This window comes from Trachypithecus francoisi, unplaced genomic scaffold (assembly GCF_009764315.1).
Source record: "Trachypithecus francoisi isolate TF-2019V2 unplaced genomic scaffold, Tfra_2.0 Lachesis_group19, whole genome shotgun sequence".
In the NCBI taxonomy this organism is placed as follows: Eukaryota; Metazoa; Chordata; class Mammalia; order Primates; family Cercopithecidae; genus Trachypithecus; species Trachypithecus francoisi.
In genome coordinates this window covers 11,959,551-12,031,639 of record NW_022681464.1, presented here as the reverse complement: position 1 = coordinate 12,031,639, position 72,089 = coordinate 11,959,551, and the positions used below count along the sequence as shown (strand labels likewise).

Sequence of the window (72,089 nt, the reverse complement as noted above, 5' to 3'; positions counted from 1 at the left end):
AATAATAATTTCCCAAGAAATAAAAACATTATTTTCTATATAGCTGAGCTAATCCTGTATTTCATATATAGATAATATAGAAAATAATAATAGAAAATTTCATTTAAAAAGCCACTTACAATAAAAACAAATTGTAAAACTACAATGTGTAATACAGAACATTACTAGGGTACATTTTGGCATAATGATTAGAAAGACCAGAAATAGAGGAACATACCTTTTGAATCTAGAACTTGATCTATTGGGTGAAATAATTGTTCTGTAAATGATATGGAGGCAATTGGATAGACTTTTGCAAAAAATGTGATTCTGTATTTAATAGCTACATCAAAGTGAATTACAAATGAGGCATATTTAAATATGAAGAATAAAAGTATAAAAAATGGACTGGAACAATACATGTCAGAATGGATGTTATCAAAAAACCTGTTAAAAAGAGTCTTTGTAGGTATTCCACAGAACTAAGAAGCCTTATGGGAAATACTAGAGAAATTTGAGTACATGAAAAATTTTAAAAATTAAATATAATGAAGAGATTCCAAATATAATATCAAACTGATCATCATAATTCAGAAAATAGAATAATTTATTTCATGTGTACAACATTTAGAGATGTACATTGACAACTGCCAACAGTCAAATAAAAAGTGAGAAAAATATGTAAAGAGAGATTTTACAAAAAGGAAAATGCATGTTTTCTTAAGTATTAGTTGTGTTCAATCTTTCACATATAGAGATATCTGAATTAAGGGTTTATTGATATACCAATGTTCAATTATCAAATTAGTAAATAACAAAAAGTTTGATAACACATTATGGTGGAAAATGGTGAGGAAATATGTACACTTATTTCTGATCTGTTGATGGGAACAATGTCCACACAATAAATTTTGATGGTAAAAACAAAATTTAAATAATGTAGGTTTTATTCCTGAAATTCTATTTTTAGGAAGATATTCTACTAACAATCACAGTTTTGCAAAGTAGATATACTAGAAAGTATTCAACACAGAATTAAATGTACAAAATTGGTATATAATATGAATGACCCCTACTAGTAAACCAATTAAATAATATACTATGCATCTTTTATTGTAATAATAATGATAATGTTCAAAATAATGAAATTTAAATATCTCCTAGATATATTTAACTGAAAAAGAAAGATCTTTCAAGTATAAAAGTTACAGTTTTGTGAAAAAATGTGTACGTATAAAAAAGAGGAACAAGTCTTTAGAGACAGCTCTTGCAAAAGACTGGCAAAACAACTAAGTTCTATCAAAATTGATAAAATTGGCCAGGTGTGGTGGCTCATGCCTGTAATCCCAGCACTTTGGGAGGCTGAGGTGGGTGGATCATTAGGTCAGGAGATCAAGACCATCCTGGCTAACACAGTGAAACCCTGTCTCTACTAAAAATACAAAAAATTAGCTAGGCATGGTGGTGGGTGCCTGTAGTACCAGCTACTCGGGAGGCTAAGGCAGGAGAATGGCGTGAACCCAGGAGGTGGAGCTTGGAGTGAGCCGAAACCATGCCACTGCACTCCAGCCTGGGCAACAGAGCAAGACTCCATCTCAAAAAAAAAAAAAAAAAAAAAAAAAAAAAAAAAAAAAGATAAAATTTTAAAGAAAAAGCACAAACTAACAATATTAGAAATAAGGAAAGTAAGGGTATAATGTCAGAAAAAGATGCTTTTTTAATCATAAAAAATATGCACAATTTTATGTCAGCATATTTGAATATTGAACAATTTTTTTAGAAAAATTATAAACTAGCTAAATTTACTAAAAAGATGAAAAAGGGCCAGGCACGGTGTCTCATGCCTGTAATCCCAGCACTTTGGGAGGCTGTGGTGGGCAGATCACGAGGTCAGAAGTTCAAGACAGCCTGGCCAACATGATGAAACCCCATCTCTACTAAAAATATGAAAATATTAGCTGAGCATGGTGGCGTGTGCCTGTAATCACAGCTACTCGGGAGGCTGAGGCAGGAGAATTGCTTAAACTGAGACCCAGGAAGCAGAGGTTCCAGTGAGCCAAGATCACACCACTGAACTCCAGCCTGGGCTACAGAGTGAGACTCCGTCTCAGAAAAAAAAAACAAACAAAAAAAAAAGATGAAAAAGACCATGTACTTTAAGTGAATTGAGTTGTTATTCAAAAAACTATTCACAGTCTCTAGGCATGTTTTACCATTCTTGAAGGAACCTATTTCTATTAAGCTAAAATCATAGTATCTAAACAAAACAATAGCAAAATAAAAGAAAATATAGATAAATCTCACTTGTAATGGTCTGTCTTCTGTTGCTATAACAGAGTGTCTGAAGCTATCTTAAATTCCTCTTAAAAAGTAATTTATTTCTTACAGTTATGAAGGCTGAAAAGTGCAAGTTCCAGTGTCCACATTTGTTGAAAACTTTCTCGCTGGTGAAGGCTCTCTGAGAAGTTTCTAAGCAACACAGGGTAACACATGGTGAGGGGGCTGAGTGTGTTTCTCAGGTCTCTTCCTCTTCTTTATGAAGTAATTAGTTTCATTCCCATGATAGCTTATTAATCAATTCATCTATTAATCCATAAATGAATTAATCTATTCACGAGGACTGTGCTGTCATGACACAATCACCTAAGGCCCCAGCTTTCAATGCTGCCATATTGGGAATTCTCAAACCATAAAATCACTTGAGAATATATATGCAAAAACACAAAAATGCATAACTTTATATGTATATACATACAAATCAGCCTAACAATATGTTTTTTAAAACTATGAACATGTAATGTTTATCATAAAATGCAAAGGTTTAAAAATAGAAAATTTATTTGTTACAGCATGAACAAATAAGAGAAAATAGTATAAATTCAATCAATGAAAATAAGTTGATAATATTAAGCATACAGAAAATATTTTAACAAATCAATATTGTAGAGTAACTTACTTTACTTTACAAAACTATCTTCCACACATCTATAGCAAACATCATATTAGATCATGGAACATGATTTTCTGTAAAATCGGAATAAATATAAGAATGCCTGCTACAATCATTCTATATTCTGTTCTTCAGGTCCTAGGAAATTGATTGAAGCAAGCATAAACAGATAACTAAGCATGATTTTTATTAATTGAAGGTGGCATACTTTTCTAAATAAGAAATCCAATAGAAATTAAAGACAAACTGAATTCATTAGAGAGTTTAGCTAAATTGCTTCATGGTGGATATTTTTTAAATCCATGATGAATTGAAAAGTTTGTATTCAAAAGTTTAATTTTAAGAATAATGCCGCTTTTCAATATATTACTATTATAGTTCCAGTCTGTCATTTTCCTCTTCCAGAACGGGGGGACTGAGCAGTTTGAACTCTGAAAGAATTCCCCACAGCACAGCACAGTGGGTGTGGCAGATTGTCACCACACTGCCTCTTTAGACCTAACGGAACCCATCCCTCCTCACCGGGAGGGCCTCCCTGTGGGAATTTTAGTAGCAACTCCAGCCAGGAGATTATGGACAAAACGCCCATTTCCCTGGGACAGAACTCCCATTTCCCTGGGACAAAGCCCATCGGGTGAGATGTGGCTGTGGTTTCCATGGGTCAACAGAATTAGTCTTTTCCCCTGCTGACTCTGAGGAATTTGGGCAGTCCAGATGAGAGAGATTCCCACCAGCACAGCACACCCACTCTGCCAGTGGGCAGCCAGAATGCTTCCTTAAATGGGTATCTCGTGTCTCCTGACAGGGTGAGATTCCCCCAACAGGAGTCACCAGACACCTTATATGGGAACATTCCAGCTGGCATCAGGTCAGTGCCCCCTTGGGATGGAGCTCTCACAGGAAGGAGGAGGCAGACATCTTTGCTTTTCTGCAGCCTCCAAACTTCCAGGAACAGGAGGAAACCAGGAGAAGAGGGTCTGGAGTGGACCCCTGACAAACCACAACAGCCCTGCAGAAGAGGTGCCTAACTGTAAAAGCAAAAACAAACAAAAAAGAAAGCAACAACTAGAACAACATCAACAAAAAAGTCCGCACAAAAACCTCATCCAAAGGTCAGCAGCCTCAGTGATCAAAGATAGATAAACTCAGGAAGATGAGAAAGAATCAATGAAGAAATTATGAAAACTCAAAAAGCCAGAGTGCCTCTCATCTCTTCCAAATGATTGCAACACCTCTCTAGCAAGGGCACAGAACTGGGCTGAGGCTGAGATGGATGAATTGACAGAGTAGGCATCAGAAGGTGCGTAATAACAAACTTTGCTGAGATAAAAGAGCACATTCTAACCGAAGGCAAAGAAGCTAATAACCATGTTTTTTTTTTTTTTTTGAGACGGAGTCTTGCTCTGCCACCCAGGCTGGAGTGCAGTGGCCGGCTCTCAGCTCACTGCAAGCTCCACCTCCCGGGTTCACGCCATTCTCCTGTCTCAGCCTCCCGAGTAGCTGGGACTACAGGCGCCCGCCTCGTCGCCCGGCTAGTTTTTTGTATTTTTTAGTAGAGACGGGGTTTCACCGTATTAGCCAGGATGGTCTCGATCTCCTGACCTCGTGATCCGCCCGTCTCGGCCTCCCAAAGTGCTGGGATTACAGGCTTGAGCCACCGCGCCCGGCCAATAACCATGTTTTAAAAAAATTACAGAAGTTGTTAATCAGAATAACCAGCTTAGAGAGGAAAATAATGATCAAGCTGAAAAACAACACGAGAACTTCACAGTGCAACCACAAGTATCAATAGCCGAATAGATCAAGTGGAGGAAAGAATTGTAGAGCTTGAAGACTATCTTGCTGAAATAAAACAAGCAGACAATATTTGAGAAAAAAGAATGAAAAGGAATCAACAAAATCTCCGAGAACTATGAGGTTATATACAAAGACCAAACCTACAACTGATTGGGGTACCTAAAAGAGATGGGAAGAATGGAACCAAGTTGGAAAATACACTTCCAGGAGAACTTCCCCAACCTAGCAAGACAAGCCAACATTCAAATTCAGGAAATCCAGAGAACCCCAATAAGATACTCCATGAGAAGATCAACCCCAAGACATGTAATCATCAGATTCGCCAAGTTTGAAATGAAGCAAAAAATGCTAAGGGCAGCCAGAGAGAAAAACTAGGTCACCTGCAAAGAAAAAACCATCAAAGTAACAGTGGACCTCTCAGCAGAAATTCTACAAGTCAGAACAGATTGGGGACCAGTATTCAACATTCTTAAACAAAAAAATTTCCAAACCAGAATTTCTTGTTTACCCAAACTTAGCTATATAAGGAAAAGAGAAATAAAATCCTTTTCAGACAAGCAAATGATGAGAAAATTCATCATCAGAAGGACTGCCTGGCAAGAGCTCCTGAGGGAAGCACTAAATATGGAAGGAAAAAACCATTACCAGCTGCTACAAAAACACACTGAAGTACACAGACCAATGAGACTATGAAGCAACTACATCAGCAGGTCTGTGCAATAATCAGGTAGCATCATGATGACAGGAACAAATTCACATAATAATATTAACCTTATATGTAAATGGGCTAAATTAGCCAATAAAAAGACACAGAATGGCAAGCTGGATAGAGACAAGACCCATTGGTGTCCTGTATTCCAGAGACCTATCTCACGTGCAAAGACACATATAGGCTCAAAATAAAGGGATGAAGGAAAATCTACGAAGCAAATGGAAAGCAGGGAAAAGCAGGAGTTGCAATCTTAGTTTCTGACAAAACAGACTCTAAACCAACGCAGATAAAAAAGACAAAGAAAGGCATTACATAATCGTAAAGTGTTCAACAAGAAGAGCTAACTACCCTAAATATGTATGAACCCGATAAAGGAGCACCCAGATTCATAAAACGGGTTCTTAGAGACCTACAAAAAGACTTACTCTCCTACACAATAATGTTGGGAGAATTTAACACCCCATTTTCAGTATTAGATCACTGAGACAGAAAATTGACAAAGATAATCAGGACTTGAAGTCAGTGCTGGATCAAGTGGACCTAATAAATATCTACCAAACTCTCTACCCCCCTCCCAAAAGAGAATATACATTCTTCTCGGTGCCACAGGGCACTTACTCTAAAATTGATCACATAATTAAAAGTCCCAGCAAATGCAAAACAACTGAAATAATAACAAACAGTCTCTCAGACCACAACATAATCAAATTAGAACTCAAGATTAAGAAAGTCACTGAAAACCAAACAACTACATGGAAATTGAACAACTTGTTTCTGATTGACTCTTGGATAAATAATGAAACAAAGCAGAAATCAAGAAGTTCTTTGAAACCATTGAGAACAAAGAGACAATGTATCAGAATCTCTGCGATACAGCTAAAGCAGTGTTAAGAGGGAAATTTATAGCATGAAATGTCCACATGAAGAATCTAGAAAGATCTCAAATAGACACCCTAACCAAAAGAACTAGAGAACCAAGTTCTCTTTGTTGCAAACAAGCCCCAAAGCTAGCAGAAGAAAAGAAATAACCAAGATCAGATAGGAACTGAAGGAGCTAGAGACATGAAAAACCCTTCAAAAAATCAATGAAACCAGGAGCTTGTTTTTTGAAAAAATTAATAAACTAGATGGACTGGTAGCTAGACCAATAAAGAAGAAAAGGGAGAAGAATCAAATCGTTACAATTAAAAAAATAAAGGAGATATCACAACTGACCTCATAAAAACACAAACAACCATGACAGAATACTATAAACACCTCTATGCAAATAAACAAGAAAATCTAGAGGAGACGGATAAATTCCTGGACACATACACACTCCCAACCCTTAAACAGGAGAAAAGTCAAATCCATGAATAGATCAACAAGTTCTGAAATTGAGGCAGTAATAAATAGCACACCAACCAAAAAAAAAGCCAAATTCTACCAGAAGTACAAAGAGGAGTTGGTACCGTTCCCTCTGAAACTATTCCAAATAATTGAAAAGGAGGGACTTCTCCCTAATTCATATTATGAGGCCAGCATCAACCTGATACCAAAACCTGGCAGAGATACAACAAAAACATAAAATTTCAGGCCAGTATCCCTGATGAACATCTATGTGAAAATCCTCAATAAAATATTGGCAAACATAATCCAGTAGCACATTAAAAGCAGCACAATCAAGTCAGCTTCATCCCTGGAATGCAAGGCTGGTTCAACATATACAAATCAATAAATGTAATTCATCACATAAACAGAACTAATGACAAAAATCATATGATTATTTCAATAGATGCAGAAAAAGGCCTTCAATAAAATTCAACATACCTTCATGTTAAAAACTCTCAGTAAACTACTAGATATTAATGGAACATATCTCAAAATAATGAGAATCATATATGACAAACTCACAACCATTATCATACTGAAATGGGCAAAAGCTGGAAGCTGGTTTTCCCTCTGAAAATCAGCACAAGACAAGGATGTGCTCTCTTACTGCTCCTACTGAACATAGTATTGGAATTTCTGGCCAGAGCAATCAGTCAAAAGAAGGAAATAAAGGATATTTAAATAGGAAGAGAGGAAGTCAAGTTGTCTCTGTTTTCAGATGACATGATCCGATATCCAGAAAATCCCATTGCCTCAGCCCAAAAACTTCTTAAGCTGATAAGCAACTTCAGCAAAGTTTCAGGGTAAAAAATCTATGTGCAAAAATTACAAGCATTTCTATACACCAAAATAGACAATCAGAGAGCCAAACCATCAATGAACTTCCATTCACAATTGCTGTAAACAAGGCTAAATACCTAGAAATACAGCTAAAAAGGAATGTGAAGGACCTCTTCAATTAGAATTACAAACCAATACTCAAGAAAATCAGAGATGACACAAACAAATGGAAAAGCATTTCATACCAATGAATAGGAAGAAGCAATATCATGAAAATTGCCATACTGCCCAAAGTAATTTGTAGATTAGATGCTATACCCATTAAACTACCATTGACATTCTTCACAGAAATAAAACAAGTAATTTAAAATTCATGTGGAATGAAAAAAGAGTTCACATAGCCAAGATAATCCTAAGCAAAAAGAACAAAGCTGGAGGCATTGCACAACTCGACTTCAAACTACACTACCAGGCTACAGTAACCAAAACAGCATGGTACTGGTACCAAAACTGACACATAGACCAATGGAACAGCATAGAGATCTCAGAAGTAGGACCACAGATCTATAACCGTCTGATCTTTGACAAACCTGACAAAAACAAGCAATGGGGAAAGTATTCCCTATTTAATAAATGGTGCTGGGAAAACTGGCTAGTCATATGCAGAAAATTGAAACTGGACCCATTCCTTATACCTTTTACAAAAATTAAGATGGATTGAAGTCTTAAATGTAAAACCCAAAACTATAAAAACCCTGGAAGAAAATTTAGGCAACACAATTCAGGACATAGGCATGGGAAAAGATGTTATGAGAAAAACATCAAAAGGAATTGCAACAAAAGCAAAAATTGACAAACGAGACCTAATTAAACTAAGGAGCTTCTACACAGCACAAGAAACTGTCATCAGAGTGAACAGGCAACCTACAGAATGGGAGGAAATTTTTGCAATCTATCCATCTAACAAAGGTCTAATATCCAGAATCTACAAGGACCTTAAACAAATATACAAGAAAAAAACAAACAAAAAGTGGGCAAAAAACATGAAGAGACACTTTTCAAAAGAAGCAATTTATGCAGCCAGCAAACATACAAAAAAAGCTCAACATCATTGATCTTAAAAGAAACACAAATTAAAACCACACCTGTCAGAATGGTGATTTTTAAAAAGCTATAAAACAACAGATGCTGGTAATGCTGTGGAGAAATAAGAATGATTTTACACTGTTGGTGTGAATGTATATTAGTTCAACCATTGTGAAGACAGTGTGGTGATTCCTCAAGGATCTAGAACCAGAAATATCATTTGATCTAGCAATCCCATTACTAGGTATATACCCAAAGAATTATAAATTATTCTACTATAAAGATATATACAGCCATATATTTACTACAGCACTATTCACAATAGTGAAGACATGGAGTCAACCCACATGCCCATCAAGGATAGACTGGATAAAGAAAGTGTGGTACATATCCACCATGGAATACTATGCAGCCATTAAAAGCAATAAGATCATGTCCTTTGCAGGCACCTGGATGGAGCTGGAAGCCATTATTCTCAGCAAACTAATGCAGGAACAGAAAACCAAACACCACATGTTCTTCCTTATAAGTGGATGTTGAATGATGAGAACACACAGACACAAGGAGGGGAACCACTGACACTGGAGCCTGTTGGAAGCTGGTGCAGGGTGATGAAGAGCATCAGGAAAAATAGGTAATGCATATTGAACTTAATACCTAGGTGTTGGGTTGACAGGTGCAGCAAACCACCATGACACATATTTACCTATGTAACAACCCTGCATATCCTGCACATGTATCCCAGAAATTAAAAAACAAAAACAACAACAACAAAATGCTATTACAATAACAGAAGCCACCTACGATTCCTATAAATACATTTATAATAATGCTGCAAGAATTTTATAGAGAAATTATAAGCAGTATATGAATTCAGAAGTTTAGTTTTAAGGTAATTGTTATTACAATAATAAAAACTACTATGATACCTACAAATTATGATAATTATGTAGGAATTTTATATAGAAATTATAAGCAATACTAAAGGATGTAATGGAATCTTTAAATAAATGTAGATATATAGTATGTCCATGGATGGAATACTCTATGTCAGTATTGGTCTTAAAAATGTAACGAGAGATTCATGTATAATTTTGAATTTTCAATGGCCATTTTTAAAGACCAAAAATAATAGGTGAAGATAATTTTAACATTTCATTAAAATTATGTTCACAATATTATGATTGCAATATATAGTCAGTTGATGAAATATAGCAGTGATGTATTTTAGAAATAAATTTTTAGGTCGGGTGCGGTGGCCCACGCCTGTAATCCCAGCACTTTGGGAGGCTAAGGCAGGTGGATCACAATGTCAGAAATTCAATACCAGTCTGGCCAAGATGATGAAACCCTATCTCTACTAAAAATACAAAAATTAACCAGGCATGGTGGCAGGCACCAGTAATCCCAACTACCGGGGAGGCTGAGGCAAGAGAATTGCTTGAACCCCGGGGGTGGTGGTTGCAGTGAGCCAAGATCACGCCACCGCACTCTAGCCTAGGCGACAAGAGTGAGACTCCATCTCAAAAAAGTTAGCAATGCCATTGAAATCCAAACCATTTTTATTTTACATTCAGCCACATTTCTAGTGGCTTAATGTTCTCAATAGCCACATGTGCCTAATGGCCTTCTGTTGGACAAATGTCTCTCCATATCATAAAGATGGTAGGCAGTGCTGTTCCAATTAATTTGTAAATATGATATGAATCTGTATTGCCTGGATTTATAGTGCAGCTTCCCTAGTAACAGATTTACAACCTCTGTGGCCTTAGGGATATGAGATATTACTATTATTGTTATAAAAATTTTGTAAGTTAATACTGGGAAATATATAGGACCTAGAACAATACTTGAGATACAGTAGTGACAATATAGTGTTTTAGTCAGGCACGATGGCTCACACCTGTAATCCCAGCACTTTGGGAAGCTGACAGGGGTGAATCACCTGAGGTCAGGAGTTCGAGACCAGCCTGGCCAACATGACAAAACCCTGTCTCTACTAAAACTACAAAAATTAGCCATGTGTAGTGGCACACGCCTGTAATTCCAGCTGCTCAGGGGGCTGAGGCAGGAGAATTGCTTGAACCTGGGAGGCTGAGGTTGCAGTGAGTTGAGATTGTACCATTGCACTCCAGCCTGAGCAACAGAGTGAAACTCCGTCTCAAAAAAAAAAAAAAAAAAAAAAAAAAAAAGTGTTTTAAAAGTAAATACACATAATAATTTATTTACAACTTGAAAAAGCAATACTAAAATTATTATGAAAATTTGATGGGTACCAAGCAGCAAAACCAGTTTGAAAACAAAAGAGTAAGTGAGTTATAGAAATATTTGCTTTAAAAGATTCAAAATTTTACAGAATTCAGCAACGAACTGTTGTGCTACTTAAATAGGGACACATTGCATAAACCAATGGGTCAGAATAGAGACTCAGAGAAGTCCTATACATACAAGAGAATGTTAAATGACACATGGCATTATTAATCATGAGGTAAGAAAGAATTAAACAAAAAATGGTGCTGGGACTTTTGGTCATATGTATGAAAAATATTGGAGCCTTCAAAATATGCAAAAATACCCCCAAAATTTTAGCACATGATAGTTGACAAGTTTAAAAGCAGGAACATTTAAACTAAAATATTTAAATAATATAATTATGTCATTGTGATAAAATAATATATGTAAAAGACAAGAAAGGTTGGAGAAATCCAACCTTGAAGGAAAAGAGGGACATGTTTGAAAGATTTGAAGTTAATTTTGTTGTTGTTGCTATTATTATTGTTCAGGAAATAACGATAAACATAGTGAAGAGGCTGGCCACAAACTGGGAGAATTATTGTGGCATTTTGAACTAGGCTATACATTTTTAAAATGTCACAATAGAGAAAATAAATCAGATAGAGGAATAGGCGATTTAATGGTTAAAAAACCAAATGATCCATTATCATTGGGAAATATGACTTATTTCAGCCTCAAGAATAGAAATGCAAATAACAGATATAATACTATTCCATTTCAGACCACTTCTATTGGCAAGAATGAAAATATCTGTCATTATCAGTGTTAGAAAACACAGGGATAAATGCTTTCTTTTACTATGTGTAGGAATACGGGTTGGGAAGGTGTCTGGAGAAGAATTTGGCAACATTTAGTAACATGAGAAGTTCTTCACTGCAGTCTTGTTTCTACTGCATAACGATTGGGAAGAAATATTATTAGGAGATTTAGTAAATAAGTTATTGTGTGCTGATTTCTTGGAGTGCTTTAAAATGGTTAAAATAAATCATGTGTCTTTATGTATTAATATAAATATACATTTAAAAGCTGAGTAAAATATTGCAGGTACTGTGGTTATGTTTACAAGTTACCTTTTAGAAATCATACTAAAATATTTAGAGATTATATGATGTTGGAAATTTGCTTCAAGATAATCCATTTAGAGATGGGAGGTGAATAGGAGTCAGATGAAAGAAAGGGATGAGTTCTACATCTGGATTTAGCTACCTGGGGGTCTATTTTCTTAACCTTTATATATGTTTGAAATTTTCCATAATAAAACCCTAGAAAAGTGAACATATAATTTTAAATAAAAATATTTTTATTCTGCAAAGATTCATCAGAGCACTGGAATTATGAGAATTATGAGTTAATTCACTGTCTTCTTCTTTTTTTTTTTTTTTTTTTTTTTTTTTGAGATGGAATCTCGCTCTCTTGCCCAGGCTAGAGTGCAGTGGTGGATCTCCGCTCACTGCAACCTCCGCCTCCCAGGTTCAAGCAATTCTCATGTCTCAGCCTCCGAGTAGCTGGGATTACAGGCATGGGCCACCACCCCTGGCTAAATTTTGTATTTTTAGTAGAGATGAGGTTTTACCATGTTGGCCAGGCTGGTCTCAAACTTGACCTCAAGTGATCCACCTGCCTTGGCCTCCCAAAGTGCTGTGATTACAGGCATGAGCCACCACATCTGGACAAGTTAATTCATACTTAATCAAGTACTTACAGATTTCTAAAATGAATTTTCCAAACTATAAGTGAAAATTTTATATGACATATTGTACAAAATTTTCTACAGCTATGAAACACACATGCATGTGTACACCCAAAACAGAGACAGACCAGACTTCTCACATTGATGGTGTCACTCAAGTAAGAAAAGGGACAATTTTTTTTTCATGCTTCCAGAGTTGTTTTGTGATTTTTTTCATTTTTAAGTTAATATAAATAACATATTATTGCATCGTTCCACAATCATTCAAAGATGATAGTCCCAAAAATACTTCAGAAAGAATATTTTTGAATTAGTTTTACAACCAATATCCTTCCTTTAATATCTTTATAGCTGCCTTTCCAAATGCCTTTATAACTGCAATTTCAGACCATGCAAATCTTTTTTTTTTAAATACTGCTTAAATAGTATTACTTCAGGTTGAAATTATTCTCATCAAATAATTTATTTCCTCACTTAAAACCCAAGATTTAATGAGCAGAACAGATTATGAAATTACGGGATACCTCTTTTGTGGCTTAAGTTCTGATAAAGAAGTGACTGTTGGTGTCATTGATTGATGGTTGTGCTGATGAGTATGTGGTGGTGGGAGGAGAAAGACACGAGAGGTGAGAGAGGGAGGAAAAAAAGACAGAAATCTTGGTCAATATAATATGTATCTTAGACATTTTAGTGCTATTCAGCCTAAACTTGTTATTCCTGTGATCATGCAAATATACCTGTAAATTATCCTGTGAGAGCCTGGAAGAAGTTGACTTGGCCCAGAAAAGGTATGTAAAGAAGGACACTGCTGGTGTTAGCCTCTGAGTCATTACCATTTTTAGGAGCATCATTTCTCTCAGCTTAGTAATATGGAAGGAAATTAAGTCCTTCAAGATTTTTTTCACAGTTATTTTTTCTCAGTTGATGAGAACAACGGAGGATGATTGAAGAGCTAAGACCCAAAGACTCTTTAATTTTCCAAATTGCCTTTCTTTGATGGAGAAGGAATGCTACATTTTGTTAAATTGTATTATGATAAAGAGAAGCTGATCACTTCTCAACATGAATCTGAAAGCAAATAATTTCCACAAAAAAGGACTATGTATTTAACTAGACAAGTAATTACATTGTGGTGCTACTATCTCCCCTGCCTCAGATTAGAAAAGTATTCAATTATCACTCCATTAGATCAAAAAATAATTTTAGTGATACATTTCAAGTGAATTAATTTATTCCTAAATAGATTCCAATGAATTTTTGGATTAACCTTCATGCATTTTGCTGATTAAACTCTTTAGTCAATGCTTTTACTTAAAAATCAAATTTAAACCTGTTTTATGTTTGATTAGTATTTTCTTCACTATAAATTTTTTTCTTAAATTCTGCAGTAAATCATATTCAATTTACAGCATAGGATAATTGAGTTAATTGCACAGTTTAACTAACCTACTATATTAGTGTATTTCTAGACAATTCCATGGTTTAATTTTCATTATTTTGCAATGAGCAATATATACAAATATATAGTAAAGGTATATGTATACATAACTTAGAATAAAACCATATGGTAGGGTGAACAGAGAGAAAGAGAAAAGCACATATAATTAAGAAACTAAATGGCTATAAGTACATTTTAGTACTTCTTTTTCAATTTAGATGACTGCTATATTCATTGATTGCCTTATTGCTTTGGCTAGAACCTCCAGTGAAATGCTGAGTAAAAAAAGGAGGGGTCAGGCATCCTGGACTTTGTCCTGATCTCAGACAAAAAGCATTTAGTCCTTTATCGTTAGCTGCAATGTTAGCTTTAATTTTTGAAAGATGCTCTTTATCAGATTGAGAAAGTTTGCTTTTGTTCCTAGTGTGCTAGAGTTTTTTATTAGAAATAAGTATTAAATTTTATAAAGTGCCTTTTGTGCATCTAATGAGAAATTACATTTTTAAAAGTTTTATTTTTAATGAAGAATAACATTTATTGATTTTCAAATGTTAAACAATAACCTTGCACTTCTAACATATATCCCACTTATTCATGATGTATTGGCCTTTTCAGACACTTGTGTTTAACAATTTTACATTAGAGTTGATAAGGAATATTGTTCTATTGTTGTTTTTAAATTGTAATGTCTTTGTGTAGTTTTGGTATCAGGTTAATGCTGGCCTCCAGGTGAATCAGAATATATCAGAATATATTTTCACCCCTTCAAATGTATGTTTGAAAATATTTTTCTTTTTTAGTGTTTCATATGATTCATCTCAGCCTGAAGTTTCTTTGTGGGAAGGTTTTAAAAATTATAAATTCAATTTCAGAAGTAGATTTTAGGACTATTCAGGTTATTAGTTTTTTTGTTTGTTTGTTTGTTTTAATAAGCTTTCATAGTTTGCATCTTTCATGGAATCTATTTTATCTCAATAGTCACATTTATTGACCAATTACCTGCTAATCCCAGTATCCACCCCCTAAACCTTTTCTAAGGGTTGAAGGCAGCACAGGGACACAGATTTGAGTTTGGTTTCTCTCTCTTTGAAAGTAAAATTTCAATATAAAGCTTTCCTTAAAAACTCCAGCGCCATAGTATTGAATTCTAGTGCATCAGGCATCTAGCACTTTTTGCTCAATAACAACTTTAAATTTCTTTAAGTTATCTTGCATTATTGAAATTAAAAGATGAGTAGGAGTAAGAAGCAAAGGAGGAGAAGAATAAAGATATGGTTCACCTAGAACCAAACTAAAGGACAAGAATAATGAATAGTAGAATCTATTAGCCAAACAATTGAATTTTCGGCACTCGACTTAGATACATAAAGAATCCATAAACATATTTTTTGTTGCTAGGTAACAACATTTTCTAATCCTGGATGGATATCAGAAACACGCAAGGAGAGATTTAAAATACAGTTTATTTGTTATTATATTTGGAGATTCTAATTTATAGGGGATATTGTAAGATTGGTGCAAAAACAATTACGGTTTTTGCTATTACTTGAATGTTTTGCACCAACCTAATATAATGGACCCCTGTTTATCTATTACCCACCTTCAACAATGAATAACATTTTGCTAATCTTATTATATCTGCCCTAAATGTTTCTTTTAAAATAATTCAGGAGCATATTAAAGCTAACTGTAGACATCATCATCTCATTTTTCTGTAGTTTATGTATTTTTATTATTAAGCACATTCTATAAGAGTGTTTTTTAAAATAACCACCAAGTTAATATCACTGTCAAACAGAAATTTTTTAACTGCATAGAATAGCCTGTCTAGACTGAAATTTTCTCAACAGCCCTTAATTATATACATTTTTAAAATTGGTTTGATTCAGATCAGGATTTGAACATCTCTTGTGTCTTTTATTTAATAACAATTCTTTTTTGCCCTGATATCATTTGATGTGTCCAAAAAGCCACATCATTTATCCTGTAGATGATGGAACACAGATTTGATTTTACCTAAACTTTTCTGACTGTTACCTCCTGATGTTGGTTATCTTGTTCCTCTACCCCCTTTAGTTCCTATACACTTCTGCTACATTGTTCAAAGTTTAAGATTTTTCTTCTATCATTAAAATCATTTCTGTCAAGGATACTCAGTCAAAATATAATGTTTAAAGTCACAGGACCCAGTTAGCTTCTCTTGGAGGTTATAGTACTTCCTTGATACAGGGTTTAGTGTATCAATTTTAGTTCGCTTTCTATTTATACTGCTTGTGTCTTTTTGACTGAATATTCTTGGTTTCAGAATCAAAACTATACAAGCAAATGTATTGTTAGAAGTCTCATCTCTGTTTCTGTATTCTCCCCCAGTTCCCTCTTTCCTCATGTAATTGTATTTGGTTCAGTCTGGCTTTATTCTTTAACAGTTTCATCTTGAAAATATAAGCATGATTGTATATAATGTTTATATTGCCAACATCCCTTTTTCATAGAAAAGGTAATTTGTTATAAAGATGTTTCTATATCTACTTTTTTTTTTTTTTTTAGCTTGACAATACTCTCCTTTGGCTTGGTTTTTAAAAAATCTTACAGTGTATCCTAGAGATAGTTAATCTTCTTTATTTTTTGTTAATTTATCAGGTGTGTCTACCATACTTTATTCAACTAGTGTCCTACAGTTGACAAAAGGCCTATTTCTAGTTTCTTATTACTAATATGCCGCAATAAAAATATTGTGTATATGTCACTTTAATATTTTGTGGTTTTGCCACAGAACCTTAGGAATAGAACCCTAGAATTCATATTTCTGAGACTAAGAGTAAATTCTCATCATATACTTAGAATAGAGAATTTTCCAAATTCCCTTTCACAGAAGTTGTATCATTTTGTATTTCCACTAGCTATGATGTCCGAATGCCTATTTATTTTATAGATTTACCAATAGAGACTGATTTTTAACTTTTTATTAATTCAATATATGAGATATAGTATTACAGTGTAGTTTAGTCAGCGTTTATGTTATTTTGAGCCAGATTGAGTAGTTTTTCAGAAGATAAAGAATCATTTGATATTATGTTTCTGTGTACTATGTTTTCAGGCTTCTAAATAGTAAATACATTTTAAAACTATTTTTATGTCTAAACTTAATTGATTACCAAATATATTCATGCAATAATATAGAACATATTAGAGCAATTAGAAGCTATCGTATCCTATGAAAGTAATTTTTACAATTTCTATCCCAAACATATTTAATCATGGTTAAGACTTTAGTTGTAGAAGAATCTACAAGTCCCAATAGTATTTATTGAGAAACATGGAGAGTAAATGAAAACAGTCAACAGACATACTTTAAATACTTTCAATGATTAAAAAAGTTTGTTCTTCTAGCTAAAAGAGTAAAGGAAATGGTTGAATAACATTTGCAAATCAATGAATATAAAGGCACAAGGAAAAATAAGTTATTACATATGTGTGAACTGCATAATCAAAAACAAGGATGACTAGGCTACCTTGGGCATGAAGCAAAACATTGGCAGGAAATGTGGCAGGAAATATGTATCTTTCCAGAAAGGCTGTATTCTGTCTGACAGTCAATAGGGATATGCCATGGGCTTTTTATCTGGGGTGGAGCTTGGTTATGTTTCAAAGTTTGGTTTATTGGTCACTTTTGCTGATTGACTGATGCTCAGCTGATAAAGTTGCTGATGTTCATTGACCTTCGCTGTATTCCACGAGGCTCCCTGAATCCAGTTCACCTCCCTTTCCTAGGTTATCTTCTTTGTTGTAGGAGTCAGTATTATAGTCTTATAGTACCACTGAAAAAGAGGACTATATCAACAGCTGGGAAGAAGTGCACCCCTCACAATTCTTCCTAACATTAATAACTCTAGGTGTACTATATTCATTCAATCTGTGTTTATATATTGAGCCTCTATTATACACCATGACTGGGATAGTTATTGAGAAGAAAATAATTTCAACAATTTTGCTTTACAGATATGTAAGATTAGGTATGCTTTTTAATAAAATACACATTATGATGTAGCAACACTGAAAGGCAGGTAACACGAAAATATGCTGCCTGAATACATCCAAGTATAATGAATACATACAAAAAATTTTAAATTCATATTGACTTCAAAGAAAAGTGAGAGATTCAAACCACCATGGCATATGTTTACCTATGTAACAAACCTGCATGTCCTGCACATGTATCCCAGAACTTAAATTAAATTTTAAAAAACATAGATAGGAAAGATAGTTCCAAATTATGTTAGGACTATTAAATAAATGCCAGTTTTCTTAGTTAAAACAAATGGCGGTGAAATACAATATCAGAGATGTTATATGGTACTGATGCTTTTACTTACTTGGGAGAGCTGGGGAGAAGAGGACAAGAGAGGTGAGGTTGTAGGATTTAATAACCAAGAGGTTTGCACTTAAAAGCATTTATATTCAACTGAGCAGGATAGAATTTATTGGCCCATGAAAATGATCAAGAACACTAAAAATGTAAACACAAAGAGAATGGATAAATATGGAAACTCATGCCGAAAGAGATGACAAGAAAAATTCCATATGTAAATTTAGGATCTAGATAAGAAGATAACAACAACAAAAGACCGTTGCATAGCAAATCATAATTACAGTCTTCTTGTTCCATAGATTCGAGGCAAAATTCACACTACTTACCTGCCTCCTTATGAACTAGTAAACATACGTAAAAAGTGCTACTGCGATGGTTACATCACAAGAAATTCTAAGCCTAAAATCCTAAATTATAAAAACGTAATAGGAAAGAATCTACTGTGTTAGACGGTCTATAGACTAAATAGGAATATCGGATTCCTGATCCTTTTACATAGTATAATTATCAGATATTGACAATAACTTAAGTATGTTTAAAATTATTGATGAAGAAACTGAAGACTCAAAAACCCGAACTACTAACAACTACAATCAACAGAAAGAAGATGAATTTCAACAAGCATCAAATAGAATTTCTAGAGGTGATTGATGCAGTTTCTAAAATTAGAAACTTGGTGACCTAATCAGCAAATCAGACAGCTAAATAAACAATAAGGGATTGTAAGATATATTAGAATAAATATTCTGGAATTCATATACACAGAGTTGAAAAATGTGGCATATTTAAATCTATCATAATGAAACTGTAGAACAGAAAAAATGCAGAGAAGATCTTAAAAGCAACCAGTGAGAAATGACACATTGACAGTCTACTCCTCAACAGGCTTTACAGGAGTCAAAAAGCTGTAAATATGTTTACCTAGAAGTATACCCTAGGAGCATCTACAGGAAATCATCTAAGAAAGAATGCAGTCACCAGTGGGCAGATGCCAAGTTTCATCCCCATTTGCCTAGCCTCTTTAGCAGGAATTACTATAAGCAAAGTCAGCCTCTGCCCACTCACTCTAGCTCATTATCAGTCAGAAGTCAAAGTCACCTCACTTTTTTCAACTTGATTGCCAGTTCTTCAAAGTCATGGGCATGTATCATATGCATTCTCGTGATGTACACAGTGCCCTATAAATAGAGAAAATGTAACATCTTAATACAATTTACTTTTAGCAGATTTGAATGCTTCTCTCTCTATATATATATGTATGTATATGTATTACATAAAATATACAGTCCCCTTGGTATCCACAGGGGATTGATTTCAGGACCCCTCATATACCAAAATCCACAGATCTGAAGTTTCTTATGGTCAGTCCTTTATATCGAGTTCCATATTCAGAAACCACAAGTATGGAGGGTCTACAGTACACACACACACACATACATATACACACACAGACACACACATACATATTATATATATATATATATGTATGTATACATATATTTGTGTGTATCTGTGTGTGTATAGTGTGTATAGTGTGTATAGTATGTTAAAAACTACACACACAGCTGGGCGTGGTGACTCATGCTTGTAATCTCAGCACTTTGGGAGGCCAAGATGGGTGGATCACCTGAGGTCAGGAATTCAAGGCCAGCTTGGCCAACCTGGTAAAAACCAGTCTCTACTAAAAGTTAAAAAAAGTAGCCAGGCGTGGTGGCAGGTGCCTGTAATCCCAGCTACTCTGGAGGCTGAGGCAGAAGAATTGCTTGAACCCAGAAGGCGGAGGTTGCAGTGAGCCAAGATTGCACCACTGCACTCCAACCTGGGCAACAAGAGCGAAACTGTGTCTCAAAAAAAAAAAGAAAAGAAACTATACACACACACACATATGCATATATATATATATGTATGTATACATATGTATGTGTTCCTGTGTATATAGTGACTCTGACTATACATATATACATATAGGTGTATGTGTGTATAGTTTTTAATATGAGAAACTAAATCAGTTATTTTTAGTTCTATTTGTTGTTACTTCAATTTTAGCTGTTCTTGTTGGTAGGGGTTGTTAGCGTCATGTTCAGATTGTTTTATAAAGTCTTTCAATGCCAGACTGACATTTTCACTTCAGTCAATTGGTATAGTCAGCATTTTGCATGTTTAAGGAAAGAGTTGTCAAAGCTTTATGTTTAGAAAATGTAATGCTGTATAGGCATTCTATTTATTTTTATATTCCAGAGTTCCAAGTAAAATGTTCAAGTTATAATAAATATTTAATGAATTTGATTCAATTTGCTATTCATCTCCTTGGTAAATAAATTACTGTATTTTCATTTTATATAGAATAACATTAAAATGTGAGTTTTTAAAAGTTACTTTTAATTACACAAGAAATAAATGCTCATTTTGAAGATACGAAAAGATGGAGTTAAATGAAACCATTCAGAGTTCCACTGCTAAAGACAATCACTGTTAAAATTTTGTTGTATACATATTCAACTACTTTTTATTCATAATCATATACATAAATATAGAAATATAAAGCAAACATGACATATGTATATGTGTGTATAAAACTATATTTATATAATACTTATCTGTATACATACATTTTATAACTTGTTTTTATTCTCCAGTGTATATTAAAATATTTATATGTCAATAACAATATACTTTTATTCTTAATGCTTGCATGGTATTTTTTATAGTTGTATTATTTAATTGGTTATTTTGTTGGATTTTAAGTTTCGACTTCCCTTACTCTCATGAACACTATTTCTCAGAATATATTTCTAAAATGGACTTTGCAGGTTAAATGATACAAAAATTTGTAAAGCATTAACAAAATTTGAACCCATATTTTTTCACTCTCACCAGCAAATAGAAAATTCTGAAGATTTAGGATTCCACTACTTGCAAATAAAAGCCATGTTTTATTTTTATTTTTTCTTAATCAGATTTTTCTTAAAATATATTTAGATTTTAAAGTTTTGCCTTCAAAAAAAACCTCTCTGAATTTTCCACTTTTGGAATGTCTCAATTACAAATTTCTCAATTACAATTTGAGAAATTACAAATTTCAATTTGTAATTTTTTGTGTAATTTCTTGTAACTAAGTGTTTTGCAAGAGCTGGATTAGATTATTTTCTAGCTACCATATTCTATGAGATAATATAGTTATAGAGATACAGCTACATCATTTAAAGATACATCATATATAAGAATACATATTTTACATATATATATATAAAATCATATCTGAACACATATAACAAAATAAAAATGTATCAAATATACATGTTTTTATTTTTTCTAGTCATATATTTAGACATATATGTTTGATATAATTTTTATTTTGTTTCTGTAAGTAAATTTCAAAATAATATAATTTTAAGACCCGACTCAAAGAAATCAAACAAAAAATGATATGGCATTTGTTGAGTTAGCATGGCCTTAAACAACTTGAAAATTAACTAAAATGCTTACTGCTTGCTTTTTTTCGTTTATATACTTACTACTGTCCCAATCAAACTGAAAGCCTGAATTTCATATTCCACTTAGAAAGGCTAAAGAATATTTCATTCACCAAGTTGGATTTATATATAAAAAAAAAAAAAAAAGACGTGCTCGCTTCGGCAGCACATATACTAAAATTGGAACGATACAGAGAAGATTAGCATGGCCCCTGCGTAAGGATGACACGCAAATTCGTGAAGCGTTCCATATATATTAAAAAACAAACAAACAAAAAAAAACCACATTTTGTATTCTGTCATTTAAGCACTTTCTGAAGTATGCTATTTTATTTGAATCTAATGCCATTCTAACTCCTCTCCATTTTGTCCTGCGTGAAGCGATTATAACCCCAGATTGCTACACGGTCTGGGAGCACCAGGAAGACTGTTAACACTTCGCCTCTCTGGCACAAGATCACACTCAACAGCTTATTAAGATTCAGGCCTCAGCACCAATGACCAACGTGCAGCACAGTCCTGGGATTTACTTCCAACTCATTTAATTACAGAAATCAATGAACTCCTGGAGCTGGGCCAGGTGAGAGAAAATGAGTCTAGCCCAACTGACATTTTGTTTATGCTATCAGGATAGTTCAAGTATCCCTGCCTAAAGAAACTATTGCAATCTACAAGACCTCAGACTGGCAAACTGGTGAGAATAAAAAAGTCCGAAAGGTTTGCTCTTGGATAAAAAATAAGTATGTAACCTAGGTTTGCTATTTTGTTGAATCACCATGATGTTGAACTTTTTTGACCATTACCCAAGATAAGAAATACATTTTAGATCACAACCCATTACATGCACACACACACACACACCGCCCCCCCCCCCCCCCACGACAACAACACCTACTATCAATGAGTTTTCAAAGACATAAAACAAAATTCGTGTTGTGGCATGGTGTCTAACATTTGGTAGATTACCCCAATAATATTAACATTTTTTATTAAATTATTCTAGAATTTATCAATCCAGAAATATGTACATTTCACTATAAGGTACAAAGAGAATTTATTTTGAAAAGCAGTTGAAATATCTAAATACAAGGTGTTCGTAACCTGATGGGAAAGTGTAAAACAGAGCATGGTAGTTGACAAATGAATTATACAGAAGGTAAAGCCCGTAGACATTTAGAAGCAACAATGGCATGGTGAGCTAGAGTGGCATTATAAGATGCAGCACTTGGACTGGGTGTAGTAGTTCAGGCCTGTAATCCCAGCACTTTGGGAGGCCGAGGTGGGTGGATCACCTGAGATCAGGTGTTCAAGACTAGCCTGGCGAACATGGTGAAAACTCATCTCTACTAAAAATACAAAAATTAGCCAGGCGTGATGGTGGGCGTTTGTAATCCCCAGTTACTCGGGAGGCTGAAGCAGGAGAATCACTTGAACCCGAGAGGTGGACATTGCAGTGAGGCGAGATTGTGCCGTTGCACTCCAACCTGGGCAACAAGAAACTCTATCTCAAAAAAAGAAAAATGTTAAATATTATCATTAGTATTAAAGTTATCATCCTTCCTACATGTATATAAATACTACAGTTTTGTTACTACAGTTATTATGTTTACCTTTCAATTATTAGACACTGAACACTTATTCTCCTTTCCTTCATTGCAGCAATCATAGTGTCTGGCAAAGCAATAGCATCTCTGTAAAAGGTTACTCTTATTCAGCATGAGCTAATTTTCCGAGAGATAAGTAGATATTCTCACCAATAGATGACGGATATCCAAAACATTATTCTATACAGGGATATTGATTCATGTGTTAAAAGCTTGGTTGTAATTTTTCTCCAGACCTCTAGTTTTTTTTTTTTTTTTTTTTCTTTTGTTTTCAATAGTACTATCATTTTCTCTTTCACCCATGCTAGAAGTCTTGAGTGATTTTTCATTAATATGATGCAGGGAAACATGGACAGAAGAGGAATAGTGTACCCACAAATGAAACAGAATTAATCATCTGAACCGTGGACAGCTGTAGATATGTGCCATCCTAACATTGTATTCACATAAAATGCATTACTTCTTGGTTTTCTTCAATAAATTCATTGAAAAATTATTTTGATTTTATGCCACAATATATGTAACCGTGATATATTCAGAGTCTACAATGTTACAAATGTCATGTTTGAAGTTGTTGGCACAGGGTTAAAAAACAGATGAATTGGTCTATAGAATGTATTATCTATACCAGATACAAAAAGTATTAATTATTATAACATCGCTTGATAAAAAATTAAAAGATATACTGGGATGAAGCCAGGGATAGACTGGGGATAAAAGTTCCCATTCAGGATGAGGGTTGTGTTTCAAGTAAGCAATAGATATATGCCTTAGCTCAGTCTTGAAAGCTTTGCATAGAAAATAGTCGACGTAACTATCTGCTAGCGCTGCCATAATAAAGTACCACAGACTGGGTGACTTAAATAATAGTGATTATACTTTCACCCTTCTGGAAGCTAAGAACTCTAAGATCAAGGTGTCAGCAGGTTTGGTTTCTCCTGATGTCACGGTTTGGTTTGTAGACTGCTGCCTTCTTACATGTTCTCATATGGCCTATCTTCTTTGCTTGTGTATATGTGGTGTCTCCTTGTGTTCAGATTTCCTCTGCTTATAAGGACATTAGTCATATTGTATTAGAGTCCATGCTATTGACGTTATTTTCACTTAATCACCTCTATCTCCAAATGCAGTCACATGCTGAGGTACTAGGGGTGAGGGCTTCAACATACAAATTTTGAGAGAATGCTATTCAGCCACAGATGATAATTGGGTGAGTTTCAACCTTTTTAAAATTCATTCAAGTACAGTCAGTTCTGCTATAATGAGAAATGTGTGTTCTGAAGCCTCACTATTCTCTGAAAACTTGGCACAATAAAAGCTACAGGGCTTATGAGGAAAGTAGGGTTGAGACACAACACTCGAATACTTTATCAGTAACACATACAAAAAGAGATAGGAACCTAGCAAAAATGGCACAACAGTTCTACACATTTTGTATGTTTGAAAATATGTAAATACTACAATAAATATGACATTTTATATTGAGAGAGACCTGAAAGCATTTGTGGAAATGGGTATGGGAAAGGCTGCAGCTTGGGAATTATTGTGAAGTGGTAAAAGATTTATCTGAAACAAGATTTATATGAAAGGGAAAGTTATGACACCAAATTTGGTAGAGGCTGACTCATAATGCACACACAGAATTAAGATAGCTGGTGGGAGTGTGAGATGTATGCATTTTATATATTCCAATATCAATTGCTTCTTTTAAGTATGGTTTTCTATGTTCACCTGGTGTTTCTCAAGGACAAAATTGCCCATACACAAGAGTGAAACTTATGCGATACTTAAATTGTCAGTTACAGCAGAACTGACTCTACATGAACATAATTAAATCAAACATCCATAATATGTAAAGTGCCCTGCTGAGTTTGGATGAGAGAAGAAAGTATAAAACACAGCCTCTGCCCTCAAGGGGCTCACACTCTGCTAAAAAATAGCAATCTGACTCCACCATATAACACAATGCTTAAGGAACTCCTAGTATTCCTGTATAGTTGAAACAAAGTTTGATTGTGGTTGGGAGATGTGAAATGAGGTAAAGCATCCAGGAAATAATGGGGAGAAATCTACAATATGCATTTGTATTTCAGTTCTGCCACTTTTTTGCTTTGTAATTTTGGATATGCTGCTTTGGTGCTCTGTTCCTCACTCTCCTTGTCTATAGAATCAGGTCATAACATCATCACCTACTTTTTAGAAATATGTGAGGAGTAAAAGGAACTACACTATATAAAATGTGTAAAACAATGCCTGACACATAATAAGCATTCCAGTTAGTGTTCATTGTAACTACTATCAGTGTCATTACTTCTATCAGTGCTAGATTTACTATTATTTCCATGGATGAGCTGGAATATCACATAAAGCAGATTGACATTCTACCTAGAAGCAGTAAGAAACCAGCATAAGAATTTAAGCAGGGAAGTCAAAGCATAATATTTTTATAACAAAGCTTTGACAGCACGTTGAAATATGGTTTGAGGACAGGTAAAAGAGGAGGCAAGTGTATCTCCTTGCTAAATTAAAGTGAAGATTGAGAATGGACAGTTACAGGAAGATGAAGATAAAGGAACATTAAGACGTGAGATGAAGCCTGTAGGTGTTTTTGATTGATTCATTATACGTTAAGTGAGGAAGGGAGAAAATAATCTGCAGAGTTCTAGATTTCTGTTTCAACTAATTGAATAACCTTTTGGGTTATTCATAAGACTTAGGAATACAGCTAAAATAGATTTGAATAAAAATAATGTCTTGTTTTGGATTTATGAAAATGAAAGTGGCTATATGATAGCACAATGCATAATTAAAAATAACAGTCATTTTCTTAATAAGAGACAGGACCTCACTATATTATCCAGGCTGGACATTGGCTATTCACAGTAGTGATTATGTTACACTACAGCCTTGAACTTCTGGGTTCAAGAAATGTTCTTGCCTCAGCCTCCTGAGTACCTGGGACTACAGGTGCACACTGTTGCACCCAGTCAAAAGTAAGAGTCTTGGTTAATGAGAAATGTCTGAATCAGTGATCTGGATTTGGACTGTGCATAGTATCAATAGTGTACAAATGTATAGTTCCAAAATTATTATCAGTCCGTTTCACCTTCATTGGCACAGTGCTCTTTACTTGGTGTCTTCATCACAACCCTCTAGTTTCTCAATCTCATCCTAAAAAAATTTTGAAAAGCTTCCTTTTAACCCACGGATATATATATATTTGCACACACACACACACACACACATATATATATATTCATACATATTTATATATACACACATATCTCTGAGTGATACTGAGTTTCTAATTATAACATGTAAAATATTTTCTGTAAAATATTTTCTCCCATTCTCTTCCATGCTTCTTGTTGTTACCAGCAAAACTATATCACTTGCTACTCTGCAATGTGCCAACTGATTGCCACCCTCATGAGGAACTTTTGCTATTACCACAACTTTAATGGCCTACTCTCAACTGGCTAAAATTGTTCCAAGACCCAGATCATGTGGTATCTCCTCTGTTAAGCTTTTCATGAGTGACACCATTAAAATGTCTCCATTCTTTAAACTACCTCATTTATCTCCTGATGCTCTGTTTTGGAAATTTTTATATATCTGTCTTATCCAGCAAATATACAATATTTAATTGATTAGCTTATGAAAATTTATGGTATTATTTTTCCACATGAGATACTGTTAAAGGGATGTTAGATGTAGCAGTGAAGGAAACAAGCCAATATTTGGAATCCTTAAGTTGGAGAAACATGTGTAAAAATAGGTAGTTCTGGCAAGTGACTTTTCGAAGAACAAGATAGTAACTATATAAAACTGTCAAAAATACAAATAGTAGCACAGATTGCTTGAAATGTGATAGAATAATTGCTAAGGAGTGAAAGTTTTTAAAAATAACAATGATAAAATCTTTTCATAGATATTTTATTGATTTGTTTAAAAATTTTACTGAGCTTAAGATATATTAGAAGGAAAAAAAAACACAAAATAAAACAAACACACAAAGATCTCTGCCATTCAGATAAGGCACACACTTCAGTAGAGGAATAACAATTTCTTACTCGATTCAATGAGAGTTGTGGGAAAAACAGAAGTGCCCCAGATGACTGCAGATTTTGACCTCAGTTGCTTGCCTTTCAGTAGAAATGAAAAAGTTTGAAGATAGAGCAAATTTAAGGGAAACAATTAAGTTTTAGGCATGTTGTGATTAATGTTCAGTAAATATTCATATGGAGAGGTCTGGTAGGTAGCTGGCTATAAACCAAGGCACATCAATTGCTGGGTGATGGGAGCATCCATCAAACTGTTGTTTGGATCTTAGCTCTAGAGACATATTTAACAATGGCCTATGCTATAATTGCATGATGATCATAAAAAGCAGACCCACTTTTAATCAGACTTAATATATTCTCTTCAAATTATGACACCACCCTACATCACTTTTCCTTCACCCTTGGCATGACATTGAAGATATGGGTATGATATATAGGGGCAGACTGGACTATGGATACATTTTGGAATTAAGAGCATATTATATAGTATTTAAAGCTCTGAGTCTTTATGAGACAAAGCATAGTGTTTGAAGATAGAGAAGGAAAAGCACCAAGAACTGATTTTACTTCAAAAGATCAGTAAGAAAGGAGGAAAGAATAAAGTGACTGGAGAGGTAAGAAATGCGCTAAGTTACCGTGGAGTTGTAAAATCCAAGTGAAGAAAGTGAAAAGGAAGAAATCTGAGGTGCCAAAAAGAGAAATCAGTGGTCACTTTATGAGTTAAATGAGGATTGAGAACTGACCTGGAATTTAGCGATATGGTCAAAATTTACAACTATGAAAAGAACAATTTTATTGCTGAGGTACAGATGAGAGAGTGATTAGAAGAAAATTAAGAGATAATTGGAAAAAATAATTTGGAGAAAGTGAGATAAACTTTTCCAAGAAGTTTTGCTGTCAAGAATAACAAAGAATAAAGTAATAAAACAGTATAGAGTCAAAAAAACGTTGTTTTATTATTGTTTGTGAGATTGAAACAACAGAATCTTGCTTGTTTTTTGTATATTTAAGATGAAGGCATTTTTTTTTTTTTTTTTTTTGAGGCGGAGTCTCGCTCTGTAGCCCGGACTGGAGTGCATTGGCCAGCTCTCAGCTCACTGCAAGCTCCGCCTCCCGGGTTCACGCCATTCTCCTGACTCAGCCTCCCGAGGAGCTGGGACTGCAGGCGCCCGCCACCTCGCCGGGCTAGCTTTTTGTATTTTTTTTTTAGTAGAGACGGGGTTTCACCGTGTTAGCCAGGATGGTCTCGATCTCCTGACCTCATGATCCGCCCGTCTCGGCCTCCCAAAGTGCTGGGATTACAGGCGTGAGCCACCGCGCCCGACCAAATGAAGGCATTTGTTGGAAAAAGGTTACAGTCTCTCAGGATAAGGAATTTCTTTGCTTCTATAAACTGTTACTAAGATTGTACCTGAAATATAAGCAAGCTCTGCAATCCAAATACTTATATTCCATAATTGTGTAATGCAATTGCATAATGGCTAAACAGATTAACACTGCCGTTATTCAGTCTGATATAAATTTCTGCTTTACTGAGAGGATTCTTAGAAACCTGGAGAAACAAATAAGCCTTTCTTTGTTCCAGGTTCCATCAGTAAAATGGTCTTTTTTTAGCCATCTCATAATGTTGTTATGAAATTTGTATGAGTCCAAAGTTATCACAATGCCTAATAATTCATAAGCAGCTAAAGCATCATACAATCATTTATATTTTCATATTATCAACACTCAAGAGAATGTATAGTTACAAGACTTTAGTTTACATATGTAGTGTGTTTACTTTATATTATTGTTAAGTGTGTGTGTGTGTATGTTTTTAAATACACTATCAAATAATATTTTTTAGCTACTAAAGTTCTTTGTATGGATTTCATGTGAAAGATACCTGTAATTAGAAATATAAAAGAACAAACTTAAATTGTAAAGATTATTTATTAAGAAACAATAACTAATTTTATTTCTAACTCGAATATTTAAAGCATTTTCTTCAAAATCAGAAAACTCAAGGATGCTTACAAGCATCTTTTTTGATTATATTCAATAAGCAGTATTTTAGCCAGTGTAATATGACAAGAAAATAGATAAAAGTTATAAGAACATTAAAAAAAAACTGCCTTTGTTGTCAAATGACATGATGTTTACACATAACATTCAGAAGAACCACAGGCAAAGTATTGGTTATTAAAATTAATAAGAAGGCAGGGTACAGTGGCTCATACCTATAATCCCAGCACTTTGGGAGGTCGAGACAAGCAGATCACCTGAGGTTGGGAGTTCAAGACCAGCTTGGCCAACATAGTGAAACCCTGTCTACACTAAAAAAAAAAAAAAAAAAAGACAAAAACAAACAAAAAAAACTTAGCTGGGTGTGGTGGTGCATGCCTCTAATCCCAGCTATTTGGAAGGCTGAAGCACAAGAATTGCTCAAACCCAGGAGGCAGAGGTTGCAGTGAACCAAGATTGTGCCATTACATTCCAGCCTGAGTGACAGAGTGAGATTCTGTCTCAAAAAAAAAGAAATAAAAATAAAAAGTAAAAAATTAATAAGATTTGCTAATGATTATTAAAATGTTATCTATCTAATATAAAATATATTTATAATCAGTTAAGGATTTATGCTAAGTGACATAACATAGATACTCCAATAAAAAATGTGGATAATTTTTTAAAATTTTATTACTATATTAAAAATAATAATAATAGTTAACAGTTTTTGAACACTTCTTATTAATATGCTAAAGTATTTATATTATTTACTTTATTTGTTTTTTATGACAGTCTTATGAACTAGGTATTTATTTTATTTTACATATTAGATAATTAAGTCAGAGAAGTTATATAAATTGCTGGGTAATCCACATCTAAGGAGTGGTAAATTGGGATTTGAACTCAAATCAAGGAACAGATTTCCTGTTTTTATGTTCTTATATTGCAGTGGTCTAATGGATATAACATATATCTTAATACAGTTGTAATAGCTGTGAGAGCTTACGTGGAACTGTGAAGTATTTTATAATTTAGAAAATGCTGTCCCATTCATCGTCTTCTTTAAAGGTAATGATAACACTATGTGGGAAGCATTATTTTCTGCAAGTTACTGATGGGGAAATTGACTTCCTAATAAGGTAATTGACTTGCTTGGGACCACAGTGCAAGTTAATTAGAGCTTAGATTCTCTGAAAATAGATTTGGGTATATCATTTGAAGATTCAAAAAACATGTAGATGTACATTCACAGAGGATATATTAGATGACATAGTATAAAGAAGGACATAGGGAAAAATTTACTTAATGTAGACCAGCAATGGAAAGGAAGCATAGAGAGTTACCTAGAGAGTTAGCTAGAATAATGAAATTTAGAAGAGGTCCAAAAAATAATATTTTTTGATATTCAATTAAAAAATGAAGTTTTGGGCCAGGCACGGTGGCTCAGGCCTGTAATCCCAGCACTTTGGGAGGCCGAGGTGGGCGGATCACGAGGTCAGGAGATTGAGACCACCCTGGCTAACATGGTGAAAACCTGTCTCTACAAAAAATACAAAACAATTAGCCAAGCGTGGTGGAGGGCGTCTATAATCCCAGCTACTCAGGAGGCTGAGGCAGGAGAATGGTGTGAATCCGGGAGGTGGAGGTTGCAGTGAGCCCAGATGGTGCCACTGCACTCCAGCCTGGGTGACAGAGTGAGACTCCATCTAAAAAAAACAAAAACAAAACAACAAAAAATGTTCTAGATTCTTAGTTAATTATCTCCTGGATCAGGGAAAAGACCCGGAAAGGAATAATCTAAATATATAATGTAGATTTTCCTCATAAGAGACAACTTTACAGGGCTGTTTCAAAACATGTCAAAGAAATATATTTTGGGGTAAAATACTTCTATTTCTTTCAGGTCCTGCTATCTGTCATCTGATGCTATATTAAAGTCAGGGTGGAATTTGATGTTTTATTGTTAAAAAAGTCTATGTTATCTGTCTTAATCTCTGTTTTAATGATAATACTGGTCATCTCTCCCTGAATTCCAAAGGGAGGAGGGTATAATTAGGCATGTCCATGTCCGACCACCCATTCTTATCATGGCCTGAACTAGTGTTTCGGCTTTACTTTAGAGTGCCCTGCATGAGAAGAGGGGCCCATTCAGTTAGTCGGAGGACTTAGAATTTCATTTTTGGTTAACAGTGTTGATGGCTGTAATTCAGTGTGAATGTAATAAATATCACAGAACTGTATACTCAAAAATACTTAAAAGGGTAAATGTTGTTATGTATATTTTACCACAATTAAAAAAAAAACAGTAGTTTTACATGTTGATTTCACTGGACTGCAGCATGTCTAGATATTTAGTTAAACATTATCCTTAATAAGTCTGTGAGAGTGTTTCTAAATGAGATTAATATTTCAGTCAGTAGATTGAGTAAAGCACATTTCTGTGGATGTGGAAATAAAACACATTTCCAATTTGTTAAAAGACTGACCAGAAAAAAAGTCTGAATAAGAGAGTTTTCACTCTCTGACTTTAAGCTGGGACATCCATCTTTGTCTGTCTTCAGGTGAAGTCAAGAAATATACCCATGGTTCTTTTGGGTCTCCAGCTTGCCAAAAGCAGATCTTGAGATTTCTCAGCCTCCATAATCACATGAGCCAACTCCCTATAATATCTATCTGTCTATCTATCTATCTATCTATCTATCTATCTATCTATCTAATATATATTACTGGTCTGTTTCTCTGGAGAACCCTAAAACAAAATAAAAATATATTGAAATAATTTTATGGTATTTATCTTTAGTTCTGTTTATGTAATGAATCACATTTATTGATTTGTGTATGTTGAACCAATCTTGCATCCGGGAGATGAAGCCAACTTGATCATTGTGGATTAGTTTTTGATGTGCCGCTGGATTCAGTTTGCAAGTATTTTGTTGGGGGTTTTAAAATTCATACAGAACTCAGAAAAGAGCCTGAATAGCCAAGGCAATCCTAAGCAAAAGGAACAAATCTGGAGGCATCAGGTTATATGACTTCAAACTATACCACAAAACTACAGTAACTAAAATAGCATGGTACTGCTAAAAGAAAAAAAAAAAAAAATATGTATATATATATATATATATTGACCAATGGAACCGAATAGAGAGCACAGAAATAAGGTCACATATCTATAACCATATGATCTGTGACCATCTGATAACTGGCTAGTTATATGCAGAAGATTAAAGCTGGACTGCTTTCTTATACCATATACAAAAATCAACTCAAGATGGATTAAAGATAAGTGTAAAACCCAAAACTATAAAAACTCTGGAAAACAATCTAGGCAATATTATGCTAGACATAGGAATAGGCAAAGATTTCATGACAAAGACACCAGAAGCAATTGCAACAAAAGCAAAAATTGACAAAAGAGATCTAATTAAACTAAAGAGCTTCTGCACAGCAAAAGAAACTACCAACAGATTAGGCAGAGAACCTACAGAATGGGAGAAATTATTTGCAAACAGTTCATCTGACAAAAGTCTAATATCCAACATCTATAATAAACTTAAACAAATTTACAAGAGAAAAACACCATTTAAAAGTGGGCAAAGGACATCAACAGACACTTCTCAAAAGAAGACATCCATGTGGCCAACAAGCACATGAAAAAAAGCTCAGTATTACTGATCATTAGAGCAATGCAAATCAAAACCACAATGAGATATCATCTCACCAGTCAGAATGGCTATTATTAAAAAGTCAAAAAATAATAGATGTTGGTGAGGCTGTGAAAATAATGGAACACTTATACACTTGATGGGAGTGCAAATTAGTTAAACGATTGTGAAAAGCAGTATGGTAATTCCTCAAAGAGCTAAAAGCAGAACCACAATTCGATCCAGCAATCCCATTACCGGGTTTATACCCAGAGGAACATAAATCATTCTACTATAAAGACACATGTACACGAATTCTCATTGCAGCACTATTGACAATAGCAAAGACACAGAGTCAGCCTAAATGCCCATCAACGACAGATTAAAGAAAATATGATATATATACCCCATGAAACACTATGCAGCATAAAAAAGAATGAGATCATACCTTTTGCAGGAACACGGATGGAGCTGGAGGCTATTATCTTTAACAAATTCAGAAACAGAAACCCAAAGATGGCCTGCTTTTACTTATAAGTGGGAGCTAAATAATAAGAACTTATGAAAATAAATAAGAAAACTTCAGACACCAAGGTCTACTAAACAGGGGAAGGTGGGAGGAGAGAAAGGACAAGAAATGATAACTAATGGTACTGGGCTTAATACCTGAGTGATAGTGTCCCCACAACAAATCCTCATGACATATGTTTACCTATGTAACAAACTCTCACATGTACCTCCAGATCTTAAATAAAAGTAAACAAAAAATTAAAGGGTAGTCATAAATATAAAACATAGGAACTCATAAAGAAAAAAATAATCATTTAAATAGAAGGAATATAATAATTGAAGAGAATATTTTGCAAGCCTCTATAAAAATGAATTTGAAGTCTTTGAAGAACTGGAAAAAGTCCTAGGGGGCTTGGATTTGTAAAATTTGACCCAATTAAATAGAGAAAGCTTAAACAGAATAAATTAAATAAAAATATAGACAGTTTTCAAGAAACAATTCTAGCAAAAGTTCTAGGCTCAGATGTTTGACTTGTAAAGACCAGATAATCCTGAAAATGCATACATTATTTACAGATCATAAAAATTAAAGGAAATATATAAATTATTTAATTATATGGGACAAGGATAATATTATTTACTAAACCTGATACAGTACTAAATAAGTAAATAAATAAAATCACTTTAATATATCAATTATGGATATCAATGCAAAAATACTGAATAAAATATCAGTAAACAGAATTTAATACTACTTTTAAAATAGCAAAAATAAATAAGTGGGCTTTATTTTATAATACCAATACCAAATCAATGTTTAAAACTCCATTAAAATAATGAACCCTAGTAATAGATATAAACAGAAAACTTTTATGAATATCTCAATGCTGAAAAAACTTTTTTCCAAAATCCAATATACATTTCTGATATAAATAGTCAAGAAGGGCACCTGTAGTCTCAGCTACTCGGGAGGCTGAGGCAGGAGAATGGCGTGAACCAGTGAAGGCAGAGCTTGCCGTGAACTGAGATCACGCCACTGCACTCCAGCCTGAGAGACTGAGCAAGACGCCCTCTCAAAAAAACAAAAAACAAACAAACAAAAAAGAGAATATAGAATGTATAAATATCTTCTCAAAATTGCATATATGTGTTTTTGTGTTTGTGCATAGGTGAATGTGTGTGTGTATGTCTTTGCTTGAATATACCTTAATCCTAAAAGAAGCATTACATCTATTAGGAAAATACTTACTCTAGGTTTTACAAAATTTCAGGAAACAGTTACAGATGCTCACTATTTCCACTACTACATGAAATTAAACTAGTGACATCAATCAATGTAAGAACTCATGGAAAATTTTTTAGAAAAATAAGAATTGAAACAACAAAGCGAAATTGCCTTTATTAGCTGATGATAAAATGGGGTACTTGCAAAATCATGAAATCAATACATAAAACTATCTCACACAATAATGTAAATCAGTAAGGCATCAGGATATAAAATTACTCTCCAGAATTAGTAGACTTTGTATGCACAAATAGCCAGTTTGAAAAAATAACGGTTGTTACAAATTTACTTATAGTAACAACCATGAAGACAAAAATGCATACAATGAACTTAAATAATTGTGAAAGTTATATAAGAAAAAAATTGTAAACACCCTGAAAGATAGAAAAACAGATGTAGTTAAATGGAAATATATTTCTTTTTACTTGGATAAATGATTCATAGACATCATGAGCATGCCAGTTGCTTTTTAAAGTTTAAAACATCTCAAAAGAAATACAAATAATATTTTTATGAAGCTAGACAAGTTAACAGTAAATTTGACATAAAATAATTATAAACAAATATGTAGAAAAACATAAAAAAGATACAATAGTATATTATCCCTATATAGTATTAAATGTACCATACAGTCTATATATAATTTAAATAGCCAGAAAGAGTTAAGAGTAGACTAGAAGGTCCAGAAATAAATTCTAATATATACAAAAATTAGTACATTACATGTACCTCAAATCTTTATGGCAAAGATGCACTTTTTAATAAATAATGATGGAACAACCATATAACTATATAGAACAAGAAAATATATCCATACCCTATAACATACACAGTAAAAAGCTCCAAATGACTTCAATATCTAAATGTAAAAATGAATAATGAATGAATAAAACCATAGGAATATTAGAAGAAATTCCACTTCAGCATTGGTGTAGAAAAAGCTTTTATATTTATAATTTAAAACTCAAATGCAATAAAATAATAGTTCTCAATTAGGTGTGATTTTGTTGTACAGGTAACATCTAGAAATGTCCGTGGGTAATTTGGTGGCAACTGAAAAGAAAATGAGGTGTGTGTAACTGGTATCATGTAAGTAGAGGTCAAGAATGAGACTGCACATCCTGCATTGCACAGGTCAATTCCCAGAACAAAACATTTTCTTGTTCAAACTAGCCATCATGCTGCAATTGAGAACTCTTAAAACAAAGGAAATGGTAAATATATTTTACTACATTAAAATGCATCTTTTGCTTGTCAACAATATTCAAAGTCAAAAAAAACTGTGAGAAAATGTTTGCAAGATATATAAAAAATAAAAAGGTACTAACCCTAACATATTTTTTTAAATCTACAGAGTTAAGATAAAAGGACCAACAATTTGATAGAAAAATGGGCAAAGGCCATGGCCATGAAAAGACTCTTTACATTCCCTCACACTCACACACAAGAGTTTTAAAAAGTGATCCTTAAAATATTGAAATTCTGACTCTGCCATAATAGAAATACCTTGTTGATCATCCCAGCAATTTACGTGTAGCCCATTAAAGGCTGTGAGTGAAGAGTAAGGACCATGCTCCAGAATAAAGGTTCGACAACTTTTACTGTAGAAGGCTAAATAGTAAATATTTTAAGCTTTGTGAGACATACAATTTCTGTCCCAACTGCACAAATCTACCATTATAATGTGAAAGTGGCCATAGACTAGATACAAATGAACAAGTATGGCTATGTTCCAATAATATCTTTTCATGAAAACAAGCAACAGGCCAGATTTGGGCTATGGGTCATAATTTGCTTAACCCTGACTTAAAGTCAAAGTCATGATTTAGGACTAGGTTCTAAACTAAAATGGGTCTGTTTTAATAAGGAATAAAAGTACACCTAACAGGGACAAGATAATTTTCCAGTAATTTAGCTTAAAATTGAACAAAACTCAAAATCATTTTTTTAAAATGGTGACATCATCTCATGAATCATCATCAATGTCAAATATGCCATCAGAAATTTTTAAAATATGCAAAGAAGCAGAAAATGTGATTCATAGTCTTAGGAGAAATCAGTCAAGGAAAAAAAAATGAGATGACTCAGGTATTTTTATTAAGTAAGGACTTAAACGTAGGTATTGTAAATATGTTTAAGAACTTGAAGTATGGATTATGACTGCACAGTCAGGAAATAGTAAAAGATAAAGACATACTATATAAAAAAGAACTAAAATGAAATTGTAGAGCTGAAAATGACCAGATCTGAAAAAAAAAAAAAACTTTACTCAATTGACTTAACATTTTATTAGATACTGCACAAGAAAATCAAGTCAATAGAAATTATCTATTCTGAAGAAAAAAATAGAGAAAACTGTTTAAATTATATAGAGACTTGCAAACCATAAGACAATAGTAATTGAAGTTGCAGAGAGAAGAGAAACTTAAAAGAGCAGAAAAAACATATTTAGCAATGTATAAGAGTTCAAATTTTCCAAAATTTTGCAAATAAACAATATGTACAGTTCCAAGTAGCACAGTAAACCTCAAGTAGGATAAATGCAAAAAAAAGAACCATGCTTAGGCACATAATTAAACTGACGAAAGCTAAAGATGTCTTCAAAAAAAATTCTGAATTAAAAAAACCTTATTGAAACAGCAATATGTATGATAACTTACTATCTATAATTAACTCTTAAAATCAAGAAAACATGAGATTACATGAAGAAAAAGAGAAATAAATTCCGTCAACCCAAAATACTATAACCAGCAAAAATGTCCTTCAAAAATGAGTGTCAAGTAAAACTATTTTCAGTAAACAAAAACTGAGGTAATTAATTGCTCATAGAAATGGATTATAATAAATGCTAAAGGAAGTTGTTTAAGCTGCGAGAGACATACGCATATATGCACATATTTAATATATATGAAGAAAAAAGAGAAAGTAGGGCAAATGGAGCAAAATATAGGCAATTGGTGAAAATGGATAAAGGACATATTGGAATTTCTTGGTGGTTTAAAATAAATTAAAGTTACACAAAAATGAACTATTCGTTCCAAAATAATGTTTTATTCATCAAGATGACCTTGGTGAATATCTTTTCTATGCACATGATTTGTATAAATGTACATGTGTATGTGTGTTGTACGTTTATAAATGAAACAAAATGGTATATTTTTCTTTTAATCTTAGTAATGTTGCTAACTAGATATGTTACTCTATGTTTAACCTTTATGAAAACAACTTTCTGTAACTGGAGAATGAACATAGTTATATTAATTTTACATTCCTCAAAAAATGAGTATATATGTGAAATTCTCCAATCTTTAGAAATACAAAATCTTATGAGATTCCCATTGTAACTGGTGTGAGTAATGAGCCCTTTTTCTTATTACTAGAAATATTCAGTTAAAATAAGTTTAACCTTAAGTCCACTGAGGCCATTTAAAATTATGGAATTGTATAATTTGATCATTTAGAAATACTTTATGTCAATAAACACCAACAAATGTGTACTATGCTTACTAACTGGGTGGTGATATAATCTGTGCACCAAACCCCTAGGACATCCAATTTACCTATATAACAAACCTGAACAAGAACCCTCAAACCTAAAATAAAATTTGAAAAAAAAAAAAGCAAAAAACAAAAAACAAAAAAAACTGCCAGTATAGTTAGGTACCAATGTGTTCTAAACCTAGAATCATGCAAGGAAGTTATTAAAATTGTAGATCTTGAATGATAATCCTAGAAATTCTTAGTCAGTAAACCTGAGCTTTCTCAGGCATAGTTCATATCAATGTATTTTGTTTTCTGTCTATTGCCATGCTTTTTATTCTGTAAACTGGACACTTGACTATTATAATGAATGCACCAACTTTGGAAATCAGATTCTATCTCCTTCCCAGGGATTTGTCAATATCTGTTGTTCATTCTATTATAGCTGTTGTTGCTTGTTTGGTACTATCGTGAACTTAGTCCATAAAGTCTGTTATTAGTTCTTACAAATGTCCCCTGGACATTTCTGTTATGTTTTCTTCATGATCAGCTAATGTTTTTTTTTTTTTTTTTTTTTTTTTTTTAAGTGACTAGAACCAAAAAATCTCCTAGTCTTTGCTGAGGGATTCTGTGTCTATTGGGGCACATTTTCCACATTCATCAAGGCAGTTAACAATTTTGCCTTAGCCTTCACTTCCTGCTTTCACTAAGCTTCAGGATCAGCAGGAGATGAGATTTTAGCAAAATCTTCTTATCTTTCCTGAACACACATACAGCCCTGAACATGTAGGTGGGCTTTTAGATTCCAGGAATATGTTGGGACTTTTTCAAAACACTTAATAACATTTCATTCCTGAGCCTTTCTTCTCAAGCTTTTTGGTTAGCTTATTATCTGTTCCAACTCTATCTAGTACCTCAGGCAGTGGCAACCTAAGATATTAGTTTATAAATGTTTTCACAATACCACCTGGGAAGCAACTTTAGTACTAAGCTAGCTTAAAGTTTGTTAAAATAAGTGCAAGCCTTTTAAATTGTTCTTTCAGCAAGCAACTGGGAACAGGTCAAATCAAATAACGAATTATAGTTTTTTACAAGTAATTCTTCTTTTATACACTTTGGTGCTGGAATGCAGCCTGTTTCCTCCTCCTCCCCCTCCTCCTCCCCCCCCTTCCTCCTGGCTCTCACTCTGTTGCCCAGGTGGGAGTGTGGTGGTTTGACCACGGCTCATGGTAGCCTCTATCTCCCAGGCTCAAGCAGTCCTCCCACTTTAGCCTCCCAGATAGTCAAAACTACAAGTGTGTGTCACCACACCCAACTAATTTTCTAATTTTTGGAAGAGACAAGGTCTCTTTCTGTTGCCTTGGCTGGTCTCAAATTCCTGGGTTCAAACAATCCTTCCGCCTCAGCCTTCCAAAGTGCTGGAATTACAGGCATAAGCTACCATGCCCATCCTCAGCCTGTTATTTTCATGGGTACCAAGCTTCGGAGTAAAGAGTGGCTGGGGCAATTTAAAACGCCAGAAAGTTTGCTATTATTACCAAGAATTAGCCATTTTTTTTTTTTTCTTGAATAAATGGTACCTAGATTTTCTTGCATAAGAGTTCCCAACAAAGCTTTTCACAACCCTTTGGTTAATACCTAGAATTTCAAAAAAAGAAAAATTGATTCCAACAGTTTTTATCCACTTTTTAATAATTTTTAATGGAAGGGAAGAATTTGAAGTTTTTTACTTCACTTTTTTTGGCCGACATTCCTTCAATTTTTTTTTTTTTTTTTTGCTAAATTACAAAAAAAGTAAATTATTTGTACATTTTATTTGTATAAATAAATTATACTTATATGTGTGTATACATACGTAATTATATGTGTGTGTGCATTTTTTAAAAACTGCACTTTATATTTCATAAGTTGTATTGTGCGTCACTCATTATTTAAAACTATTTTGATCATGTACCTTTTGGCCCATTAGTATACTATTTGAACATTTGTGCCTACCTTTTGGAAAATATAACATAAGAATATTGGTGGTTAGCAATGACATATTTGTACTCCATGCTTATGATTTGACCTCATGGTCTCTTGAGCACAATTGACATTTTTGCTTAGGAGTATGTTGATAATAGGTCCTGATTTGCCTGATTCCATTCTAATTTTCACCTATGTCTGGTTGTGGCTGTTAAAAAGCACATTATAAAACCAAAAAAAAAAAAAAGAGAGAGAGAGAGAGAGAGGAGAGTCCTGGTTTAGACTCTACATTATATGATGACCCTACTTACAACATTTCCAAAAATATATATATATATATATATATAGAGTGTGTCAATGAATTTTAATGATACTTAATTTAAAAAACCTTTCCAGTATTTCCACTAAAAATCAAAAGTTCTGAGACATGGTTATGTGAAGTACAGAAGCCTGGTTTAAATGTTGAATCTACCTACAACAGAACTTAGCAAGTACTTTCTCTTAACAGTGTTTCCATTTTCTTTTTGTAGCACGAGGTTTGTAAACTAGTAATTCCTTAGGTTGACTTAGATATAACAAGTTTTTAAATCTGTTATGTGTGTTTATCAAATATTGAAAGGTTTTGATAGAATAAATTTATATATATGTTGAATCAAGACAAATATTGTTAACTATATGTGAGATATTTTTTAGTAAGTTTTTTGATGTTATAAAGGAGTCCCTTGGAGTCAGCACCCCTGTGAGGTTCACTCTTTAATAAAATTTTAAATTAAAAGCAACACTGTTCTCTAAATAGACAGAATATTTTAGTAATTTATTATCCCAAGAGACTATGAGATAAAATGTATAGGTGTCTACATTAAAAAATAATTTAATGCCATTAAAAATTATATTTATAAAATACTTAAAGTTATAAATACTCATGATAATTGTATATAAAAAGAACTCTACAATATATGCAACATAATCCAAAGTTTTCGTATATTTTAAAAGGAAGAAAATGAGATCGTGTATTAATATTATGAGTTGAATTGTGTCCCTCTAAATTCACATGTTAAACTCCTAACCCCTAGTATTTTAAAATATGACTGTATTTGGTGTTAGAGCCTTTAAGAAAGTAGATAAGACAAAGTGAACTCATGTAAAAAATATTTCTTAAAACACACAGGGGCTTAAATACTAGCTCTGTCACTTACTAGTTTTGTGAACTTTCTCAGTTGCAGATTCCTAATCTGTGAAATAAGGATTAAAAACTCTATCTTACTACATTATTACATATAACTTGTTTATTTATGTCACTGATACTCTATAAGTATCAATAAGTGATGGTGGTAGCATTAATATCTATAAAAGTAGTACCAGTGTAGATAATGGCATGGCTAAAAAAGATATTTTTTAAAAATGTAATCATGTGTTTTCCAAATTTCCTACAGTGGTCAAACTGTATTAATTTGGAAAAAAAGAATGAATGTAATTTAAAAATATTTTAAGAATGTATAGATAAAATAAAGTCCTTATAGTTAATCATCTGTAAAAAGTACTGTCTTATTTCATTTAGGCTGCTATAACAGAATATCATAAACTGGGTGGCTTATAAACAATCCAAATATATTCCTCACAGTCAGTTCTGGAGGCTGAGGAGTCCAAGATCAAGGGGCAAATAGATTTAATGTCTGGCATTGATATAGTTTATATATTTGTCCCCACCTAAATCTCGTGTTGAAATGCAATCCTCAATGTTGGAGGTGTGGCCTGGTGGGAGGTGTTGAGATCATGGGGGTGGATTTCTCATGAATGGCTTGGGCCATCCCCTTGGCGATAAGTGAGCTCTCCCTCTGAGTCCACATGAGATCTGGAAATTTAAAAGTATATGGCACCTTCCACAGCCCCTCTTTGCTCCTGCTTTTGGCATGTGAAGTGCCTGCTGTCACTTCACCTTCTGACATGAGTCAAAGTTCCTTAAGGTGTCCCCAGGAGCTGGGCAGATGCCAGTGCCATGCTTGTTGCATAGCCTGAAGAAACATGAGCCAATTAAACCTTTTTTAAAAAAAATAAATTACACAGTCTCAGGTATTTCTTTATAGCAATGTAAGAATGGCCTAATACTCTCTTGGTTCTTAGATGCTTGTCTCCTAGTGGTGTCCTCAAATGGCAGATAGAGGAAGAAAGCTCTCTTGGGATTCCTATAAGGACAAAAATTCCATTCATGAGGGCTCAGTTCTCATGACCTCATCTAATCCTTATTACCTCCCAAAGACCCTGCCTTCTAATATTGTTACAGTAGAGGGTATAGTTTCAGCATATGAATTACTGGAAGTACAAAAGTATCAAGTTTATAACAAGTATTACATTTTTAAACACATCGACCAATGACCTGTAGATGCAGGCCTGCACTCAAACAAAGTTGGGTTTATTTAGCTTCCAGCAGCAAAGAAAAATACACATAAGAGCAAACAAACAGCATCGTGGTAAAAGAGAGTTATGAAGAGGTTATTCTGGAACTCAAATATGTACAAGATGATTCTAAGGAGGTTGTACAGAAAGCAGTGGTCATTTCGGAACTGCAGGCTGTCAGGAAGCAGGGGTAATGCTGTGATTGGGTATCTTGGTAACTTTTAGCTAGAGGTGAGAGGATTAATGTGAAATTAGAGCTGTTACTGGTGAACCAACAGTGGTCATTCATGTCAGCTGGAAGAGAAGATACATATTTTTGTGGGTCCATGGTGTCTTTTCCAGCTAGTTTCATCACAGAGTCTCTGGGTCACTGTTATGTTCCTCCAAGGTCACACAGTGGGTTTGTCTGTGAAAGTTTTGTTTTGTGATTTTGGTTCATGTTCAGTTGCTAACAGCCCAGCCTGTCTTTGGCTCCCAGCTTCTAGCTGCCAACTGCCAGACTTTCCTCTTCTTTTTCCTCTTTTTTCATTTTCTTAATTTTCTTGCAGTTTAAAGGCTACTGATGTGGATGTCTCAGGAAAAATTATGGTGTCACATTCTAAATTTCTTAGTTATTCTTTGTTGCCATTTGTCAGTACTAAATAGACCACTCTGCTGGACAAATTGCAAACTGGCGTTCAAACATAGTTTATAAGTAAATAAGACTGACTCAATATAATATTAATATTAAAAGTTTTTTTTTTTTTTTTTTTTTTTTTTGTTTTTTTTTTTTGCAAAAATAAGGTTGTCTCACTTCAATTCCATGAATTTTTTGATAAGGAATTTACTGCCAGTCATTTGGAGCCTAAAACACACCCCCTCCCAAAGTGGGAGTTTATAGGTAAAGTTTCTATTAAGTGTTAATATCGAACTACAGAGGGAGAAAGATTCAGTATGTTGGCAGGCCTGATCTCTAACTAGTGAATTAGTTAAATGTGATACATTGAAATGATTTACTTGCTGTGAGAGGTTCTGTGAGTTTGGTGACTTCTCTATTGTTTCCTGCTTACCCTGAAGGCTGCATAAGCTGCGGGGCTCATGGAGGAGAAGGTGAAGAGAATCTTATAACCTTGTGTAATTGCTTCTGCATGAAGCACTTGGCTGTCCTGCTGAGATTTCCTGGTGCCTGTGTGTTGGGGTGCAGGTGGGAAATGGAGGCAGAAGGACATTTGGAGAGAGATTGCTTTAAGCTACTTTCTCATAGCAAGGGACAAAAATGTTCTCATTTTCTTCTTATCCTGGTGGTGAACTGGAATCCAGCAAAGCTTCAAAAATTAGAAGACTCTCACAGGGCCTTACTGAAAGAACGCAGGTAATCAACAGAGGCAATTTTTAAAAGTAATAATCAGAGGGAGCGATGTAGAACTTGCAATTATGTGCTGGAGAAAGTTGAACTGTGAAGGACCGGAATTCACAGGGGGCAAGTATCCAGCTAAGGACCCCGCTAATGAATTCAAAAAGGCTGTTCTTGCTTTTAAAATGTCAAAGAATAAGAATCAGTTAAATTATAGAAGGGGAAACACAAAAAACCTTAGTGACTGATCATGGTAAAAGAATATATGAGTCATTTAGATATTGATTTAGAGGACTTCTTATTAGATGAAGAAAAAAAAATTGCTTACTTCTAGGGTTAATAAATTTGAGTTAAAAATTCCTGTGAAGGTTTAGTAAATCAAATAAGTGCTAAACTCTAAGGTAACACACACACCACACACACACACACATACACACACACATACATACATGTATATACCTTTGATAGATTGAACAAGAAAGATCTCAGTGAAGGGCAGCCAATCAACAAAGAGTGATTAAGTGGAGGATAAGAGTACCAGGTCTAAGTTAGTTATTTGTGGAGAGCAGCACAGAACTAAGACAATGACATTTTGTGTCTTTTGGAAAGCGCTGGCTGCTTAAAATACCAACCACCTAGAGTATGCTGCCTCAGGTGGGATAACCAGTAGGAAACTCCAGCCTTCTTAAGAAATGCATGGTAATTAGAAAAAACCTTTTCCATTATTAAAATAATTTACTTAGAGTAAATTAACTTTTTTGAGCGTAGACATTGCTATTGTTTCCATACAGGACCAAGATAGGGAGATTAAGCAACATGAACATGCAAGGCAATTCTTCCTGAAAACCTTAAGTTTTGTTTGCCAGAGTTCCCTGCTATTCCTTTCTGCTCTACTTATCTCACCTCTGGGAATCCTCCCCAGATGCCTCAAGTACGCAGCTACCTGTGAGAAATAGTCCCTCTCCACTATTAAAATGTGCTTTGGGGAAATACTGTGCTAAAGACATTCACATTGAGACATAACTGATCAAAATTTTGTGTAAACAGTATTTTAATAGGTGGAAAAGTTTTGTAAGGCTGAGGAGTAAAACTTTAATGGAGGGATTCAGATGGAAATCATTAGGTAGAACTTGTCTGTGGTACCTATATATGAAATTCCACTAACATCTCCATATCCTTTTTTTCTCCATGCCATGCTTGCTCTGCTCCCATTTGTGTTTCTAAGAGATCCATTTTAGATTCCACTGGGCTAAGTGAGCTCAATGTCCACAGCCCCTCAAGGCTTCTTCACAGATGTAGACTTTTCTTTGCTGAAAATAGGGTCCCATGAACTAAAGAGTGACTGAATGCAAAGCATGCCTAGGCACATTTAAGGAAGAGAAAATTGGAGAATTAAGCAAAGTGGTAATAGAACTCAGTAAGACATTACTGAGTACTGATATAGTTAAATGAAACAAGAGGAAAGGAGTTGAAAAGCAAGACTGCTGGGAAGTGATATGGCTGCTGGTTTTGACAAAGAAGGCTCAATCCACCAACACAACTCTTACTTTTATTGTTTTGGAATCTTCATTCTCAGCCCAGAGAGTGGCTTGGCAAAGAGAAACATATCTAATTGGACTTGCAGGGTGAGCGTGGTACAAAAAAAAAAAAAAAAAAAAAAAAAAAAAGGATGAGTAATAAGATCAGTTTGTGTTCAGGCATTCTAAAAGTCAGACGAAAGTCAGGGGCCAAGTTGAGAACATGTTCTAAACCCAAGAGGGAACTGAGTCTCTGAACCAGTTGACATCATGATCATTTACAATGACAAAGGTCCTTTCTTCTTTCCCTTTTAAATTAGAGATGACTTCCTCTTGAGCCAAATAGTTTTTAAAGTATTTTTTTTTCCTGTAGTGATGCTCTTGTTGGTCCTGTGATCTTTGAGTGGGACTGTAGGTGAAGATATTAATGACTATAGGTTGAACATGCTAAGAGACAAAAGACCCTGAACACCACTGACATTAATTAACAATGCAAACAACACAGTCAATAAAATTCGATAAATATTTTTGAATATCTACTTAAAGCCTGCTGCCATGCTAGAGATATAAAGATGGGTAAGTATAAAATCAGAAAAAAAACACCACATGGATAATTCACTGTGTTTCAATCTAATACCTGTTTTTAGAGGAGCTTTAAATAAAACATTATAGGAGAACAAAATAATAGGTTGTTTCAGAGGAATGGGAATGAATAAAAGAGAGTTTTAGGAGAGTAATCAAAAAATTATGACATCTAGTGTAAGCCTCATCATGCTTTCATTTCCTTAGAAGAGTTTCATTATTGCTTAAGTTTCTCACTTTCTACCTTCTCTTATTCGAAGAAGGTACAAGCAGAAATCTTACATTAAAATGAGGGTGAGCATTATAAAAAATAATAGACTATGGAATCTTTTAATTGGTATCAAGTTCTTCATTTTTTATCAAACAGAAGTCATAATAAATTTAATATTTGCCTTTTTATTTTTTAATCTAAAGAAGGAATTTATACCAAGAGTACTTCAATCCAAAGACTTCAATTCTACAAAGACAGTGCCTTTGGGTAAAGCAACTGTGCTTTTGAGAGGATCTGAATAATTATCACTAGCCTGGACTTCAGAGGCTATGTTTTCTGAAAACAAACAAACAAAAATAAGTAAATAAAAAGGAAACATAGCAGAGTGCCTCTAAACTGCTGCTCAGCACGTTTAGCCTGCTTACCTAGTAAAGCATTTCTTGGAACAAGACCCCTAATGGTTTCATTTTAGAGAAGTACTCTGTTCACACTGGCATACCTTTGGTGATTGTTGGTTTAAGGGAAATTCAACAGAACCAGGAGGAAAAACTGTTTACAGTTCTGATTCCATATTTCTAAAGAGAAGGGTGAATATTACAACATCTTTAGAAAGTCTATGATGTTCCTATACAAATTGACATCTCTATCTTTCTTAAAATATTTCATCTAAGAAAATGCTTATTGGTGTTATTTAAAATGTTATTTGTATTCAAATTTTGCAATAAAAACATGCCATTTATAGAAAATAGTATTTTTTCCTCAGTTGTGCCAGTTTTTAAATTTAATTTTCTAATTAATTCTATTATTGCCTAAAGGACTAGACACTTTTTTTTTGTTTTTAGGCAGTGTCTCTATAGTTCTTCTTTAATATTCTTTCTTGTTCCTGCTTCATTCCCCTTCCTTTTAGATACTCCATATTATTCTGATTACCTCCTACTTACATGCTGGGAATAGAGGGATATCTCATCCTAAATAGTGTGAGATGGCCAAATATGTGACACCCAAAACTGGACAGATAAGATTGGCAGCAGTTTATTAGTCACAGATCCTCACAGCCTTGGGTAGGGGAACACTACACTCCATACAGGGTCACATTGGCAGGGTTATTTATTTAGAAGTAGAGTGAACCAGCAGGAGCTATGGTAGGCAGGCTTTGTAGTAACCAGAGGATTGGTGCAGCTAGTCCACCTGATAGCTGAGTGGAGAACTTTTCCCAATGTTTGGGAATGATCTGGCAAGAGCAGGAAAACTCATTGCTGGATGTCTATAGTCCCATAAAACCCACAACTATCAAGGTAACACATGGAATGTTTAGGTATTATAATACACATATCTATCTACATATGTTCTTCAGCTGTCCATGGTCCCAAAGCACTGTACTTGCTAAAGGAAGCCTTCCAAAGAATGCCTTATGCTCTGTTAAATAAAATTTACCGGAAGCCTTTGTTTTGGACTGACTTTATGCACTTAACCCCAACAGACCAGACCAAGTCAGGATGGTGTCACTTGTGCTAGGTGTCATGTAATTAAACTGAACTTTAAGATGGACTAATTTTCTAAGAAATGGAAAATTTATAGAAGTCGATAGAAAGAAGCCTAGTGTACTCAAGCTGGCATGATAAGGAAGTCCCCTCTGTTTTAACTTTAAAAGGAAAGGAAGTTTGAAATATCAATTCGATTTTTGTTCTTTGTTTCTGCTTTCCTCAGCCTTTTCTGTCTATAGGATTCACTTCTGTTCAACTTATGAGAGTACTTTTTCTGTTTCATAGATGTGGTGCTGACCAATTCATGAATCACTAATACAAGTCAATTAAATCTTAAACTAAATTTGTTGAAATTTTGGTGTTTGACGGGTCTGATATCAAAATTTTACCACTTATAAAACCAAATTCATTTTCACTTTTGAGAGAAAATGTATCAACAAATTAATTCTCATGGAGGTAGTCCTTGACTACTCTAGTTGCACTAACCACAAAAAAACCACTCATGGTGCTTTAAAAATACACATAACCTGGCTGGGTGCGGTGGCTCATGCCTGTAATCTCAGCACTTTGGAAGCCAAGATGGGTGGATCACGAGGTCAGGAGTTCGAGACCAGCCTGGCCAATCTGGTGAAACCCCGTCTCTACTAAAAATACAAAAATTAGCTGTGCATAGTGGCACATGCTTGTAATCCCAGCTACTCAGGAGGCTGAGGGAGGAGAATTGCTTGAACCAGGACCTGGGAGGTGGAGGCTGCTGTGAGCCGAGATCACGCCACTGCACTCCAGCCTGGGCTACAGAGGAAGACTCCGTTTCAAAAAAAAAAAAAAAAAAGAAAGAAAAGAAAAGGAAAATACACATATCCTGGCATTACAATTCCAGAAATTCTAACTAATAGGCTTGAATTACTGTCTACAGACCTGCATCCAAAAAAAAAATAGAAAAAAGAAAAAGAAAAAAAAAAAAACACCCACAAAACTTCCTGCTCCTCTTTTTTGAGTTACTGATAGATATAGCAGGCAAATAATCAGTAATGATATACTACCATTGATTAACTGTATCTGAAATTTGTAGACTACTTTATCCAACAGCAGCAAAATACACGTTTTTCTGAAGCTCACATGTAAGATTCATCAACATAGACTATATTCTGGATGAGGAACACATTTAAAGGAAAATAAGTTATGCAAACTGTGTTCTCAGACTGCAATAGAATTGAACTAGAAATCAACATAAAGAAAGGTGGAAAGTTCAAAATATTTAGGGATTAAACAACATACTTCCAAATAACAAAAATAAAATGGCTCATAATTAATTTAAATGTATTTTGAAGTAAACAAAAATGAAAGTACAGCTTATCAGTTTGTGGAATGGTGTAAAAGCAGTATTTAGAGAGAAACTTATGGCATAGAATTAGAATAGAAGAAAGCTGTAAAATCAATAATTTGTTTCTGCCCTAGGAAACTGTAGAAATAAAAGTAATTTAATCCTAAAGGAAGCAGAAAATCAGCAATAATAAAAAACAGAAAAGAAATCAATGAAAATAAAACAAGATACCCATAGAGAAAATGATGAAACAAAAACTTTTTTTTTGAAAAATGATCATAATGTCAATAAAATAAAAGATGAATGAAATTGATAAATGAAAGTGGTGTCATGGTTATCGATCTCACAGGCATTAAAAGTATAATTAAAGAATACTAAGAACAGCTGAGCCATACACCTATAAATCTGATAACCTAGATGAAATGAACCAATTACTTGAAAGACATAAACTACCAAAACTTAAAAAACGGAGTAGTATGTATTAATTTAATTGAGTAAGTGTATATTAATTTTAAAAAGTATAATTAATCGCCTTCCAAACAAGAGACATCAGGCTCACATTGTTTCATTGGTGAAATCTACCAAATATTTTAGGGAAAGTGATATCAATTATCTATATTCTCTTCTATTACAGAGAATAAAAGCAGATAAAACATGTTTTAACTAATTCCATGAGGTCACCCTTAACAAAAACTTGATATCAAACCCAATAAATACCTTTCAAGAAAGAAAATCTACAAAGCAATATTTCTCCTGAACAGAGTTGAATAAATTATCAACACAGTGTTAACAAATTATGTCAACAGTGTACAAAAAGAATTACACACCATGACCAAGTAAAATTTGCTCCCAGCAAGACTAGTTCAACATTTTAAAGTCAATTAATTTAATAAATCAGAATGCTATAAAAGAAATAGGAGAATTTCAATTGATGCAGAAAAATAATTTGACCAAATTCAGCACCATTCTTGATAAAAACTCTAGGCAAACTAGGATTAGAGGAAACTTTCTCAACTTGATAAAGAATATCTGCAAAAATTCTGCTGCTAGCATTATATTTGATGGCATAAACTACATGTACCTTAAGATTAGGAGTTAGGTAAGAATGTTTACTTTTATTGCTTCTATTCAGCATTGTACTGGAAGTCCTAGCTAGTCCAATAGGACAAGAAAAGTTAATTAAAACTATATACATTAAAAAGAATAAGTATAACTGTATTTGTTTCCATGAGGCATGATTATCTATGTAGAAAAATTTCATTGAATTAATAAAAATCTCCTAGAACTAATAAGTAATTTTTAACAAGTTCACAAGATTAGATTAACATACAAGAGAATTGCTTTCCTATATAACAGCAATGAACCATTTGGAAGGAAATATTTGCAAAACACTTACGTGATAAAATGCTTGTATCTAAAATATTTGAAAAATTCTAAAACTCAGCCATAAGAAAATAACGCAATTTTCCAAATGGACAAAAGATTTGAACAGATATCTCAGCAAAGAAAATATGTGGACATTCTCTGTCCAAAGTTGGTGACAAAAAAGAAGATATACTGATGGGAAATAAGCGTATAAAATATTCAGTCTTATATGTCCTTAAGGAATTGCAAATAATAGAAGAACAAGATGCAATTATACAACTATTAGAATGGGTAAAATTCCAAAAAGAACAATGCCAAATTCTGGCAAGGATGCTGATCAAAAGCAATTCTCATTCATTTCACTGCTGGTGAAAATGAAAAATGATGTAGCCACTTTGGAAAAATGTTTGGCAATTTCTTATGAATCTAAATACAATTTTACCATGTAATTTAGTCATTGTGCTCTTAGATATTTATTCAGTTGAGTTGAAAAGTATGTCCACACACACAAAAAAACTTATACATGAATGTTTATGGCAGCTTTATTCATAATTGTAGAAAACTGAAAACAACCAAGATGTCACTTAATAGATGATTAGTAAACAAATTACATTACATTCATATAATGAAATCTTATCTAGCAAAAAGAAAGAAAAAATAGATAAATTTGAACTATAAAGATTTATATGTGTTAGGGGTTCAGGAGGAGAAGAAGCTGCAGATATGGAACCACAGGGAAATTTTAGAGTGGTGAATCTATTTTGTGTGATACTATAATCATAGATACAAAACATATTGTATTTGTCGAAACCTATAGTACTGTACAACACAGTTAATCTTTTTTTTTTTCTTCAACTTCTTTCTTAAGCTCAGAGGTACATGTGTAGGATATGCAGGTTTGTTACATATGTAAACATGTGCCATGGTGGTTTTCTACACAGATCATCCCATAACCTGTGTATTAAGTCCAGCATCCATGGGCTGTTATTCCTGATGTTCTCCCTCACCCATCCCCACCCCTCTGACAGGCCCCAGTGTGCGTTATTCACGTCTTATGTCCATGTGTTCTTATCATTCAGCTCCCACTTACAAGTGAGAATATGTGGTGTTTGGTTGTCTTTTCCTGAATTTGTTTGCTGAGAATAATGACTTCCACTTGGACTCCATCCATGTCTCTGCAAAGGACATGATCTTATTCCTTTCTGTGGCTGCATAGTATTTCATGGTAGATATATACCACATTTTCTTTATGCACTTTATCGCTGGTAGCCATTTAGATTGATTCCATGTCTTTGCTATTATGAATAGCGCTGCAATGAACACACGTCCACATGTGTCTTTATAATACAGTGATTTATATTCTTTTGGGTATATACCCCGGAATGGGATTTCTGGGACAAATGATATTTCTGCCTCTAGGTCTTAGATGAATTGTCACACTGTCTTCCACAACAGTCGAACTAGTTTACACTCCCACCAACAATGTAAAAGTGTTTGTTTTTCACTGCAACCTCACCTCAGCATCCATGTTTTTTCAATTTTTTTTTTACAATTTTTTTCAATTTTTTTCAATTTTTTTCAATTTTTTTTTTTTTTTTTTTTTTTTTTTTTTTTTTTTTGAGATGCAATCTTGCTCTCTCCCCAGCCTGGAGTACAGTGGCACTATTGCAGCTCACTGCAACCTCCACCTCCTGGGTTCAAGCGATTCTCCTGCCTCAGCCTCCCGAGTAACTGGGACTTCAGGCACACACCACCACGCCCAGCTAATTTTTGTATTTTTAGAAGAGACAGGGTTTCACCATATTAGCTAGGATGGTCTTGAACTCCTGACCTCATGATCCACCTGCCTCAGCCTCCCATAGTGCTGGGATTACAGGCATAAGCCACCTCACCTGGCCAACTTTTTAATAATAACCATTATAACTGGAGTGAGATGGTATCCCACTGTGGTTTCAATTTGCATTTTTCTAATAATCAGTGATGCTGAACTTTTTTTCCTATGTCTGTTGGCCACATATATCTTTTCTTTTGAGAAGTATCTGTTCATGTTCTTTGACAACTTTTTAATGGGATCATTTGTTTCTTTCTTATTTTTGTTTAAATTTCTTGTAGATATTTTTTTAAGTTCCTTTGTCAGATGGGTAGATTTCAAAATTTTCTCCTATTCTATAGGTTGTCTGTTGACTCTGATGACAGTTTCTTTGGCTGTGTAGAAGCTCTTTAGTTTAATTAGATCTCATTGGTCATTTTTTGCTTTTGTTGAAATTACTTTTGGCATTTTCATTTTGAAATTTTCCCTAGTGCCTATGTCCTAAATGGTATTGCCTAGATTTTCTTCTAGGGTTTTTATAGTTTTGAGTTTCACATTGAAGTGTTTAATCCATATGTAGCTAATTTTTATATATGGTAGAAGGAAGGGGTTCAGTTTTAATTTTCTGCATGTGGCTAGCCAGTTCTAGCATCTAGCATCATTTGTTAAATAGGGAATCTTTTTCCATTGCTTGTTTTTGTTGAGTTTGTTAAAGACGTGATGGTTGTAGGTATGCAGTCTTATTTCTGAGTTCTCTATTGTGTTCCATTAGTCTATGTCTGTTCTTGTAACGGTACCATGCTGTTTTGTTACTGTAGCCTTGTAGTATAATTTAAAGTTGGGTTTCATGATGTCTCCAGCTTGTTCTTTTTGCTTAGGATTGTCTTGGCCATATGAGCTCTTTTTTGGTTTCAGATAAATTTTAAAATAGTTTTTTTGTTTTTCTAATTCTGTGAAGAATGTCAATGTTAGTTTTATGGGAATAACATTGAATCTATAAATTACTTCAGGCAGTATGACCATTTTCATGATATTAATTTTTTCTGTCTATGAGCATAGAATGTTTTTCCATTTTTTTGTGTCCTCTCTGATTTTCTTGAGCAGTGGTTGGTTCTCCTTGAAGAGTTCCTTCACATCCCTTGTTTGCTTATTCCTAGGTATTTTGTTCTCCTTTTAGCAATTGTGAATGGGAGTTCATTCATGATTTGGCTCTCAGCTTGCCTGTTGTTTGTATATAGGAATGCTAGCAATTTTTACACATTCATTTTGTATCCTGAGACTTTGCTACAGTTGCTTATCAGATTAAGAAACTTTGAAGCTGAGACAATGGGAATTTCTTGATATAGGACCATGTTATCTGCAAATGAAAATAATTTCATTTCTTCTCTGCCTATTTGAATATCCTTTTATTTCTTTCTCTTTCCTAATTGCCCTGGCAAGAACTTCCAATACTCTGTTAAATAGGAGTGATGAGAAAGGGCATCCTTTCCTCATGCTGGTTTTCAAGGAGAATGTTTCCAAGTTTTTGCCCATTTAGTGTGATATTGGCTGTGGGTTTGTCATAGATGGCTCGATGGCTCATATTATTTTGAAGTAAGTTCCTTCATACCTAGTTTATTGAGAGTTTTTAACATGAAGAAATGTTGAATTATATCAAGGGCCTTTTCTGCATGTGTTGAGACAGTCTTTTTTTTTTTTTTTTTTTTTTTTTTTGGTCTTTAGTTCTGTTTATGTGATGAATCACATTTATATGTTGAACCACCTTTGCCTGTTGGCACTTACTCTAAAATCGATCAGATAATTGGAAATAAAATACTCTTCAGTGAATCTAAAAGAACTGAAATCATGGCAAACAGTATCTCAGACCACAGCATAATCAAATTAGAACTAAAGATTAAGAAAATCACTCAAAACCACATAACTATGTGGAAATTAAACAACCTGCTCCTGAATGACTCTTGGGTAAATAATGAAATTAAGGCAGAAATCAATAAATTATTCGAAACTAATGAGAACAAAGAGATAATGTACTAGAATCTCTGAGATGCAGCTAAAGCTGTGTAAGAGGGAAAATTATCATACTAAATGTTTACATCAAAAAGCTAGAAATATCTCAAGTTAACAACCTAACAATCTAACATGACCTAAAATAACTAGAGAAAACAAAGCCCAAACCTAGGAGAAAAGAAGAAATAACCAAAATCAGAGATGAACTAACAGAGATAGAGATACACAAAACCCCTCAAAATATCAACAAATCCAGGAGCTGGAATTTTTTTTTTTTGAAAAATTTAGTAAAATAGATAGAATGCTAGTAAGACTAATAAAAGAGAGAAGAGTAAAAGAAACACAATCTGAAATGATAAGAGTGATATCACTACTGATCCCACAGAAATACAACCATGAGGGAATACTATAAACACTTCTATGCACATAAACTAGAAAATGTAGAAAAAATGGATAAATTCCTGAACCTATACACCCTCCCAAGACTGAATCAGTAATAAACTGAATTCCTGCATAGACCAATAATGAATTCTGATATTAAGGTAGTAATAAATAGCCTAACAACCAAAAAAAGCCCAGGATCAGACAATTCACAGCTGAATTCTACCAGAGGTAGAAAGAAGAGCTGGTACCATTTCTACTAAAACTATTCCAAAAAATTGAAAAAGAAGGACTCCTCCCTAACTCATTCTATGAAGCCAGCATCATCCTGATAGCAAAACCTGGCAGAGATATTACAAAGAAAGAAAACTTCAGGACAATATCCTTGATAAACAGTGATGCAAAAATCCTCAATAAAATACTGGCAAACTGAATCCAGAAGCACATGAAAAAGCTTATCCACCATGATCAAGTTGGCTTCATCCCTGGGAAAATAGTTAATCTTAATATTTAAAAATTAAAAAGAAAAAACTTAGGAGGTCAAGGATCTGGGGAAAGAATGCTGTTTGTGACAAGATAAGCTGATTATAATACCAATGTATAAAACAATCTCACTGAAAGGAATATGAGAAGAGGTATCAATCTAAGTGATTTTGGAGATAAATAGAATCTGCAACATTAAAGGCAAAATGAATGGCACAATAAGCAATAGTTGGCAAAATTGTTTCTCATGAGGATAAAGGTTAAAAAATGTGCTACGATACATGTATACTGTAACTGAACAATTAAGGAAATGGATGGCATATGATGGGAACTATATTCTTAATGTTTGAGTAGAAAATTTGTAAATAAACAACAAAGAAAGTGACTAATATGATCTATATGGTATCAGATTAGAATGAGAGACATCAGTAAGAAACCATGTTTAACTTAATATGTGTCCCTAATATATATGTGGATTAGTGTTTTTTACTATTAGCTGGGAGCAACTGAAAAATGTCACCCCAATATCAATGAGCACACCTAATACCTAGATCTTGGTTTCTATCTCATCTCCAGTGAAAGAAAATAGAGTTTCCTAAAGAAATATCTGATTTGGGAACTGGAAGAGGAAATACTCAAATGAGCCTAGGGAATCTTGTAGTACCAGAAAGTAAGGAAGCAATACAATAGCAACAATAATCCACAATAATAAGGGTATGTCAAAGTGACACAAGAGTCAACTAAAAGCTCTTGATGTTCAAAGAGGGAACAATTTGAGTATCAAAATAAAGTAGTGTTGGATTTTAACTTAAAGTAGAAAATAAATCTTTATGATTTCATATTAATATTAACAAATGAATTAACAAATTAATAAATGGGGGAGAAGAGATAAATCTCTCATATTGAATTCCAAATAAATTATGTAGATGTTTCACCCTAAGGAAGGGGGAGCATATAACATCCCACTCCCTAAATGTGAACTAACATAGTGACTTCCTGCCGATGACAGCAGTATGGAGTGTGGGGTCAGCATAACTTTACAGTGGAGGCATCTGACAAAAATTACTTCAATCAGGACCATGGTCAATATCAATAGTCATAAGTGATATTGTTTGTACCCTTGATATGTGATAAAAATGGCACTTTACTTTGTGATCTTCTTTTCCCAACTATAACCCCAGTCTAATAATGATAAAAGCATTAGAAAATTTTTAATATAGAGGTGTGCTACAGGAAACTTAGTCAAAACTCAAAACTTCCAATGTTAGAAAAACCAAGAAACATGTTAGTGGAAGAAGCAACTGCAGATGTGGAAAAATAGGAAGAGAATTAGAATTAGGAGGGAAGCCTGAAGATGTTATTAAATTGCTGCAATCTCTGATCTAACTTGAATAGATGAGGAGTTGCTTCTTGAGAATGAGCAAAGAAAGTCGTTTCTTGAGATGGAATCTACCTGGTGAAGACGCTATACACATTGTTGAAATGACAACAAAGGATTTAGAATATTACATAAACTTAGTTGATGAAGCAGTAGCAGAGCTTGAAAAGATTGACTCCAATTTTGAAGTTTTTTTTGTGGGTCAAATGCTATCAAAGAGCATTGCATGCTACAGAGAAATTTTTTTGTGTGTGAAAAGAAGAGTTAATAAATGTGACAAACTTCATTGTCTTATGTTAAGAAATTGCCAGTCACCTTCAGCAAACACTACCCTAATCAATCAGCATCCCTAAAAACGGAGGCAAAACCCTTTGCCACCAGATGTTCTGTAGCATTTTTTAGCAATAAAGTATTTTTTCATTAAAGTAGGTAGGTTTTTTAAGACATAATACTATTGCACACTTAATGGATTATAGTATAATGTAAACAACTTTTATATGCACTTGGAAATCAAAAAATTTGTGAGACTCACTTGATTGTGATGTTTGCTTCTTTGCATTAGTCTGGAATCAAACACATAATATCTCTGAGGTTTGCCTGTAATGAGGGTTTGGAGCACCCTACCAAGCTAAGCTATCTAGATTAGAAGAGATGTTAGACAAGATTAGGAGAATCTAGAATGGGTAGGAGGGTGGGAGATCATGAGTATTTATTAGAAGCTCATGACCACTTGTAGTGCCAGGGAGTATATGGTTCCCTACTAACCCTCCTGGAAACAAAATCAACAGGAATCCTGGAGCAGCTGTTTCCAAAAGAAATAAATTTAAATGATCAAGTAAGGAATTAGAGTGTAAGGAGTAGACTGTAGTCAATGACTGTGGTAAGCCTCCCTGGGCTGACCAGATATGCTCTCAGGACTGACATGCTCATTTCTTAGCTGCTGAGAGAGGTGGCTTCTAAATGCGCACTGAGCATCCCTTTCTGGAAATTGCCCTCATCCAAATGGAACTGCTTCTCCTAAGGTTGCACATTCTCCTTGAAGACAGCCTTTACCCTCTAAAACAATCCCAAAAGTCACTGCTATTATTTGATTGTATGTGTCCCTCCCAAATTCAGATTTTGACACATAATCCCAAATGTGATAGTATTAAGAGGTGAAGCCTTTGGGTGGTGATTAGGAGAGGTTTCCACCTTCATGAATGGCTTTAACAACCTTATAGAAGGGCTGGAGGGAAGTAGCTAGGTCCCTTTTTCTCATGTGATGGCACAGCATTCTTTTTTTCTGGAGGATGGATGCAGCATCACGATGCCATCTTGGAAGCAAAGACCAGGGCCTCACCAGAGAGTGACCTTACCAATGCCATATTGAACTGCTCATTCTCCAGAACTGTGAGAAACAAATTTCTGTTCTTTGTAAATTACCCAGTCTCACGTATTTCATTATGGAAGCAGAAACAAACAAAGACAGCCAACTACACACAGATCTTAGTCTTAAATTTTCTGGGTAATCTGACACATGTCAGTGAATTATACTTCAATAAGAACTCCAGTTTCAAAAGGAAAATATAATGAGATGATTTGATTATAAAAGAGTAGCTCATATCACACTAATCATTTACCAAGAGCAATTACTTTATTTCAGGTACATAGAAGATCAATCTTACCATCCTACTTACAGGCACCAAGGAGCATGACTTAATAAAATGAACTAAGAACCCTTCATTGATAGATGCATTAAATATTTATTAGAACATGCTATGTGTATAAAGAACACTGTTGAAATCACTGATATGGGTTTCTCAGCAAAGGTGGGTAATTTTCTCCAGGACAATCTGATACAATTCAGTTACTTGTTCTGGACAAGCTTCCAGGCTCTCTGTTCATGTATAGCTTCTGCTTATATAAGGTCTTCCAAACAATGACTATTGTCTAAAAACTGCTCCCAGTTTGCAGGTAAACTTTCTGTTTTCCAGATGCCTAATGTAAGGCTTGGAGTCACCTAGAGCCTGGAATGTGTACTGTTGGTCACTTCATGGAACATTCCACACCAGTGGACAAAATTGCTCTGGCCCCTGTTAGAACTGACAGCTGTGGGAATTCTGGGCCAAATGTCACTTTGCTTGTGAGCCAAGAGCTGGAAACTTGGAACAGAAAGAAGAAGCTGGTTTGTATCAGGCTGATGTTTAGAACACCCTTCACTCTTCCTGTCATCACAGGAACTTTTCTGGGTCTGAAGTATACTCCCTGAACATACTGGGTTCAGTCAGCCAGCAACAAGCTTGGACAATTAGCAAGTTTTTCGTTGATTACTTTTCGTTTTTTGTTTTTGCTAATTTGCCCCATTTTGCAACTACTTTTTTCCCCTAGTATCCTTTCATTTTCTTCCTTTTTCCCATATGCCATATAACTTATTACAATTATTTGCACCTGTTAAAACAGAAGCACTGTGCTTGGGATCTGAAGGTAGAAATATAACCCATAAATGATGGTTAAACCATATGTTGCATGAATGGGACAAATCAGTAACCCCTCTCTTCATCATCTTTGTTCAGAGGGAGAATAAAAAGAAAAGAGACCTGGCAGTATTAACTCTGAGTAGCAAAGAGCAATCATTTCCTGTACGAATGGTTTCTCTTGTAATTGCAGGCAGGCCTTATGTGGGCAAGACAAAGCCAAGAGCATTTAAGCAGCATAATGTGGAAAAGAGTGGAGGAAGGTACAGGAATAAGAGGCCTATTGTTCCTAAAGGACAAGCAAGTAACTTTGTAAGCAATACTGACATGAGTTCTTCCTTAGAGAATTGTCCTACCTTGTCTCCAAAGGAAATTCATGTTTGTTTTGGGTTTTGTTTGTTTGCTTGTTTTTTATGTAGGGAGCAAAGTTCTTTCCAAGGAATTCAATAATGAGTTATCTGAGCTGGAATGAAAACATCCATGTCCAAATTTATTCATGGGTGAATAAATTTAGAGCAATCTCTCTCAGAATCCTGTGGTCAATTGCTCAAGGGTTAATATAAGGCACATTTTGTGTTTACAACAAACGCAAAGGTGCCATGGAACCAAATCGTTTTTGTGTTTCAGGGCTTAGTGAAGTACTGGAGAATCTCAACACTGGACAAAAATCTATCCATACACTCCATACACTGTCACTGTAACACCCTCAGAGACTTGCCTATCCTTCCAACAAAACTTACCATACATCATCTTGGCCTGAGGGGCTTAATTTATCACAATGTACCACATTTTCTTGCCAACTTCAGAAAATGAAAAATATCCATCCTTCAGATGAATTACATTAAGAAATAAATTCGCATTATTTATTAGAGGCCAAGTGTTCTATCGCTTTGAGACCTGCTGGAGAAGAAGCATGTTATAAGAAGTAGCAGCATGTAGAGTTTCTCAAAGATCTTCCTTACTCACCTGGGTCCAAAGAAAGAAGAATGTTATAGAACAACGATGCAGGATTTTTTTGTTCCCTAGCTCAGCCAGGTTCAGGTTGTTGTCTCACCACCTGGAAGAAATACGCAGGCAGACATTGAAGAGTCAGCAAAAAGAAGGTTCTTGAAAGCAGGTTTTCAGTTGCCCCCTTCGCAGTTGAATACAAGAGCTTTTACATAAAAGCTGATAAGGCTGGCTTCCCTGTTTGCATAAAGCGAAAATTCCTGGTGGCTCCACCCCATTTCCCCAGTGCGCTTGAGGGCCCCTGCGGGCAGGTTTAGGCAAGCCCCCTATGCAAGTTCCCTTATCTGCACAAAACAGGGGTCCGAGGTTCTAGAGGGACCCTTCCCTTACTGTCTGCCTAAAGCAAGCTGGCTAACTCTTTTCAATGATATGTAGAGTATGATTACAGATGTATACATAATATTATATATGCATAGAAAAACACACTAGGGAATTCATGAACATGCCAGTTATCTGCAACTTAAAGTATTCAAATTTGAGTTCTCAAGACCTTTCTCATATATATATACAAATATAAGCATAGTTAAATAAATTATATAAATGATATCATTATTAAATAATACCATCTTATATGGTATAATAAGTTATATGAATTATCTAAAAATGTAATCTATTTTCCCACAGTCTGCTCCCTAAGTTAATGACAGCTCTGTCCTTCAGGTTTTTAGGCCAAAAATACTTGAAGTCACCTTTCCTTTGCTCTATTTTTTATTGTCTTCATTCAAACCATGAAAGAATATTAGTGTCACTACATTTAAAATAGTGCCAGGATCTTATCTCACTTCAGTATCTCCACTACTACTGTCCTTTCCTGTCTCCTACATGAGCCTCAAAACTGCTTTTCCAGCTTAGATCCTTGTCTTTTCTGTCTATTCTTAATTAAAACAGTCAGAGGAAACATTTTTCTGAAGCCTGAAAACTTATAGGACCCTACAGAGAGCCTAGGTTAATCTAACTTAGACAATGGGCCTCAGTAACCATTGCTCTAATAAAACCCCTTCATTTCTTACATTAGGAGGGCAAGGCTAGAGACACACCTCACTCAGCAAATTAATGGCCCTGCGTGGCCTGTGAAATTTTCTTCTGACCTGACCTAGGTGGTTTTTCAATAGATGTCTTATCCATCTGAGCACCCTTGGAGTAAAGAGCTGCAAGACTAGCGCCTTGATCACACTCATCAGATTGTTCTGCTCTTAGGGTCAGAGTAACTCCTGACTGAGAGATATCTTGGGAATCAGCCTCTTTCTCTAGCATGAACCAGTAAGTATTTTTACAAAACCCATTTTTAAGGCTATCTATGCCTGTGTGTGGAGTCCAGTGTAGTGACTCAAATAGGATGCAGCCGGCCTTGGAATTCTTACAGAATAAAGAAGAATAGTCTATACTCTTGTAAACTATAATAATAGTAAAAATGCAAGGTCTTTTACAAACTAGTAGCATTTCTGAGTGGGGCTACCTGTTACCCGAGAGAAATGGGGAGCCACACCCAAAATGTCAATAAAATAAGCTAAAGGAGGATTCTACTCTGATCTCACTCCCTTGACACATTTAAGTAGATTTGATGCCGAGAAGAAAAGACTTCTCTAATTTCAGTCTCAAAGGAAACTTTCACACCATTTAGTTCAATATTCTCACCCAGTGGAGGATATTAGGCCCAGAGGGCAAACTAACTTTTCCAAATTTTCCACACTAGTTAAAATTAAACAGAACCTAGAGTTAAGCTCTCAGTTTCAGTGATTATTCCACCTCCCAATATAGTGAGAACTGTAAAGAATTTAGTTATAAGTGGAATTTTTACAGAAAATCTCTACAAATACCTTTGGGTTCCAATTATAACTTTAGCCTTTTAGTCCCTTCTTATGAATCTTTGACCTCTTACATAACAGTATTCAAATAAAGTACATAATTGAAAAAATTCTTTCAGAAATTTATTTTTCACTCAATAGCTTCTAGATATCTATATTTTATACATATTTATCTCCCACATAGGTAAACATATAATACAACTATACTAAAATTTAAAAATTAAATAATTATTTCCTCTTGGTATCTCTGATGTCTTTCCAATGGCCTCAAACTGAGGTTTTAAATCAATTTGGTCAGTCCTTTTTTTAAAATATGAATGCCATGTTTCAGGTATTTTTTCATGGCAGTCTCACTTCATTTCTTTTCCTAATCTATCTCAGAAAGATCTTTTTGTAACATCATAGACTTGAGGTGCCATACATAAGCTGAGATTCTGGATGACTTTTGGGATGCGTTCAAGGGTGATGTGATGTTGGCCTGTGGGCTGCATATAGCTATGCTTCCAAAGGAAGCATCCAGGGCTTTAACCAGATCAATACAGAGAGAAAGATGGCTAAACACATGCCATATAGTCAAATCCTAGTGGAAACTCTTCTAGAGGGGAAGACAGAAGCAAGGACAGAGAAAACAGGCTAAGCCTGATGATGTGTAGGAGGTAGACCAGGAACTTGAAGTGGTTTATGTAGTCTCTTCTATGGGTGCTGGTGGGGGAATATCAAAAGGGAGTTGCGATGGTCATTATTACCTCTGTCTACAAATTATTTCTATCTCTCCTCTTCTACCACCTTGGAAATAAGTGGAGTAAAATTTCTCCAAAGAAACTTTATCAAATTGTATATATGTGATCATGTTCCCATGTGTAACCTCTTTGAACACATATGTTGTTTGGAGCCTCTGTCAGCCCAAGTAACTGTGATAAGCATTGCTCCTCTTCCCTCATCCCTACCTGATGACTTGCACTGGACACATAACACTTAAGGAATCAACTTTTGCTGTTTCAAACCACAAGGGTTCTGTGTTTTTTTAATTATCTCAATGTAAATCTCTTAACTGTGTGACATAGATATTTAGTTGTTTTGAACATCATCTGCACACTCAGATTATTTTCCATAGATAAAGGAGAATAAGATTTGCTCTAAATTCGTTTGGAAGCAAGTTTTCCTGTGCACTGGAATTACATATTGAGGCCTGTTTACCAGGACCTAGTAGACTAGAATGTGAAGTGGGAATGGGACTCAGTGAGTCAGGCCAAACAGACCGTGATGGAAAATCATCTGATTCACTTTGGGAGAGTCAGTCAGACTTGGAATATCACTGGAGTGGCCATGGCTATCTTCATGAATAGACCAAGATCATCCCTCAGGAGGAATATATCTAGGGGATACATCCCAGAAGATTGTTCTTTTATAAGGCCAGTGCTAACCAGTGGAAAGTACCTCACACATATTTCCATGTGTAACATATTCAGGTTCCCTTTCACATTCTGATATTTTACTCATTTAAGTAGCTTCTGTTTCAGGGCAAAAACAGAAGGACATTCTGTGAAAACAAATACAATTATTCAAAACTAATGAAAAAAATACACGTTTTCAACAAATTTTAAAAGATAGAAGAGATTGACTTTCCGTCAAGTCAGTCAAGAGACCACGGTCCTGGCCCCATGATGAGAAAGCTACTTCATCTCATTTTGCCTTTACTTAACTCAGCTGCCAACATAAGACATACATAGGTTATTTTTAGGACCCCAGTTTAGCTCTAATATTCATTGACTGTAAGCCATTTTGTTACTCATTACTTTGTGTAATCAGGTCAGTTATATATTTGTAACATGTCCCCAGAATGCTTTATACTCTAATTTTAAAGAACTTAAAAAAAAAAAAAAAAAAAGCTAAATGTTGTTAGAAGTGTTTATGTTTTCAAAAAAAAGAAAGACTCAATCAGCATAAAAACCACTTTAGTATTTTAAATTGTACTGTTCTTCTGAGCCTTCTTTACACAGCAGTTTGGATTACCGCCTAAGGGTCTATAATTGACAAAAAGAAAACTACAGTTAGAATAATGATTAGAATTGCTAATCTGTGATATTCTGAATCTATCAAGCTCTATCTTTCCTGTTAATTGAAAAGCCATCAGAAGATTCAAGTAAAGTTAGCTTTGCTTTAACACATTTAAAAATTTCAAAGATAAATAATACAGCCTACATAATATTTTTTTAGTGAATCATGATCTTTGTGAGACCATCACACCTACATATGAATCTGTGATTCATTATGTCCCATATTAAAACACAATACAGAACTTCTCTAGTATTTTTACCCTGTGAAGATTATTTTAAAGCAACAATTACTTTTAATAAGGTATCTCTTTTCTTATAGAGAGTTCAAGAGATTAAAACTTTCTGGTCTCCATGGATTTGATGTTTGCTAGACTAAGCAATCAAACATTCAGATATTCATGGCAATCCTGGGGTAAACTGTGAGAATTCTCATTTTTCAATGGCTTAGACTAAATTGCTCTCAATGCAGACCCTCAGACAAAGTTTCTATACAGAAAACAGAAACGATAAATTTTGCAATCAAGCAGGGAAACAGAAAAAGAAAATGTAAGAGGACATTGCTGAATTCCACCACTATGAATGGCTGGTGCTCTATCCCACAGAATCCAAGAGATCTGAGAAATATGCCTGAGATCTTTTTGTCCAGGGAAAGAAAGGAAGAAACACATATCAATTATCAATGAGATATTAACAACTTTGTACTTCTGGGTTGTTTATGTGTGAGTTCTAGTGGATTCCTATGGGTGTCTTATGATACAGAATAAGAGAAGCTCTGGACCAAGAAGCAAGAGAAGTTAAGAGGCTTTTGGGTTACACTTGCATGAACCTAGCTGAAGAACACATGGAATTTACTATTAAAATAGGGGTTGAACTAAAAGTTAAAGCTAAAAAGTTTAGAAGTGGTACACAAATGGGGCCCCAAACAGTCCAGTTTTTGGACTCCTCAGATGTATTCATACCTTCCACCAAAATCAATATGGCAAAGTGGCCCTTTCAAGATGACAGCCAGTCACAAACTCTGCAAATAATTGACACAAGAGGGTTAGAAGAATAACCTGTAGTCTTCACTGTAGCAACATAGTCCTAAACACGTATTGATATTTATTGTTTCCTTCCTCCCTCAATTATTCCAGGATTCCCTCACTTTTGACTAGATCGTCAACTGGTCTAATTGGCTTGCTTAAAATATGACTGAAATTTCTCCCACAAGTACTTAATTGTCTTGCTTTCTGGACCTTGGTTGCTACAATTGCCCATTAACTATTATCACTGGAAATGGCAGCACAAGAGACATCATAATGAATCCTCTCTGACCCTGTTATGTAGCTAGAAGACTAGCTATTTAGAATAATTGGAATAAATTTATTCCCCCAGTATAATAACTTGCATTTTTCTGCCCTTGTTTCTACTAGCATTAGGAGCTCAAAGTGACCATGTGCTAGTTCTAGCTTCAAGGTCTTTGGAACCTTTACTGTATCCTCTGAAAGAAGTTCTCAAGAGTCAGGGCTTAGCAGACCCTAAGTCTGTGGAAATGAGAAAAAAAAAAAATCACACGTGAATGACTGAAAATGCTGGTGAGAGCGCCCAATACTATTACTTGCCCTTGGTTCCCAGACTTACGTATTTGAGTTATCAGGGAGACAATGCCATATAGACAATGTAATGTGCCGAGCACCATCTTTCACTCTAGATTGTGGCCTCTAGATGATTGCCAACACTGAGCTTGTCAGAGATGCCAGTTCTGCCTTCATTGTACATTCTTTACAGCCTAAAGGAAAGGCATGCCTGTGGGCCCACCCAGGGAATTAAGTCATTGCTGGTTGGTCCTCCAATTAATAATCACAGACTTAATGACAAGAGGCTTACTTCTCTGAACATTCTGACCACTTCATCAGTAGTAGTCCTTGTACTTTCTGTATCATTTATTCTCTAAACAGAGTTATGTCCCAACTTCAAAAAGCCACCCCAGCAATGTACTAGAGCAAGAAAACCTTTCGAGAATATTGAATCTTAAGACAGTGGTGGATGTTCACATACCATCTTTAATCTACACCCTTGCCCAACCACTAAAAAAACCTAGAGATTCACATCCATATATATTCTCTCTCTCTCTCTCTCTCTGTGTGTGTGTGTATAAATAATTGGTACATATATATTATATACATAATATATATGGAAGTGAATATATATAATATATACATATGTATGTACCAATTATTTCTAGCATATATTAGCCAGACTTTAAGTGTATTTAGTATGTAAACTATACCCTCAAAGAGCAGTGGCTGAAGTTCCTGATTGGATTACACTAAGCCCTGACCCTAGTATTGGCATGAAGGTAGTGTCGGGTGGTAGAGGCAGGGGCAGACTTTGCAGATGGAAAGTGTAAGTTTGAGAGATAATTGCTTTAGGTGAGTAGTTATAGAATCACCAAGCCTGGGAAACTCTTCTCCTAAATCTCAGGAAGGTAAATTTTTCTGCTGGCATAGAGGTTTCAGAGGACTTTGGTAATTTTAGGCTCTCAGGCTCAGCTACCAACTCTTTATCTACTAGATTTCGGGGCTCAACTCTTTTCTTTCCAGGCCTCTGACATTGACATAGAAAACCTGTCACTGTGGGGAGGGGGGAGGAGGGAGGGATTGCATTGGGGAGTTATACATGATATAAACGTTATGCACATGTACCCTAGAACTTAAAGTATAATAAAAAATAAAAAAAGAAAAAAAAAAAAAAAAAAAAAAAGAAAACCTGTCACTGCAAGTCTCCAGGCTTAAAATTAAAGACTGGAATGCATTTTTAGAACTGTGTCTTTAGGGGCTATAGGGAGAAGGGTTTCCTTTAACATTGCAACGGAGGCACTCCAGTTTCCTTGAGTTGATTGCTGTCTGACTAAGCCTTTCATTTTTTTTGGTCATAATTTCCAAAGCAGTTAACAAATTTCAACTTATATCATCAGCCTTATAATTAAAGTTTTCCCCATACTGTTTAAGTGCCCTGTCATATAATTCAATGCTTCACATCTCACATGCTCATTGTCACAATTAACCAAAGGTAAGATTCTCAATGAACATGTTACTACATGCCATGTGTTAATCTCTAACGCCAGTCCTGGTCCTGTACTAATGTTATTAATCTGAGTTCCTCCCAAAACAGGCATAAGACAAAGATCTATGAATGGTATATTATTTGGGAATGTGATTTAATGGGGCAGGAGTAAGGGACAAAGGAAACAAAACCAGAAAGAAGGCAAAACCAATGCAAAAATATTTAATCAAATTGGCCAAAACTAAGGGCAATTAGTTATTGAATGCAGTGGGTGTTTTGTGAAGCCTTAGAAAATATTTCATAAAGAAAGTGAGAGTAATCATTTATCCGTTACCCTTATTCCACACTGTAGGGACAGAATATAACTTTACCTCAAAGAAAACTGGGACTTGTTAGAAAAGTAAATTTTTTGGCTATACCCCAGCTCTGGTTGGGTGATTCTGTTATGTATTTACATTTGAGAGTCACTAAACTATAGCAAGTTTCTGCAAACTAATCCAGGTGACCACCTGTTTTTGTAAATAAAATTATATTGGAACGCAGCTATGCTCATTCATTTGCTATTGATTGTCTATGGCTGCTTTTACTACAATGGGAGAATTGAGTAGCTGCAACAGGGACCGTATGGACTGCAAAGAGAAACATATTTACTATCTGACCCTTTCCAGAAAAAATTTGCTGGCCCATGAGCTATAGAACCCAAAAAGAGAGTTATATGGTAACACAGGCTGGATGCCAGCTGATTATTTATAGAGACAACATGTGCCATAGGATTTAAGCGGGAAAGACACAAGTGCAAAGCAAGCTACTCAGGGAAAGATCCAACTGTGGCTGGAGGTAAGAAGCTGGATAAGTGGAAAACAGTAAAGAAGGGCACTTTTTCAAATTTTCTAAGAGATAGGAATAGCTAACTTAGGTAGTATTGAGATGTAAGTTGGTTACAGGTTAGGGTTCTGATTCTAGAATTCATCAAGATTTCCTCATTTTATATTTCAGTGTAAGCCACCCATGCATTTTCTTCATAAGTTAGGAAAAGTATATTGGGTTTGAGTCTCAGCTCCTATACTAAATAGCTAAGTGATCTTGGGCAAATTACTTAACATCTTTGAGTTTCATTGTGTAACATTCCCGTATAAGAGGATGCCTATAAGGAATAAAATTATTTTGATTATGAAAAGTAATTGGCAGAATGCCTGGCATATAATTATGGGTTGAGTCAGGTAGGGTTCTAAACTGAAAATAACAAATTCCACTTTAACTGGTTTAATTAGCAAAGAAACCCATTAAGGGAAATTAGCTCATAAAGGACAGAATATCACGCTTGGAAAACTTGCAGCTAGGAACAACACTTAGCTTCACTATGTCTGACACCAGCAAAGATGCTACAACCACTGCTGGTGGGCATGGATCCCACAGCTGACACTGATGAGGGTGTCAGTAGGACTCCTGTTGCTGCTGACCCTGGAAACCACAGTTTTCCACAGCTCCCCTTGCCAGAAAATTGGCTCTGCTTGATGCATGTTTCCTCCAATTACTCAGTTCCCAAATCAAGGTTAGGGAGACCAGTTTACAAATCAAAGTCTTGTGAGACTCATCCAATTAGTAAAGTGTAATTCAAATGCTGCATGCCAGTTTTCAAGGAGGCTAGCAAAGGCAAGTTTTAAGACTTCTTCCTTGGGCAAGCATGACTACTAAAGCAGAAAATCCTCAAATATCCTGAGACTGTTCTTAAAGTGATAAACAACCAGAAAACAAGACAAATGTTCAGCGTCAGCCTCAATATTATTCATTTCCTTCCCACTTTTCATGCCCTTAGAAAACCTGCTAGTCTTCCTTCATGACAAAAATGCCAAAAGCAATTGCAACAAAAGCCAAAATTGACAAATGGGATCTAATTAAACTAAAGAGCTTCTGCACAGCAAAATAAACTATCATCAGAGTGAACAGGCAACTTACCAAATGGGGAAATATTTTTGCAATCTACCCATCTGACAAAGGTCTAATATACAGAATCTACAAGGAGCTTAAACCAATTTACAAGAAAAATACAACCCCATCAAAAAGTGGGCAAAGGTTATAAACAGACACTTCTCAGAAGACATTTATGCATTTAACAAACATATGAAAATAGCTCGATATCACTGATCTTTAGAGAAATGCAAATCAAAATCACAGTGAGATACCATCTCACACCAGTCAGAATGGCGATTATTAAAAAGTCAAGAAACAACAGATGCTGGTGAGACTGTGGAGAAATAGGAACACTTTTACACTGTTGGTGGGAATGTAAATAAATTCAACCATTGTGGAAGACAGTGTGGTGATTCCTCAAGGATCTAGAACCAGAAATGCCATTTGACCCAGCAATCCCATTATTGGGTATATACCACCCAAAATATAAATTATTCTCCTATAAAGACACAGGCACATGTATGTTTATTGCAGCAATATTTACAATAACAAAGACATAAAACCAACCTGAATCCCCATCAATGATAGACTGGATAAGAAAATGTGGTACATATACACCATGGAATACTATGCAGCCATAAAAAGGAATGAGATCATATCCTTTGCAGGGACATGGATGACGCTGGAACCTATCAACCTCAGCAAACTAACATAGGAACGGAAAACCAAATACTGCATGTTCTCACTCATAAGTGGGAGTTGAACAATGAGAACGCATGGACACAGGGAGGGGAACCTCATACACTGGTGTTTGTCGGGGGTTGCGGGGTGAAGGGAGGGAGAGCATTAAGACCAATAGCTAGTGCATATGGGGCTTAAAACCTAGACGATTGGTTGAAATCGTCTAGGTGCAGCAAATCACCATGGCACCCATACACTTTATAACGAACCTACATGTTCTACACTTGTATCCCAGAACTTAAAGTAAAATTTTTTTAAAAAGACCAAAATATAAACACACACACATACACACACGCACGCACACACACACAAATTGTTTCCAAAAAGATTGATAAACATAAAATATGTTTGCTAGGAATGCTTCTTTTCATCTTGCCTAAACTGTGGTGAGACAGCCTGAGAATGAAGCTATGTAGAGACTAACGTGGCAAAGAATGGAGAGACAGAGGCCTAGTGACATCATTTGAGCTCCTGGATCCAGTTTTTCCCGAAGGCAGTTACCCCCAGTGCTTCTCAATCACACAAGGCAACAAATTGTTTTTCTTTTTTTTTTTTCTTTTTTAAAGAAAGAAAACCTATCAGTCTCTCCTCTTGCTAATACTATAGAATCACCCACAAAAAAGTTTCATTTATTCAGTTACATACTTGTAGCCTATCATACTTTTTAACTTCTTCTATTAAAATTGTAAGACATTATAAGAAATAAACAAGCATAATATATAGAAAAATCAAATTGCCCTAAAAATGTCAACTTTTAAATGTAATAGGGAATTTTCTCATTCATTGCTCCTGCCAAAATGTCACTCAGGAAGGAAACAAGTGAAAAGTCAATGTTGACTTTCTCAGCTACCACCTCATAAAGCTATTTCTTCTCCACTGAAATTCCTCTAAACATTGGCTGACTTGTTATAGAGGTATGAATTAATGGGAATTAACCATCCACTCTTTCAATAAAGACTAATAGGTAGGTGTATTGCCTAACAAATTGTAACTTAACATCACATAAAGGCATATAAGATCTCAAATTTAAATGTACTCATTATTTACAAATTGTTTTCAAGATAACCAGATAACAAATTAGGACACCTATTTTGACTCAGATCACTAGATGACTATGGGACTCCAGGACAAATTATTTCACAACCTAGTACCTACACTTTCCATTTTTAAAACCGAAGAAAAATGTTTTCCTAGCTTCCAATGTTTAATCTCATATATTTTAAAAAGTTTGCATGCACGATTGGTGTAGTCTTATTTTTAATCAATGTTACAGGTAAATAGCTTGGGAAGTGATTGAACAAAAGGTCTAAAAACAAGTAAGTAGGTAATGAGGTTAAACTCGTTAATTCAAGTGGACACAAAGACAACCTATTTCTTATAATAGGATAGTAATAACAATGGGCCATTCTAAATACAGAGTACGAAAAGTGTCTGTCTGTCATTTGGCTTTACAATCTTCCTTTCAAATTGCTAACAAATGGCTATGTTTTGGACCAGCAGAAGAAGGAGCTGGTGATGGAACCTGACATTTGCTCTGTAGATAAGTCTACAGAAGATGAGGATAATTGTTTTTTTTTTTCTTCTTCTTTCCCAAAGCCCTTCTGCAGGGTGAGTTCTTGTTTGTTTTGGAAAAACAGGACTATTGATTAATTTCAGACTGGAGATGACTTTTTATCCCTGTGTTTCCTTAATGTGCATATATATTCCTTTTGCCAAGAACTTGGAATTTGCTAAAGAAAAAGATGGGTTTTCTTGTTTTTTGTTTGTTTGTTTGTTTGTTTGTGTTTTAGGGTTATTGTACTGCAGGAAAGAGAATATAAATTCTAAGCTTTTCAGAAATTACTATGTACTCTTCACAATTTCATGCATTACCATGTCACCAGGTTGACTTAGAAAATATCCATTTGAGTTAGGCCCAATTTTTTTGTGCAGGGAAGGGAAACATTGGCCCCACTTTTAAATGAAAGCACATGCTAACTGGTATATTGTATGAAACATCTGCATAATGTATTATATAGAACATAGACTCTGTGATGAGAAATTCAGATGACAGGACAATATGAACCTGTCTAAAGACTTATCATCACTGCATAGCAATTCTAAGAAGTTATAGGGCAAAAAGCTTATATTTATGATATATATTAGTTAATGAAAAGACATTATTATCTTCTGATTATTACAGTATCTTCATGGAAAATCAATATAATATAAAGTGTGCTTTTTTTCATTCTCTCAGCAGTAAAAGATGGTTGGTGGGCACCTTCTTCCAATCTGGCCACCTGGTGTATGCTGCAGATAACTGATCTTTTCTTTACCCCTCTA

At 34.7% G+C, this 72,089-nt stretch overlaps 1 non-coding gene across 1 annotated transcript; it reads left to right on the top strand.

Annotated features, from left to right (window-relative positions):
- The first annotated feature begins 22,090 nt into the window (after window positions 1-22,090).
- LOC117064308 lies at window positions 22,091-22,197 on the top strand. Its single transcript, XR_004429371.1, has one exon. It is a non-coding gene; the product is annotated as a U6 spliceosomal RNA (small nuclear RNA).
- Window positions 22,198-72,089: the final 49,892 nt, after the last annotated feature.